The 72,089-nt window shown below is 36.0% G+C and overlaps 1 protein-coding gene and 1 pseudogene across 1 annotated transcript; both read left to right on the forward strand.

The window, feature by feature from the left end:
- The first annotated feature begins 13,890 nt into the window (after nt 1-13,890).
- On the forward strand, nt 13,891-15,735 carry LOC119877255 (basic proline-rich protein-like). The gene has a single exon (XM_038564460.1). The coding sequence runs from the start codon at nt 13,891-13,893 to the stop codon at nt 15,733-15,735; it is 1,845 nt and encodes a 614-aa protein (XP_038420388.1).
- A 51,133-nt stretch (nt 15,736-66,868) lies between these two features.
- LOC100688320 lies at nt 66,869-70,604 on the forward strand (annotated as a pseudogene).
- Nucleotides 70,605-72,089: the final 1,485 nt, after the last annotated feature.

The following is a 72,089-nucleotide window of genomic DNA, read 5'->3' on the forward strand; positions in this document are numbered from 1 at the left end:
ATAGCATTAGCCAAGAAAAGAGATCTGGAATTTCTGAGGTTTCTAACGATGTCTTAGTGGAGTTATAAATTGTGTTAAAAGTCTGAGTTATACTTCCATGGTGACAATACCTTGGTGTATTCCTTGAGGCAGAGTGTCAGGTCCAGCAGTTGGATTTTTGAAGAGTATGAACTGATAGTTCAGTGAAGTCTATGTAAAAATTAGGTGTCACCAAGGGAAAGTGACCGTTGCGGTTTCATGGTCAGAGATGCAGTGCCAGGAACTGAGGTGAAAAGCTGAGGTGGGAGAGAGAAGTTTTGGGAAGTGAGAGGTCCTCTCCTCCAGGGCCAAGGCCTGGACCCATATGAGGCAGTTTGCTCCTGAGGAAAGCAGTAATCTCCACTAATTTTTAGAATGGGACAGATGGCAGTTACCTCTGTAAGATTTCTTTCAGACATGGGAAGGTAGGGTAATATGTCTGGACAGAGAACAAGTATCATGAATAAGGAAACAGCAAGCGAAAGATATACAATGGATATACAATGGTGTTATTCCTAACACCAAAAGAGGAAAAACAATAAATGTCTGATGTCCAAAATTTTAGAGTCTTAGGAGAGCCTGAGTACTACTAAGGCAATGAGTGGTCTCAGTATCCAGGGTAAATTTCTTCTCCTGTAGTGAGAATTTCTTTTCCTTAGCTGCCAGGGGGTGGGGGTGGGGGTAGGTAGATATCATCTAGACTGTATGATTAAGGCATCCCTCTCAAGTGGAGGCCCACCTGAGTGATGTGGGTCATGCTTTTGTGGTTCTGTTGTATAACTGGGCTGAGCCACAGATAGATAATAGATAGCTGATAGATACATAATAGATAATAGATAGCTGATAGATAGATAATAGATAGATGATAGATAATAGATGATAGATAGATAGATGATAGATTAGATAGATTAGATAGATAGATAGATAGATAGATAGATAGATAGATAGATAGATAGATAAAGGTTTTATTTTTTCTATTGTCAGAGTTAGGGAACTGCTCCCTGGCAACTGTAGTATTTTTAAGGCCTCCAAAGGTGGCATAAGTTGAGTTTGAATTAGCCCCTTCATTGTGCCATGAAGGTACCATGGATGTTTTCCACTATAACCTTGAGAATCAGATGTTTGTTGCAACAGAGCCATAAGTAATAGTGTGGAGCAGTGGAAGAGCACCAGGCCTACAACCCAGAGATGCTCAGACTAAAACCACCCTCCAAACAGCTCTGAATTTCCATATGACATGAATCTGCCTTTCCCTCCAAGCTGGTCAGTCTCTTCCCAACAATCTCCCTTTTTCCTTTCCTGTTTTGGGATTCTAGTCTCTATTCTCACTTTTCACTTTTCTTCTTCTTCCAATAACTCTTAGTATGAGTCTTTGAGTGGCTACAGGAAAAGGGGGCAGGGAGTCTCTGGGTCTTGACTCATGGTCAACCATCTCCTTCCAAGGCTTCCCAGTCCATCTTGGAAGGATCCAGGTTTGCTTTTAAGGAAGCTTTAGTAGCCTATCCTTGTGACTATCAGCCCCCTTGTAGAAGTTTCAGTCCTTTCACATGTTGGTACAGCATGGCACAAAACAAGGCTCAAGCATATTGACTGGGAGGTTGGAAATTAAGTAACTGAGTCACTTTGGCTGGTGTTTTGGGAGGTGCAGGATAAGGTATTCATTCCCTTATCCTCTTAAAATTACACATTAGATCACTGGTCTTTATGGATATAATCCATGATATTCTTGGGGATCTAGAGAGTATAGTTTTCTGGTGACAGCAGCACAGCATGCAGCAGCAAAGAAGACTAATGAGTCAAGCGACATCTACCTGAGTAATACTAATATAAACAGAGAGATGTCATCTTAATTACAAGGAGAAGAAGAAGAAGAAAAAGAAAGAAGAAGAAGAAGAAGAGACTTATTCTATTATTATAATCAGTATAGCATCTATTCTGTATTAATATTTATATTAATATAATAATTGTTACATATAATGACATTGTTAATAATTGATTATGGTGATAGTTATATACTCTATAAGAAAAACTATCACTTTTGTACAATTTTTTTCTTCTTTTTAAAACATATTTTATTTAAATTCAATTTAGTTAACATATAGTGTATTATTAGTTTCAGGGGTGGAATTTAGTGATTCATCAGTAAATTTTATATATATATATATATATATATATATATATATATATAGTCTATCTATATATCATGAGCATATAACACCCAGAGCTCATCAAAAGCCCTCCTTAATGCCCATCACCGTTACCCCATCACACCCACCACCTGCCCTCCAGCTTCCTCATTTTGTTTCCTAGAGTTAACAGTTTCTTATGGTTTGCCTCCCTCTTGGTTTTCATCTTACTTTATTTTGCCTTTTTTTTTCCCCTATGTTCATCTGATTTGTTTCTTAAATTCCACATATGAGTGAGATCATATGGTATTTGTCTTTCTCTGACATTGTACAGTTTTAAGAACAGTAAAAGCAACATAGTAATATCTGATGAATGAGACTTAAGAGTAAAGAAAATTACCAGAGATAATGAGAGACATCACATAACGATAAAAGGGTCAATCCATAGAGAAGTTACAGTAACCCTAAACATGTATTGATTAAACAACAAAGATGCAAAATCTGTGAGGCAAAACTGATAGAACTGAGAGGAGAAATAGATAAATCCACAAATATAGTTTGAGAATTCAACACCATTCCCTCAATAATCAATAGAACAATTAAACAGAAGATCAGCGGGGATATAGAAGAACCGAGCAATACCATTAATCAACAGCATTTAACTGACTTCTGTACAACAATTCATCCAACAGCAGAATACCCATTCTTTTCAAGCACCCACAGAACGTATATTAATGCAAACTATATCCTGGACCATAAAACACATCTCAATAATTTAAAAAGACGAAAATCATAGTGTGTTTTCTAACCACAATGGTATCAAGTGAAAAATCAATAAAGTTCATGTCTGCTAACATGAAAGTATTCACAAAGTAGCTAACCATTATGTAAATAAATGCAAATCTTGATATCTTAACTACTCCAATCCAATAATTAATTTTACATATCTATAGTATAAGAAAGTAGAAACAACAACGAAAACCAACAAAAGCCTTTGCATTCTGTTACTAGGTGTCCACCTTCAAAATGTGTAGCATCCTTGCCTAGATAACACAACAGTATGGTGAAAATCACAGACTTGGAAATGTCACTTGGGATTCTTGGAATCTGTATAATATTCAATGAATTATTTAATCTCTCTCCCACTGAGGTTCTTCTAGTATAAAACTGAAGATAACTACATCCCAACTGTGCAAAATCAATGAATTAGTACACATAAGCTCAGTGTTTTGATCTTATCAAGCAACAAAATAAGTATTGTTCCTTTCTCATTCTGCAGCTATGGATTCTTGGACACTGAAAGCACAATAGCAAGAAATGATGTTTTTAGCTAAAATATTACCTGGGAAAATATTTTGTAGATTTTGTGTACTGTTTCCTATTAAATTTATTATGTATGATACAAAAACTCCATATGGAAAAATTGGCCAATGTCATAAACTAAATATGTAGTTTCATAATATTAGAATACATAAGTTAAGGTGTTTTAGGTACTATATTTATGTAAAATAAACTGTTAACATTACATGAAATAGACTTTTGAAATTTGGGGAAATTGAAATATGCTTACTAGATACTTTTCATCAGTTCAATCCTCATATCACACTCTCCCACTCAACTCTTCAGAGATAATAATAAAAAATATACTGACCCAAGTAAGATTTTACATTTGTAATGGCATTATTTATTTTAATAACTACATAGGCAGTCATGGAATAAAATTTAAATGCATTGCATAAAATAAAAAAATAAATTGGAAAAAATGTTTTTGTGGTAAAGTTCTCTAAATAGGTGGAGCTAAAAAAAAAAAAAGAAGAAGCTCCATGGTGTAATTGCCAATTCAAATCATTTTAAACCAATGGATAGGATTTTCAAAGACCAAGATAAAGACAGCATTCTAGATGATATCAATATTATAAGCAAAGACAAATTTAAGAGTGTATGTCTTGACACATAAATAAGTCAGGTTGACAGAATAGAGATTATTGGTATAGGAATAGTGGATGATATTCTGAAGATTTCGGTATTATTCAAATTTAATTGGCTATTAGAAGCAAATTCTCACTGTTTTCAGTGGGCTACTACTGTGTGCTTAGTAATATGTGTCTGAGACACTGCAAGTCTTACTTAAGAGTTGAGACTGAAAGATGACAGAGGGGTTAGGAAGGAACCGTAAACGGGTAGATGGCAGTCATTGAATCTTTAATAAATTGGTACACATACCAATGGAAGAGATGGAGCAAATGTAAGCTTTAGTAAGCTATAGCTACAGAAATTAGCAAATAGTTATTAGGAAGTAAAGCTAGAGAAGAATTCAAAGTACAGGTGTTTGGAAAATAATAATTTAACTAATACAGCCTAGTGACTTTATGGATAGACACCGGAGCCAACCAAAGTAAGCACTTAAAATACAGAGTGTAGAATTTAGTATCAAACTCCAGCCTAGAGAGAAAGATTATATCGTCATCTAAATAGAATTGCAAACCACTGGAGATTTTGATAGAGGCAAAAAAGAGATTGAGAATAGTCTTTTAGGAAGAAGTATCCATGATAGAGAAAGAAAAGCCAAAAAGGGAAGAAAGGAGAATCATCAATCAAATATTAAGAGTGCAGGAAGTGATAACAGTATATATGGGGAGGAGTGGCAAAAGAAGAAAGCCTCACCTACTGGAGGTAGAAAAAGAAAAAGTCAAGGTAGAAAAATAAGATATTAATAAGTCATTGCTATAAATGATGCTGGATTAGCTGCGATGTCTTTCAAGTGTCCTAAACAAAGTATGGAATTGCTTTGTATTTCTTTTGGGTGACCAAATGATGATTCTGGAATGCACATCATTCTATGGCTAAGCTACTTTTGATCTCTTTTTGTCTAGAAATGTAAAAGCAGAATATTTTAACAAGAAAATAATCTTAGAGTACAGAGAAAGAAACTGGCATCAAGAAACTGGTAAGGTGTAATTTGATGAGAAGAGTATGTTAGAGATGAAGAGTCAACTGTGGGGATTTATCAGAAAGTCCTCCATGTGGACTCTAAGAAATTTTGGGTTCTGACATCAGAAGGAAGAAATAACAAACAACAAGTATTTTGATTACTGGAAGACAAATGAAACTTGTTTTGCAAACTTGCTTATCACAATACTTGTCTATGGAAATTTTAGTGCTATGCTAAATAACTTAGGTATAACATAAAATTTAACCCAAATTTATTGGATAAAATTCTTTGGTTTTCACATGGTTTTCAACATAACAACATACAAATTCCCCTGGGCAATTTCTGAGAGTCCCTTTGGAAAAGAAAAATGTGGAAGAGCAAAAGTGTTTGCTTATATTGTACTCTTTCTATCTAGGAGTAGGTTTCTAAGTTATGAGAAAAAAACAGAGAGGGGTTTCAACAATCTAAAATGTTTAGGAAAATATTTTTGTTATATATATATATATATATGATATGTAGTGATTAAAAAGTAGTAACAGATTTTAACAAGAAAGCTAATATACATAACAAATGTGTATGTAGAAGTGTATATATGCACACAAACTTCATTTGCTTAAAAACTAATATTTAATTAAGCCACTTGCTTGAAAATCTGTAAATATTTCTGAAGGCAGATGAATTTCAGTATTATTAACCATGTTTTGATCATTAAATCTTTAGAAACGAGAAATACGTAAGGGAGATCAGGTTTTCCAACACACTAGGAATCTTTTCAATTAAGCTGTTTGTTTGTAAAATCGAAATGGAATGGCATTCATTTCCTGTAGTGAAGGTTTTGTTCCCCTAGAAGCCGCCAATCACTTTTTTCCTATTCCACTGCAGTTTTTTAGGTTATTTTTTCCCCCTTACCAATACAACTCTAATAATTAAGACCTGGCTTGACTTCTGATTGGTAACAAGCGTGACTGAGAATTGGGACTAAAAAATCTTAAAAATTATTTATGTCTATATTTAACGATCCTCTTCTGCCTATTCCTTCTGGTTATTATTCTACTCACTGTCCAGATGACTGTAAATTAAGTACCTTGAATTGAAATAAAATGTGTTCAGTTGTAAGACCTTGTAGATGAATGTTTCTAAGTTAATACTGGTCATGTTGCATGGATGGCTTCAAAATGAAATTTATAAAATCTTAGAAAAATAAAAATTCTCAAATATTTAGAAAAACAAGTAAAATGAAACACTCTCCTAGAAATTTGGATATGGGGAAGAGAAAGAAATGTGTATGTTTTGAGTACTACCTAAAAATTACTTCTAAGATTAATTACATACAAAAAAAGACAAGTTTATTATTCTCATCCTCATAATTCTTTGGAAAACTGAGAACAATTGATGGGACTACTGTTATTTGAGAGAGAGAGAGAGAGAGAGAGAACATGCACAGGGGCAGGGGTAGAGGAAGATGGAGAGAGAATCTTATGCAGGCTTCATGTCCAGTGCTCAGCCCTACATGGGACTCAATCTCAGGACCCTGAGATCAGACCTGAGCTGAAACCAAGAGTTGGATGGTCAACCAACTGAGCCAGACAGGTACCCCTTTTGTTGGAATATTCTATCTTCCTCTATTTCCCTCTTACTCTCAATTTACCTTCTTCATCTTGATTGCTTTTTCAATATTCCCCATAAACCACACCTATTTTTTATTAAAGTCATTTAAATATGTAAGAATAGTTCAGTTTATTAATAACATAAACCCCTGAATGTTACTTTAACAAAATTTTTTTGCTAGTAAGTGAAATTCAACACAAAGCGAATACTTGATTCTCCCAATAAACATTTATTGAGTATCATCTACAGGCCAAGACTGTGCATTATGTTAGGAATAAAAGATAAACAAGACACATTTCCAAAAGGTCAGGTGCACAAGTATATACAAGGAGTGTTTAAAAGAAGCCAATGGTTCTATTTTTGTTTAGAGAACTTATATCAAACACAGATCATTGGAGTAGGGATGGACCACTTACAGAAAATGGGCCAATTAGATTTTCTCTCCCAGAAACCTGAAGTGAGTAGATAGGGATATACAGATTTGGGATTCTAGACCACCATTTTGAAGTGGTATTATGTTCCTGTTATACGCTGTGTGCAAAAATATTAACAAAGCATACGAGAGAGAGAGAGAGAGAGAGAGAAGCAGAGGTCAAAGTCATTACAAGAGAAAAAAAGGAAAAAAAAAAAGTACATCACTTGCTGCGTTCTTGTTCTCATATGATCCTGCTTTTCTAGCTGTAATTTTCTGTGAGATTCCATACTAGTTGTATTTAACAGCAAAAAAAGGTGAGGGGAAGGGAAGCGGGGTGGGAGGCGGTGAATATAGGATACAATAATAGCAAGAAAAAAGTCTATATAGCCATAGAGGTTTCCAAGGAGGGTAAACAACCACAGAGATTAAAATGATTAACCCCGAATAAGTACATAACTGCTAGCATTGTTTAAGTTTATATGTATTAAGTAATTTAATCAGGAAGATAAACACATGAAATAATTATTACTATTATCCCTATTAAACAGACAAGGAAACCAAAATACAAAGAGCTTAAGTAACTTGTCCAAGTTTATTCTCTATATCATGGAGGAGTTAGGAACTGATCTTTGACAAAATACATAAAACAGCTTCTTAGTTTTGAGAGTGCAAGTTTAAAAATGTGAGCTGGATTGAACTCCTTTATTCTGGTTAATGTAAGAAAAAAAATTGCACTGTTGAACCCTACTAGCTAGTATTTTGGTGAGAATTTTTGCATCTGTGTTCATCAGGGATATTGGTTTGTAATTCTTCTTTTGGGTGGGATCTTTGTCTGGTTATGGAAATCTTAAAATTGGTATGGAACCAGAAAAGTCCCCAAAGAGCCAAAGGGATACTGAAAAAGAAAACTAAAGCTGGTGGCATCACATTTCCAGACTGCAAGCTCTACTACAAAACTGTGATCATCAAGACAGCACAGTAAAGGCACAAAAACAAATACAGCAATCAATGGAACAGAACAGAGAACCCAGAAATGGACCCCAACTCTATGGTCAAGTAATCTTTGACAAAGTAGGAAAGAATATCCAATGGAAAAAGACAGTCTCTTCAACAAATGGTGTTGGGAACATTGGACAGCCACATGCAGAAGAATGAAACTGGACCATTTTCTTACACCATATACAAAAACAGACTCAAAATGGATGCAAGGCCTAAATGTGAAACAGGAATCCATCAAAATCCTAGAGGAGAACATAAGCAGCAGCCTCTGTGACCTCAGCCACATCAACTTCTTAATAGACACATCTCCAAAGGCAAGGGAAACAAAGGCAAAAGTAAACTCTTGGGACCTCATCAAGATAAAACCTTTTGCACAGCAAAGGAAATAGTTGACAAAAACAAAAGCAACTGACAGAATGGGAGAAGATATTTGCAAGCCTCTTATCAGATAAAGGGCTAGTATCCAAAATCTATAAAGAACTTATCAAAGTCAACAGCCAGAGAATAAATAATCCAGTCAAGAAATGGGCAGAAGGCATGAACAGACATTTCTCCAAAGAAGACATACATAGGCCAAGAGACACATGAAAAAATGTTCAACATCACTGGTCATCAGGGAAATTCAAATCAAAACCTCAACGAGATACTCCCTCACACCAGTCAGAATGGGTATCATTATCAAGTCAGGAAATGACAGATATTGGTGAGGATGCAGAGAAAGAGGAATTCTTTTTTTTTTTAATTTTTATTTATTTATTCATGAGAGAGAGAGAGGCAGAGACACAGGCAGAGGGAGAAGCAAGCTTCCCACAGGAGCCCGATGTGGGACTCGATTCCAGACCCCAGGATCATGCCCTGAGCTCCCAGGCGTCCTGAAAGGGGAACTCTTATACACTGTTGGTGGGAATGTGAACTGGTGCAGCCACTCTGGAAAACAGTATGGAGATTCCTCAAGAAGTCAAAAATAGAGCTATCCTCTGACCCAGCAATTGCACTACTAAATATTTACCCCTAAATAATTAGATAAATATTAAGTATTTATCTAAAGATACAGATATAGTGATCTGAAGGGGCACCTGCACCCCGGTGTTTATAGCCACAATGTCCACACAGTCAAACTATGAAAAGAGCCCAAATGTCTCTCGACAGATGAATAGATAAAGAAGGTGTGCTGTGGGCAGCCTGGGTGGCTCAGCAGGTTCGTGCCGCCTTCTGCCCAGGGTGTGATCCTGGAGACCTGGGATGGAGTCCCACGTCGGGCTCCCTTCATGGGGCTTGCTTCACCCTCTGCCTGTGTCTCTGCCTCTCTCTCTCTCTCTATGTCTCTCTCTGTCTCTCTCTCTCTCTGTATCTCTCAGGAATAAATAAATAAAATCTTAAAAAAAAGAAGGTTGCTGTGTGTGTGTGTGTGTGTGTGTATAATGGAATACTAAGTGAAATAAGTCAATCAGAGAAAGACAATTATCACATGATCTCACTCATATGTGGAATTTAAGAAACAAAATCAAGGATCATAGTGGTAGAGAGGAAAAAATAAAAACAAGATGAAATCAAAGAGGGAGACAAACCATAACAGATTCTTAATCATAGGAAACAAACTGAGGGTTGCTGAAGGAGAGAGGGATGGGGGATGAGGGATGGGGTAACTAGGTGATGAACATTAATGGGGACATGTGATGTAATGAGCACTGGGTATTATAGAAAACTGATGAATCACTGACCTCTACCTCTGAAAGCAATAATACATTATATATTAATTTTAAAAAAAAGAAGAAGAAAAAATTGGAGCTCCTGAGAAAACCCAATGAGAAAGACATAGTCAGGAAAGTAGTAAGAAGAGTTTAAAAACTGCAGGAAAGCAAAAAGGACAAAGAGAGATATTACTGGTGGAGGAGAGGTTTATAGAGATTTTCAACACAGTAGCCCTTCCCTATCCAAGAGAAATGTGTTACAAGACCCCCAGTGAATGCCTGAAACTGCAGAGACTATAGAACCCCATAAATCCTATAGTTTTCCCCTATACATACATACCTATGATAAAGTCTAATTTATAAATTAAGCACAAGAGATTAATAATATCTAATAATAAAATAAAATAATTGTAACTATATATTTTAATAACAGTTACTTGACTATGGTCTCTCAGGATAGCTTACTGTACTCACCTTTATTCTTGTGATGGTGTGAAATGATAAAATGCCTACGTGATGAGATGAAGTGAAGTGGATGCTGTAGGCATTGGGATGCAGTGCTGACTCTCTGATAACATGTAGAAGGAGGATCATCTGCTTCTCGAACATGGTTGACTGCAGGTAAGTGAAACTACAGAAAGTGAAATCAAGGATAAAGGTGGACTGCTGTAATAGGAATTTTAAACAGAGATTATAAATTTCTTTTGCATGAAATATAGCCTCTCCCCTGGTACTTCTGTACTATCCAAGAGACTCGTGAAGTTTTGTCTGAGATTCTGTATCTATTTGTGTATGTGTTCAGTGAAGGGGCAAATGGAGAAGTGGTGGATTATCAAGCTCCAATAAGGTAATTTGCTACAAGGAATCTCATGGATGAGGCCATGAGAATGTTATCTGGTCTTTTCTCTATCTTTCCACTCCAAAGAATGCTCTGAGTCCTTGGGGAAGAGCTAGGACTTCCTCTGCTCTTGTTAGCGAGGAGTTTGATGTAACATTTCCAGGATTTGAAGAGGTAAGATTCCTGAGATGATATAATATTAAGCCTCCCTTTTCATCTTAATTTCTATGAATGAGTTCTGTTCCTTTACACCATTCAAGCCCAGTTCAATGGAGAACATGAGTAGTCACTTAGAGTTGCAACAAAGTTCTGATTTTAACCAAATGCTCAGTGTAGAGGATTCATGAATTAAAATTAATAATTTAGATAGAGGTGGTAAATGCCTTACTAGATAGACACAGAATCCCATGACAGTAAAGAGGAGACACAAAGTCAACTTGGGATATAATAGACAGGAAATGGTTTTATGGGAAAGGTGACCCATAACTGAGTCTGGATTGGTAATTTTTAGATTGGCCAACCGTCTGCAAAATAATGTGTAAAAGGTACAGAGATGTGAAAGAACTTAAAATATTTAAGAGATTACGTATGATTTGGTGTATATTTAACACTAGATTTGTTGGTGACTATCCGGAAATTAGAAAGTATTTTGCATAGTTTAAAGGAAAAATATTCTGAAGACAAGAGCTAACACCTGAAATATTTAAATCCTGCAAGAGGCAAATTTATGATGAGAAAGTCCACTTTGGTGGCAGTATGCAGAATTGCTCATCATGGACAATAATATCGTGAGGTAAGGAGACAAGTTAGGGACCGTTACAGAAGAGAGGACACTTCTTAGATTATATAGAAGGCAAAATTAATACAACCTACTGAATCCTGGTGACAGCTTATGTGAACGCAGGCATAACTAGCAAACACAGGGATGGAGTGAGACCTACTGGATCAAACTTCCTGGTTTCTGGCTTGGGTAACTCTCCTCATGCTTCTGGAAAATAGGGTGAGGCTGTTGAAGAGGGTAGAGAATGCTGAATCCCATTTACTAATACTCAAAACAGTCCATCAGCAAAACAGAGAATGATTCTGATGATCGGAGAACTAAAAACAAATCTTGGGGATCCCTAAGCATGTAAGCAGCAGTTAAAGCCATAAAAAAGAATCAGATTTGTCAAAGTACATAGTTTGAGAAAAAAAAATACGTATTGCCAGAACACTAATGTTTTGTGAAGAAGACGGAAAAATGAGAGGAATTAGAACCGAAATAACAATAGAAGTCAGGACGAATTATTGATACAGAAGCCAAAGAAGAAAAAGGGTTGATGAATAAGTGCTGCAGCAGAGTAAGGTAAAAGCTGGGAAGTGTCAAATTTAACAATTAACTATTGAGTTGATAGATGGCTTTTAGAACTTGCCTTAGGCCTGGCTTGAGGCCACACTCGGGGATAGAAAGGCAGGGCAGAAGCGCAGCCTTGTATTTGCAGATTTTACTGTCCACTGGAAGACCTGAACATGAACGAATCAACCGGTAAACAAAGGTTACAGTTAAGGTGGTAGGGGCTGGTCTCTCCAGGGCAATACTTCAGCTTAGAAATGAAAGCCGGAAAAAAAAAAAAAAAAAAGAAAAAGAAATGAAAGCCGAGAAAGTACTAATAACCGGTGGGGGAAACAGGCCAGGCAGAGTAAAGGGTGTGGCCAAAAGGTTTCAGACAAGAAGGAGGTCAGTATGTTTTCAGAAACAAGAAAAGGATCCCTAAGAGCTGTTGAGATGCGTCTGAGGAGGAAGCAGGGCCAAGACATGTTTATTTTAATAGCGAAGGCAGTCAATCTTGTGACATTTCACTAAAAAATAAGAAAAAGTCCTCAGGCTAAGGTATAAGACTTAAAAATCAATGATTCTGGGAGAGCCCGGGGGTCTCAGCGGTTTAGCACCGCCTTCAGCCCAGGGTGTGATCCTGGAGACCCGGGATCCCAGGATCGGGTCCCACGTCGGGCTCCCTGCGAGGAGCCTGCTTCTCCCTCCGCCTGTGTCCCTGCCTCTCTCTCTCTGTGTCTCTCATGAATAAGTAAATAAAATCTTTTTTAAAAAATATCAATGAATTTGAAAGAAACTAAGGAGAATGGATACAATCTATTAAAATATTGACAATGAAATGATTATTTAATTAACATATAATTCTGACGTCTATTTCAATATTTTCTCCTACTTCTTCCTCCGTGAAATGCTTCTTTTTTTTTAATAATCAAACTTTATTTCCTTGAACATAACATTGATTGACAGCAAGATTTGTAAGTAATCATCCCTTTATTTAGTTTAGATAAACACTTCCAGTGCAGAACTCTGTTAGAAATTAACCATTAAGAACCATGTAAAAAAGATGTAAGGCATGTTCTATGTAACGACCAAACAGACTCAGTTTTAATTTTTCTACAGAATGTACTGCAGGTTACCATGTAATGAAAACAAAAGCAAATTACTCTAAATGTGTCGAATTTGTTTAGTAATTTAAATAAAAACATATGAGCCCCATTACACAGATAATTCTAAATCTACTCTGAAAAACAAATCAGGAACTACCTATCGGGAGAGGATACCTACCAGAGCATGCCCCAATAAGGCTGCTCTCTTCACAGAATACATGGAGAAGGAGTAATAACCATCAACGCGAGTGAATGTTCTAATATTTGGGGGAATATTAGAAAATTATTTGTTAAAAATAATTAAAAGTAAAAAATTATTTGTTATTTGTTATCTTGCCCTTGCGGATCCAGATGAGCCAGTTTAGAAGAGCAGGCTGCTTGAGCCAGAGAACCTTCCGGGCTCATCAGCTACTGAAGGGTCTTCAGCCTGCCTGGCATTAGCTCGCTGGGCGAGGCGCGGGGGTCAGGCTCGCGCAGCAGGAGGCTCTGCGCGGCGCCGCGTCCCTTCCCCCGGAGACTGCGGGATGCCAGGGAGGAGGGAGGCGTGAAGAATACGGGGAGCTCTAAAACAACCTGTGCTCCAATGCCCGGATCGCTAAGATAAATCTTGGGGTTTTTTTTGTTTTGTTTTGTTTTTTATTTATTTATGATAGGCACACAGTGAGAGAGAGAGAGGCAGAGACACAGGCAGAGGGAGAAGCAGGCTCCATGCACCGGGAGCCCGATGTGGGATTCGATCCCGGGTCTCCAGGATCGCGCCCTGGGCCAAAGGCAGGCGCCAAACCGCTGCGCCACCCAGGGATCCCAAATCTTGGTTTTTTAATATAAGAGACTCACTGAATCAAATGGCTGCTCATTGGAGCAAAGGCTGCGTGAGCGCTCCTGGGGCGGGAGGCCGCGGAAGAGCGAGCCCCGCGGGAATCCTCCAGCGGCCGCGGGGCTGGGGCCGGAGCCCGCCAAGCACACGCGTTCCCGGGCGGCGTCCGTGGGGCCGGGAGCCCTCGGCGCCCGCAGCTCCGACCCCCGGGCGCAGCGCAGCCCTCGCGGGGACTCGCGGCGTGGGCGCCTCCGCCGTCCGGCCGAGGCCTCGCTGCCCACCGGCTCCTCCACCCCCCTGCCCCCGGGCGCGTCCGCCCGCGGTCGGGGCGGCGGCCTTCGCGGGACAGCGCCGCGTGGGCGGCCCCGAGCGTGGGCGGTGGGCCCGGCCTGCACCGGGAGGTCCCCGTGGGCCCGGCCTGCACCGGGAGGTCGCCGTGGGCCCGGCCTGCACCGGGAGGTCGCCGTGGGCCCGGCCTGCACCGGGAGGTCACGGTGGGCCCGGCCTGCACCGAGAGGTCGCCGTGGGCTGCCCTGCACTGGGAGGTTCCCGTGGACCCGGCCTGCCCCGGAGCTCGCCGTGGGCCGGGCCTGCACCGGGAACTCACCATGGGTGGCCCTGCACTGGGAGGTCGCCGTGGGCTGGGCCTGCACTGGGAGGTCGCCGTGGGCCCGGCCTGCACCGGGAGGTCTCCATGGGCTCGGCCTGCACCGGGAGGTCGCTGTGGGCTGCCCTGCACCGGGAGGTTCCCGTGGACCCGGCCTGCCCCGGAGCTCGCCGTGGGCCTGGCCTGCACCGGGAGGTCACCGTGGGCCCGGCCTGCACCGGGAACTCACCATGGGTGGCCCTGCACCGGGAGGTCATTGTGGGCCGGGCCTGCACTGGGAGGTCCCTGTGGGCCGGGCCTGCACCGGGAGGCTTGCCGTGGCTGCCGCGTGGGGCGACTCTGGTTTCTCGGGCAGTGTGGATGCAGCGCGGCCCCGAGGTGGGGCGCCCGCGGGAACTGTCCCTTCGGGGACCTGGGCACCCACGGGGCCTGGCGCACGGCTCCCACGGGCCCCCGACGACGATGCCGGACCTGCCCCCTCCCGCACCCCCCCCCCCCCCAGCCGGCTCAGCCCCTGTGCCGCTGCAGGTGCAGGACTCGGGGGCTCCGACCTGCTGCGCCCACGCTGGAAGTGGCCACCGGGCGCAAGGGGGCATGACTGGCTCGGGGCGGGGCGGGGCGGCCGCGGGGCCTCGGTCACCGTGTGCGGGGTCCGGACGCAGCACGCTAGGAGGGCCCACGGCCACGCGCACCCACGGCCACGCGCACCCACGGCCAAGGCCACGCGCACCCACGGCCACGGCCACACGCACCCGGGGGCGCGGCGGACCGATCGGGAGACGGTGGCGGGGGGAGGCAGCCCTGAGCCGCACGGGGCCCAAGGCTCTCGTGGCCCCAACGCAGCGGGGACCTGTGCGCGAGCAGCGCGGCCCTCGTGACCCCAACGTGTGTCTTTTTGTTTGTTTAAAAGGCTTGGGGTTTGCTGTCCTGAAGCGAGGTCGCGCCGTCGAGGAGGGCCAGTTTCCTCGCGTGGTGTGGAAATACGAGTGCACACCTCGGCGGGCAGCGGCTGCGCGCCGCTCGGACCCAGGGCGAGCGCGAGACTCCTCGGCCACGGGGTGCGCCGCGCGGGGGGAGGGCACCGGCCCATGGGTGCGTGGGGCTCGGAGCCCGGGACGACCTGCCTCCGCCGGGGACCCGCCGAGCTCCCTGCCCGCCGCGCCGCCTCGTGGAAGGGGAGGGCGACCCCGCAAGGCCCGGGCCCTGCGCTCCCTGCCCGCTCCGGGGGCGGGGGGGGGGAGCGAGGATGAGCCGACCGACCCCTGACGGTTCTCCCACGACTAAAAAGTCAGTGGTTTGTGAGAAAGATTACGACAATTAGAGAAAAAAATTTAAAATCGACATCTGTTTTGTCCGTGTGAGGACAGATGCCGGACCCTTCCGCACTAGCAATGAAAGAAAAAAAAAAAAAGATAGCTTTATTAAAGAATCACCAGTGAGATCCTCAAGTTCATACAGATTTAATAACATCCAGCTGTTCGCCACATGCCCCAAAACTATTGCCCACCTGCTGGCAGAAAGTTTTTATTATTTTTAATTAAAAATATTATCTTTTCATCCATACTTCTGAAATAAACATGCCATCACATGACAATTTGTTTTATCAAAAGTTTATAACATTCATAAATGGATATGCTTTGATCCGACGAGTCCCCTCTCTCTAGTAAAATCTCGCATTCATTTTTATTAAGTACCCTTGTGACATAGTTTTTTATTCATGCAATGAGATAAAAAATTGAGCATCATTTGGCTTCAGTGTCAATGCTGTAAGAGGAGCAAAGTGCAGGACCTGACAAGTTTATAAAAATTGTAGGAGGAATTAATAGTATCAGGGGATCATCAAGGTCTCCATGATTGTGCAAAGACTATAAAGATTCCATGTCTAATAGTTTGGGATTATCACAGTTTCTTTTTTTCTTTCTTTCTTTCTTTCTTTCTTTCTTTCTTTCTTTCTTTCTTTCTTTCTTTCTTCCTCCTTCCTTCCTTCCTTCCTTCCTTCCTTCCTTCCTTCCTTCCTTTCTTTCTTTCTTTCTTTCTTTCTTTCTTTTCTTCTTTCTTCTTTCTTTCCTCTTTCTCTTCTTTCTTTCTTTCTTTCTTTCTTTCTTTCTTTCTTTTTTCTTTTCTCCTAGAAATATGCTTAAAAAGATGACCATTTAAGAATATTAGTTGTATATATCCCCCCTCAAGAAGCATTCTTTTTTTTTTTTTCCTTTGATGTGAATTTTCTGTATTTGGAGATAAAGTTTAATTATCAATTATTCTTTAGGAAAAATAACATCTGTCATCCAATGGTAGCATTTCACGGACATTGGCTTTGTGAGCTAATTTTCATGTTCCAATAATGTTAGGTTATTGAGACTCATGTTTGTGTGCATTTTAAATTTGTGCCATTAAGCATTTCTTGGTACTTCTAGCAGATTCTTATGGTTTATATGCTCTGGAGAACAGAAGTGGAATAAAATATATAAATAAAAATATGTAAAAGCAGAAAATGGCTCACTAAGGGGGAAATGTTTGTAATCTACCTTTCCTGTCTAAGTAAACATTAAATAACACTGCAAAGGAGAGCTCTGGACATCTCAAAAGCATTAACAACTCACTGGCATGTTTTGTTGTGGGGCTGCCTGAAAATTCTCTTCTACATAATATTCAAAATATAAAAACGCTGCAGCAGTGCATGTTCAATTTGAGTTCACAGTTTAAAATGTGCCTTAAGATAACCCAAGATAAAAAACAACTTGCAAATTGTGTGCTAAGAACTACAGCTTTCTTGTTATATTTGCTATGTTAATGAAGTATGTCACCGGAGAAGCAACTTAGCACAGCTAAATATTCAATGTATTTACAAAAGAAAATTTCAAAGACAGGTAACACTCATCTTAATTTATTCCCCTTTACTAAGCAAAGGATAAGCAGTATACACCTAAATACCATTTTCAGGTTAAATTGCCCAAAGATGAAAAAGAATAATGTCATTTTAAATACCAAAATTGATTAGGACTGCGATCTTGTCTAAAGTCTATGTTGTGGTACTGAAATGGAATCTCAGTACCATTGGAATGGTTTAATTTTGATTTTTTTTATTGAAGTATACTATTTTACTAATTCCTGAAGGCATCATAAGATTTTTTCCAGAACATCAAGAATCACTGAGAGACTTCCAAATTCTTAACTCTTTTTTTAGTATTCGACAACAACAGCAGCAGCAACAACAACACAAAAGTCTCCCCTTTCTCAGGAAATGAATTTCTGCAGCCCCAAATTAAGTTGATATTGTAAGTAAAAAGAAGCTGAAAATATATTCTCTGTAAATCTATCTGCCTTTATGATTATTGTTCATATGTGGATAAGAATGTTCCCAAAGATCAGAGAGTAATGGCCCGGGTGTAATTCACAGTTGCAATGCCATGATTTGCCAAGACTTTAATTAGCCAATGCACAGTTCTAATATTTAGGGCTCTTTGCTGAGTACGTTCTACATATGAAATACATTACAAATTGAGCTGCTGTCAGTTCTCCTTCTGGATTGGCTGGAACCACTAATGCAGTCCATCAACTCACCAGCAGACCATTACTTTCTCAGCAGCGTTCCCTGTGGACTAGCATTGCTCACTTTGAACATATTGCTTTAATAAGAGAATTATTTCTGAAAGCTTGAGTTATCTCAGGCCTCGGAAGAAGTGCTTTGGAACCTGACAAAGTGCTTTCTATAGTAAATGGTTTTGGAGATCACAGAGTAAAATGTATATTTGGTCTCATTTGCATAAAAACATCCAACACAGCTTTTCACAAATTAACACAAATTTGATAGAATATTGAATGATCTATGACTAAATTCTTCCATTTCTAGGATTCCAGATGTTTTTTATGTTGGTTGATTTACTTTTTGATTAGTTGTTAGAACTTAAGACATCTGTTGCCATTGTGTAGTGCGGAGTATGTTAATGGTATTACTAAATGCCATGTGTCTATCAGTGTCTAATCATGTGTCTGATGCTAAAGCAACTCCCTGGGTAGGCTTTTCTACACAGATGTGGAACGCAAGACTGCTGATGATGAAATTCTGCAAAAACAGCATTTATGAAAACCAAGTGAATGTTTGAATTTAGGTAGAAAACAAAGTGCTAAAACTGTACAGAAAATAATTCAGAAAGTTTCATGATTCTATTTGATCCTTTATTACAGCAGCTGTAATTATACATGTTTTCTGTAACTGTACTATATGTTTAAGAAATTTAATTTCACTATTATTGATTATACCCAATCCTTCAGTTTTCCCTGAGGTTCAGGAAAGTCAGTCATAGTATGTGTAGTGTCTCATAACATAACAAGGTGGAACTAATGTAAATCAGACTCTGATTAAAAAGATAATCATATAGTTATCTCCAAATAAACTGTATATGCTCTTCCTTATTATTACATTATTATCCAATTTTTATAGAATGCATATCTGTTGAGGGAATTTAGAGAATTTACTGCCAATCCAGGCTCAAGATTCTTTAACTATTGTTTAGAAAGGCTATAAAGAAATTAGGTGCTGACATTATGAACAACCAGCGACCTAGTAAATTTCAGAAATCAAAAGATCACGGTTCAACTGATATACTGCAATGCAAATTTATTTTATATGTGTAGAATTCACATAGCCCATAGTTCCTTGTGCGTCTTTAGGCCCTAAATACTATCATTGGACACAAGTATACAAAGAGGAAGACCCAAGTGTTCCCGCTAGACTATGGTCCTCAATTAGGCCTAGAGCAAGGATGATCCCTTAATGGTCAAAATGCTATGACAGTGGGTGAAATGAAGATTCCTTTTGTTTTAAATCACGTGCTCATAATTTGACACATTTAAAAAAATATTTTTAAAGACTTTATTTATATGAGAGAAAGAGATAGCAAGAGAAAGTAGGGGCAGGGATGGGGAGGGACAAAGAGGGGAGAAGCAGGTTTCCCACTGAGCAGGAAGCCCCAGTGACCCAAGGCTCAATCCCAGGATCTGAGGTCAATCATCATGACCTGAGCCAAAGGCAGATGCTTAGCCAACTGAGCCACCCAGGTGCCCCAACTGGACACCATTTTAGATGAACTGGAAGAATGTACTTTGATCAAAGAAAATGGAAACATGGTAGGAGAATAGCAGAGGGATTCAGGCCTCAGCAAATCTGGGAGGTTCAGACGTAACTGTGCCCAAACTCTGGCTTCACCATTTCCTAGTTGTGTGACTTTTGGCAAGTTGCTCAGTATATAAATGCCTCTGTTTCCTAAAGAAATGTGCAAATAAATTATCACCACTTAATAGTAGTTGGGGTAAGAAATAATATGACAGACTCAATGTGTACAACTTAGAGTACTCAACTTTCAATAAACCATAGTTATTATTATTGTTATCATCCTTTCTTATAATTATGCAGTTATCATTATGAATCAAAATATCCTTAAGAAAAAAACTAAAGCAAACACCTAATTCTTACTCAAAAGAAACCCTCAAAATCAACTGTGCCCAAGTAAAATCCCTGCTGTTGTCCCTCCTAACAGAAGTAGAACTCTTAGAACAGAAGTGATTCTCTTAGATAATGAGAATATATCATGAAAATAGAGTAAATTCTAACAGTAATTTTCAAAGTAAAGAATTATTATTTTTTAGAATTATTACATCACCCGCGATCATGTCTGAATTTCATATTGAAGTAAAAAGAAAATAAAAGGCTTATAATTTAGGACATGTGTCTGCTGAGTCTGAACCCTCTTTTAGTAGCTTATGACAAGTTCCTACCAACTGCTCCCACACAGCACATATGGACCAGATAGTACACACGTTTATCTTCAAGGGAGGTATGGATGCATAGGGAGTTGTTGTTGTTGTTTTGTTTCATTTTTTGTTTGGTTTTTAACTGGGTGCCATGCCACTCCCAACAAAATCAAAGTTCTATTTTTAAGAAGAAGTACAGAATGGATATTGGGTAGGTAACAAGCAGTCCTAGCCAGAGTGGTGAAAATGATAGTTAGCAAAATACAATTAATACAAAAATTAGTTCTATAGATTGAGATAACACAAGAAGGGAAGTGGCAAGAGGTATAAGGCTAAGAGATGACAATTCTACCTAGGAGCAGAGTAACTAGAAGTAGCACAGAACTTCACCAACAATTGAATGATATAGTTCATCAACAGTTTATCAGTTATTTTAGATAGAATGAAGTCCTAATACATGTCAGATTATTAGAAAATCTAAGAAAGCCCAAAATGGAAAGAAAAATATATTTACAACCTCACTATAAGGAGATAACTGAAGTTAAAATTTTGTGTATACCTTTTTACTTATTTTTTTAGATTTACACATATGCGCACACATGTACACAATTTATAAATATGTTTATTTAATCTTCTTTTCATAAAAAATGTAAAACATTTTCCACATTATCACTTTTTTAACATGATTTTAAATGATACATACAGCATATACAACTTGAAGGGATAGAAGGCATTGCCCATTTATAAAAGGATGCAATTTCTTATTTAAAAACTCTACTTTGAAACACCTGGGTGTTTCAGTGGTTGAGCATCTGCCTTTGGTTCAAATTTGGTTCAAATAGTAATCTGGGGGTCCTGGGATCAAGTCCCACATTAAGCTCCCCATGGGAGCCTGCTTCTTCCTCTACTTCTGTCTCTGCCTCTCTGTGTGTGTCTCTCATGAATAAATAGAATCTTTGAAAAAAAATTAAAAAGCTCCACTGTGAGGGTGCATGGGTGGCTCAGTTGGTTAAGCATCGGCTTTGGCTCAGATCATGATCTCTGGGTCCTGGATCAAGCCCAGCATCAGGCTTGTCTACTCAGCAGGGAGCCTTTCCCTCTGTGTTCTCTCTCTCACCCCTTCTCTCTCTCAAATAAATACATTTTTAAAAATCTTTAAGAAAGAAATTAAAAAATAAAAATCTCTACTATGAAGATGGTAATGAACCATGTGACTTAGTTGCACTGTAGTCTGAGAATTTCAATGTGGATTTTTATTTAAATATTCTTAGCTTCTGTATGAAATTCATATTTTTCCAACAGGCTTTATGAGCACTGAGCTTACGAAATAGAAACAGACACACACACACACACACACACACGTCATTAAGGGAAAACAAAACAAGCTATCCAAACTCAATTTTTCTTATTCCATCTCAAATGGACTTTGATCATACTATGTACCCAATTTATGTCCACAGAACCACAATATTTTCAGTAACTAAGGTTCAAGACACAGTTTGTGGCGAGGACTTAAGAGTGGGATACAGATGTTAGATTCCAACAAACCCGCCATGCTCTGTTATAGACACGACCCTTGGATTATCTTCTGTACTGTTTTCTAATTTATAAAATGAGGATAATAGTTCTTACTTCATTCAATGCTATGGAGAATTGAATGAAGTAACAGTTAAAGAGTTTAGACCACTTTCTATTATTATTTGGCATCTTCTGGTCTTATATAAGGAATAACAAATTCTATTAAGTCTATCTTGGCAACATCAGTGACATCTTTGTTACACTCTTTGTTTTCATGACAACTAATCAACTTCACATCTTTATTGTCTTGCATTTCAACCAGGCTGACAACTTCCAATTTCTCCCTTTCAGGACAATTAGATTAATTTTCTTAATGTAAACCTCTGATAAATTTACTCTGCTACTCAAAAGTTAGTGGATCAAACAAAATATGCACAAGATCAAAATGAGGAAAACTATAAAATTCTGATGAACAAAATAAAAAACTAAACGAATGGAGATATATTCCATGTTCATGAATAGGAAAAATAAATATTGATCAAATGTTGGTTATTTCCAAATTGATCTGTAGGTTCATTGCAAGCCCAATCAAAACCCCATCAAGTGATCTTATAGACATCAACAAACTGAATCTAACTTACTTACATGAAAAGGTAAAGAGAATAGTCAACACAATATTGAAGGAGAAGAACGAGGCTGAGACTGACACTACTCAACTTCAAACTATGCTAATCAAAACAGTGTGGTATGGGAGAGAACAGACAAACAGATCAATGTGACAGAAGAGAACAGAAATATACTTCCATATATTCAGTCCACTGATCTTTTGACAGAGGTGTAAAGGAAAGAAAATGAAGCAATGATCTCAACAAATGATGGATATTCACACGAAAAAAAGGAACTAAATATAGATCTTACAACTGCACAAAAATTAACTCAAATGGATCATAGATCCACATATAAAAAAAAACTATAAAACTCTCAGAAGACAACAAATAAAATTTAGAAGACCTTGGGTATGGCAATGAGTGGTTAGATACAACACCAAACTTCTAATCAACGAGAAAAGTAAATGCTAAACTGGACTTCAATAAAATTCAAATCTCCTGTTCTGCGAAAGTCAATGTCAAGAAAATTAGAAGACAGGCCAAGACTGGGAGAAAATATTTGCAAGAGACACATATGATAAAGGACTATTACCTAAATGCACAAAGAACTCTCAAAACTCAACAGCCAGAAAACAACTCAATTAAAAAATGGTCCAAGAACCATTAAGATAGACATTTCATCAGAGAAGAAAGACAGATGGCAAACAAGCATATGAAAATATGCTCTACATAATAGGTCATCAGGGAAATGCAAATTAAAACAACAATTAGATATCATTATACACCTATTAAAATGGCTGAAATGTGGAACACTACAACATCAACTGCTGGTGAGGATATGGAGCAATAAGAACACTGATGGCTGGTGACAATGCAAAATGGTACAGTCACTTTGGAAGACAGTTTGGTGGTTTCTTACAAAATTAAACATAATCCAACAGTTGCATTCTTTACTATTTAACCAAAAGAACTAAAACCTTAAAGCTACACAAAAATCTGTACCTGGATATTTATAGCAGCTTTATTCATAGTTGCCAAAACTTGGAAGCAACTAAGATGTCCTTCAGTAGGTAAATAAATATATTGTGGTACGTCCAGACAGTAGAATATTATTCAACATTAAAGAGATATGAACTATCAAGTCTTGAAAAGACATTGAGGAAACTTAGATGCATATTACTAAGTGAAAGAAGCCAATCTGAAAGGCTAATTACTGTATATACAGTTTCAACTACATGACATTTGGAAAAGGGTAAACTATGGATACAATAAAAGATCATTGGTTTCTAGAGATGGGCAGAGATGAATAAGTGAAGCATAGAGGATTTTTAGGGCAGTGAAACTATCCTGTATGTTACCATAATGATGGATACACGTCATTATACATCTGCTCAAATCCCTGTAATGTACAAAGCCAAGAGTAATGTAATCCATGGACTTTGGTTGTAATGTAAACCATGGACTTTGGCTGATTATGACATATTAATGTAGGTTTGTCCTCGGTTAAAAAACAACAACACACATATTACTGAGTAATGTTGACAATAGGGGAATCTATGCATGTGCATGCATCTCTCAAATTTGCTATGAACCTTAAATTGTCTTAAGAATATAGTCTTAATTTAAAAAACTTGGTGAGAATTATCCATCAAGAATCAATGAAAAGGCCTCCTAACATTCAAAATCTTCTACAATCCAGGTCAAACGTACCATCCCACATTATATTTTTATTTTTTATTTCACTTTTTCATTCCTATACAGCCAAATTGTAATATTTTCTCTGAATTTTCCTATATTACTTGTGTAATTTTTCCAAATGGATATAATTCTTCACATTTTCACATGTATGAATCTTTTTTTTAGACTTTGTTTATTTATTCATGAGAGAGAGAGAGACATAGAGACATAGGCAGAGGGAGAAGCATCTGACCCTGACCCTGACCCTGACCCTGATGGAGATTCGATCCCAGGACCCTGGGATCACACCGTGGCCAAAGGCAGAGGCTCAACCATTGAGTCACCCAGGTATTTCCCTGAATCTTATCTATTCTTCAAGGTTCAAATCAAATTATATTTCCCCCACAAAGGCTTTTCTTATGCTCCAGTTTTAAAGAATCTTTTCTGGCCCTGAAATATTCTAGTGTTTTATTATACCTCATATATGAGCCATCGCTTCTAACTTTCTTCTGCAAGTTCTGTATCATCCATTATGGTATCTATTTTGAGAATGAAAGATTCCTTTGAGGTGATATTATACATTTTATTTTTTTCCATAGCATTCATACTTTATACATATAGTGGGTACTCAATAAAATGTGGTTGGTCCAATGAGTTAGAAAATACACACGCAAGTACATTTTAAAAACACATAATTGCTAAAGAAAGAAAATTGGTGCAGAGGAGGGGCAAGGTGACAGAGGAGTAGGGTCCTCAGCTCACCCCACCCCCAACTCATCTGGATGACTGTCCACACCACCTGAGCACCTGCCAATCCGACCTGAGACGTAGAGAAGGGCCGGAAGCTACAGAGACAAGGGTTTTCGCTTCTAACAAGGTTGGAAGGTGGGGAAATAAATAAATACATGAAAAGGGATCCAGTGGAGGGTGGGGAGGGCGTCGGGCTAAGCCGGTGGGGGAGGGGGACGGTCCCCGGGAAAGTCCAGCGTGGGAGCCCCAGGAACTTGAAGCACCCGGTGGATTCTTCCCAGAGGGAGCCACACTCAGCAGGGAGCCCGGCAGGACGGGGAGGGGCAGGGGCGCCCCCAGATCCTGGGGTCATGGCGGGGGGGGTGGGGAGGGCAGGGGAGTGCAGCAGAGCCGTAGGCCTGGCTCGGTCAAGGGCCGGAGTGCAGCCCCCGGGACCTCAGGGAGAAGCCGGGGGTCAGGTGGGGGCTCCGGGTCAGGGGGGGGTCCCCGGGGAGCTGAGCCCCCATCCCTATGGGAGAGGCGGACTGGGAGCTGTGTGGGGAGGTGTTCCCCCGGAGCTGACCCCAGGGTAGGGAGCTGGCCACTGCCAGCGCTGCTGTTCCTCCTGGTGTTGTCTCCTGCCTGGTGGGAGGGCACAGGGGACGGGGCCTCACAGGGTACACAGCTCCCGATGAGCCCGGCTCCTGTGGGGTACACAGCTCCCCCTGAGCCTGGCACCTGGCGGGGGGGGGGGGGGTGCAGCTCCCCCAGGTACAATCACCTGAGAATCAGAACAGCAGGCTGGAAGGACAGGGGAAGAGCCCCCAGAAGACCAGAAGGACAGGGGAAGAGCAAGTTCTGGACCAAGCAGCACTGGAAAGCTCCAGGACTGAGGGAAAATAGTATAATAGAACTAGGGGGTCCCCCTAGTTTTTCCTCTTTTTCCATTACAATCCGTTTTTATATCATACTAAAAACTTCCAATATTTTTTCTCTTTTCCCACCTTAACTACAATATTTTACTAACTCTTCATTTTTAAGGTTTTTCTTTTTTCACTTTCATATTTATACAATAACATGTATTAGATATATTTTTCACTTCTGGATTCCCTTCAACATACTCAATTTAATTTTTATAGATATACAAGATATGGGTATTTGTTTTCTGTTTTTTTGTTTTTTTCCTGCCTCATTTTGTTCTACAATGGTGGAAGTTAGAACCTTCTAAAACATGACCAGTATGCACCCAGAACCAAGTGGAACACTGTGCTGGCTCATTCTGTGAGATTATATTCTCCCTTCCTTCCCATTCTGCCCCCCTCTTCTATCTATCTCATTTATGTTGTGGTGGCCAATGGTGGGGCTCTCCACAGTATTGCTCCTTTATATAAATTTGGGATTGAGCATCTTCTAACCTAAAGAGCTTAATACACTCAAAACCAAGAGAATCACCCTCTTGAACCCCTTAGGTAGACTACATTCTCCCTCCACTACAACTTCCTCACCACCACCATCCCTCTCCTTTTTTCCCTCTTTTCTTTATTTTTTTTTTCTTTTTATTTTTTCTTCTTCTTTATTTTTGTTTTTTGGCTTTTTATTTTTACTACTTTGTTTTAAAATTATTTTTCACTTTAGTAGTACTTTTATTTTCTGTTTTTCTTTTTCTTTTATTTTCTGGTCTCTGACCTCTTCAGAATCATCTAGGGTGCATTTTACTTAGGTCATGGTTGACCTTTTTGACTCAACCCACTCATATAGCCACTCTGCACTGCACAAAATGAGTAGAAGGAAGAATAGTGCGCGCACACACAAAAAGCCCACAGACCAGAAACAGTATTATTTGCCCACACTTAAAGATTTTGGATTTCAATACAATGTCAGCAATTCAGTTCAGAAGTACAATTTTAAAGCTACTGTTGGCTCTGGAAAAGAAGCAAAAGGACTCTAGAGACTTTGTTACTGCAGAATTGAGATCTAATTAGGATGAAATTAAAAATAGATTAAATGAGATGCAATCCACACTGGAGGTCCTAACTGCTAGGGTTAATGAGGTGGAAGAGAGAGCAACAAAATGACTAGAAAGAAGAATTTGCCACAAAAGAAAGAAACCAGAAGTGATACTCTCTGCCAAAGAATTGCTGGACATGGATTTAAATATTATGTCAGAGATATATAATTTAGAAGTACAATTAGAAAAATTCTGGTGGCTCTAGAAAAGAGCAGAAAGGACCTACATATTCTCTTACTACAGAACCGAAATTAAAAATACTTTGTCAGAGATACAGTCCAAACTGGGTGCTCTAACTGATAGGGCTAATGGGGTAGAAGAGAGAGTGAGTGACATAGGAGACAAGTTGATGGTAACAAAAGAAGCTGAGGAAAAAAGAGAAAAACAAGAGTCCATGAGGAAAGGCTTAGGAAAATAAGTGATATCTTGAGAAGGAAGAATATACGTATAATTGGGGTTCCAGAAGAGGCTGAGAGAGAGAGGACCACGAAGTATATTTGAACAAATCATAGCTGAGAATTTCTCTATCTGGGAAAGGAAACAGGCATTCAGATCTAGGAGACAGAGAGGACTCTCCCCCAAAAATAAACAAAAATCCATCAACACCCCGACATATAATGGTGAAGATTGCAAATTCCAAAGACAAAGAGAAAATCCTTGAAGCACCAAGAGACAAGAAATCCCTAACTTATATGTGGAGAAATATTAGGTTAACAGCAGCCCTCCCCACAGAGACCTGGCAGCCAGAAAGGGCTGGCAGGATATAGTCAGGGTCCTAAATGAGAAGAACATGCAGCCAAGAATACTCTATTTAGCAAGGCTCTCATTCAGAATAGAAGGAGAGGTAAAGAGCTTCCAAGATAGGCAGAAACTGAAAGAATATGTGACCACCAAACCAGCTCTGCAAGAAATACTAAGGGGGGACTCTGTAAAAGAAAGAGGAAGTCCAAATAAATAATCCACAAAAACAGGGACTGAATAGGTATTACGATGAAAAAATTCATATCTTTCAATAGTTACTCTTAACATGAATGGGCTAAATGATCCCATCAAAAGATACAGGGTTTCAGACTGGATAAAAAAAAAATAAGACCCATCTATTTGCTGTCTACAAGAGACTCTTTTTAGATCTAAGGACACCTCCAGCCTGAAAATGAAGGGGTGGAGAACCGATTACCATTCAAATGGTCTTCAAAAGAAAGCTGAGGTAGCAATCCTCATATCAGATAAATTAGAGTTTAACCCAAAGACTGTAGTAAGAGATAAAGAGGGACACTGTATCATACTTAAAGGGTTTATCCAACGAAAGGACCTAACAATCCCTAATGTGGGAGCTGCCAAGTATATCAATCGATTAATAACCAAAGTAAAGACATACTTAGATAATAATACACTAATAGTAGGAGACTTCAACTCGGCACTTTCTGCAAATGGCAGATATTATAAGCACACCATCAGCAAAGAAACAAGGGCCTTAAATGATACACTGGACCAGGTGGATTTCACACATATTTACAGAACTTTGCATCTGAACACAACTGAATACACATTCTTCTCAAGTGCACATGGAACTTTCTCCAGAATAGACCACATACTGGGTCACAAATCAGGTCTCAACCGATACCAGAAGATTGGGATTTTCCCCTGCATATTTTCAGACCACAATGCTTTGAAACTAGAACTCAGTCACAAGGAGACATTTGTAAACTCAAACACATGGAAATTAGAGAACATCCTACTAAAAGATGAAAGGGTCAACCAGGAATATGAAAAGAATTAAAAAGATTCATGGAAACTAATGAGAATGAAGATACAACCATTCAAAATCTTTGGGATACAGCAAAAGCAGTCCTCAGAGGGATGTATTTCCTTCTAATACATCACAATACAAGCCTCCCTCAAAAAAATTGGAAACAACAAATACACAAGCTAACCTTGCACCTAAAGGAACTTGAGAAAGAACAGCAAATAAAGCCTACATTCAGTAGAAGGAGGGAGATAATAAGGATTCGAGCAGAACTCAATGAAATAGAGACCAGAAACACTGTTTAAAGAAGAAACAATACGTATTCTACTAAAGCTGTTCTAAAAGATAGAAAGGGACAGAATATTTCCAAACTCGTTTTATGAGGCCAGCATAACCTTGATTCCAAAACTGGACAAAGACCCCACCAAAAAGGAGAGTTATAGACCATAACTCTGATGAACACAGATGCAAAAATTCTCAACAAGATACTAGCCAATAGGATCCAACAATACATTAAGATGATTATTCACCATGACCAAGTGGAATTTATCCCCGGGATGCAAGGCTAGTTTAACACTCGTAAAACAGTCAACGTGATGGATCATATCAACAAGAGAAAAAACAAGAACCATATGATCCTCTCAATAGATGCAGAGAAAGCATTTGACAAAATATAGCACCCATTCCTGATCAAAACTCTTCCGAGTGTAGGGATAGAGGGAACATTCCTCAGCATCTTAAAAGCCATCTATGAAAAGCCCACAGCAAATATCATTCTCAATGGGGAAACACTAAGAGCATTTTCCCTAAGATCAGGAACACGACAGGGATGTCCACTCTCACCACTGCTATTCAACATAGTACTAGAAGTCCTAGCCTCAACAGTCAGGCAACAAAAAGAAATAAAAGGCACTCAAAATTGGCAAAGAAGAAATCAAACTCTTCCTCTTTGCAGATGACATGGCACTATATGTAGAAAACTCAAAAGGCTCCACCCCAAGATTGCTAGAACTCATACAGCCATGCGGCAGTGTGGCAGGACACAAAATCAGTGCCCAGAAATCAGTGGCATTTCTATACACTAACAATGAGACTGAAGAAAGAGAAAATAAGGAGTCAATCCCATTTACAATTGCGCCCAAAAGCATAAGATACCTAGGAGTAAACCTAACCAAAGAGGTAAAGGATCTATACCCTAAAAACTACAGGACACTTCTGAAAGAAATTGAGGAAGACACAAAGAGATGGAAAAATATTCCATGCTCATGGATTGGATGAATTAATATTCTTAAAATGTCAATGCTCCCCAGGGCAATTTACACATTCAATGCAATCCCTATCAAAATACCATGGACTTTCTTCAGAGAGTTGGAACAAATAATCTTAAGATTTATGTGGAATCAGAAAAGACCCTGAATAGCCAGGGGAATATTGAAAAAGAAAACCAATGCTGGGGGCATCACAATGCTGGATTTCAGGTTGTACTACAAAGCTGTGGTCATCAAGACAGTGTGGTACTGGCACAAACACAGACACATAGATCAATGGAACAGAATAAGGAACCCAGACATGGGCCCTCAACCCTATCGTCAACTAATATTAGATGAAGCAGGAAAGACTATCCATTGGAAAAGGACAGTCTCTTCAATAAATGGTGCAGGGAACACTGGACAGCCACATGCAGAAGAATGAAACTGGACCATTCTCTTACACCAGACACAAAAATAAACTCACAATGGAGGAAAGATCTCAATGTGGGACAAGAATCCATCAAAATCCTAGAGGAGAACATGGGCAAGACCCTGTTTGAACTTGGCCACAGCCACTTCTTGCAAGATACATCCATGAAGGCAAAAGAAACAAAAGCAAAAATGAACTATTGGGACTTAATCAGGATAAAAAGCCTCTGCACAGCAAAGAAACAGTCAACAAAACTGAAAGACAACCTACAGAATGGGAGAAGATATTTGCAAATGACACATCAGATAAACGGCTAGGATCCAAGATCTATAAAGAAACTATTAAACTCAACAGCAAAAAAACAAACAATCCAGTCATGAAATGGGCAGAAGATATGAACAGACATTTCACCAAAGAAGACATAGACATGGCCAATAGGCACATGAGAAAATGTTCCGCATCACTGGCCATCAGGGAAATACATATCAAAACCACCATGAGATCCCACCTCACCCCAGTGAGAATGGGGGAAATTAACAAGACAGGAAACCACAAATGTTGGAGAGGATGCGAGAAAGGGGAACCATCTGCACTGTTGGTGGGAATGTGAACTGGTGCAGCCACTCTGGAAAACTGTGTGGAGGTTCCTCAAAGAGTTAAAGATAGATCTGCCCTACGACCCAGCAATTGTACTCCTGGGGATTTACCCCAAAGATACAGATACAGTGAAACGCCGGGACACCTGCGCCCCGATGTTTCTAGCAGCAATGTCCACAACAGCCAAACTGTGGGAGGAGCCTCAGTGTCCATCAACAGATGAATGGATGGAGAAGCTGTGGTCTCTGTATACAATTGGATATTCCTCAGCCATTAGAAATGATGAATCTCCACCATTTGCTTCAACGTGGATGGAACCGGAGGGGATTATGTTGAGTGAAGTAAGTCAATCGAAGAAGGACAATCATCATATGGTTTCACTCATAGGGTGAATATAAGAAATAGTGAAAGGGATTATAGGAGAAAGGAGGGGAACTGAGTGGGAAAAATTAGAGAGTGAGGCAAAACATGAGAGACTCCTAACTCAGGGAAAGGGGAGGTGGGCAGAGGGATGGGGTGATTGGGTGATGGGCACTGAGGGGGGCATTTGATGGGATGAGCACTGGGTATTTGTTGGCAAATTGCACTTCAATAAAAATAAATAAAAGAAAAGGAAGAAAATTGGTGAAGTTTTGGTGAATGTTATTTCAGAGTTTAACACTTCATCCTATGATTTTATGGATGCTTCCTATAATTGTTTTTGCTTCCAATAATTTTAAATAAATGAATCGACTCATGGGTTTTTATAAGTAACTAAAGTTTTTAGGAATCACCTATCCCAATCTACTTGTATAACAGACAGAGACACTGAGGTTCAGAAATGTTAAGGTACTTGCAAACACAACATTTTTATTGGCAAGGAGTAGCTGGCACAAAGAATCTCATGTTTTGACATTCGGTCTAGAGAACTTTCCACTAGTTGTCATTCTTATTTTTCTGTAGTGGCCCAACTCAGAGTTGGGTGTTCAATAAAATAGCTTTGCTTTATTTGTATTGTTTTTTTTTTAACTTTGAGGCATGTTTTACTTATATTTTCAAGAATTCAATTAAATTTTTGTTCAATAAATTGTTATTATGCAAACATCACCATAATTGAGTTTTCATTCATATAAATGGAATCATATAGTCTGATCTCTTATGACTGATATTTCACTGAGCATATTGTGTTTGAGTTTCATCCATGCTGTAGCATTTATCAGCAATTCATTCCTTTTTATTGCAACTCATGCTCCATTGCATGGATATACAACTTTTTGTCTATGTCTCTATTAGTTGATGGATTTAGGCCATTTCTAATTGTGACTATTATGAGTAATGCTTCTATGAACATTTATTTAATGAGCAAATCTTTTCTGTGTGGGCATATGTTTTTATTTCTTTTGGATACATACCCAGGAGTGGAATATGCTGGGTGAATTTATGTTTCACTTTTTTAAAAAACTGGCAAACTGCTTTCAAAGTTGGCTGTACAATTTTACCTTCCCACCAGCGAAGTATGAGAATCCTGGTTTCTCTGATCTTCAACCACATTTGCTATTATCCATTTTCTTTTCCTTCCTTCCTTCCTCTTTGTTTTACTACATAATAATAGTTAGGAAATAGCATATTATTGTGATTTTATTTTTAATTTCTCTAATAACTAATGATGCTGAGTATGTGTTTATATGTGTATTAGACATTTATGTATTTTCTTTTGTGACTCTGAATCTGTTGCCTATGTTTTCATTGGCGTTTTTATCTTATTATTGGGTGGTTTATTCTTTATTTATTCTAAATATAAGGAGTTTATCAGGTCTGTGCTTTTGAAATATTTTCTTCCACCTTATTGTTAGCTTATTTTCATAATGCTTTCCTTTAAAGTAAAAATATTTTGAATTTTGATGAGATTCTATTTATTTCTTTATCTTTACATATAAAGGTTTTGTTATTTTGCCTTAAGAAATCTTTGTCTAACACAAGGTGTTAGATTTCTCTCCTGTGTTCTCTTCTAAAAAATTTATTACCGTGATAACTCATTTTTAAATTTAATTTTTATTTTTTTAATTTTTACTTAAAAAATTTTTTGCGGGGGTGGATGGGTAGAGGGAGAGAATCTTAAGCAGGCTACAAACCCAGTGCAGAGCCTGATACTGGGCTCATTCTCACAGCCTTGAGATCATGACCTGAGCTGAAATCAAGAGTCGGAGGCTTAAACAACTGAGCACCCAGGTGCCCCTACCATCCATTTTGAGTTGTATTGTTTGTAGTAGGAGACAAGAGCCAATCTTTTTTCCTGTGGAGGTCAATTGTTGAAAATATTGTCCTTTTCTTACTAAATCCCTCCACCTTTTTGAAAAGTTACAGTTTTCTTGACCATAAATGTTAGAGTTTATTTCTGGACTTCAATTCCATTCTATTAATCATTACATGTATCCTTATGCCAAAGGTATCTATATGTATAACTATATGTGTATCTATCTATCTATCTATCTATCTATCTATCATCTATCGATTGATCATACACCAAATACTATTTGTATATATATTATAGTAAATAGTATGCATAAGATATATAATAGTAGTAAAATATAAAATGATCTATATGTATATGTAACTTCATATAATCTTTAAAGTCAGAAAATGAAAGCACTCTGATTTTGTTCTTTTTTTCAAAATTGTCTTGATGACTTTAGGTCTTTCGGGTTTTTAAAGTTTTTGAGATCAGCTTACCAATTTCTGCAAGAAAAAAACCTGTTATAACTTTAGTAAGGATTAAATTAAATATATTGATTAATGGAGAGAATTACTATCCTAATAATATTAAATCTTCCAATTCATGAACAAAGGATTTACTGTTTATGTCTTTTACTTATTTATGTCTTCTGTAAGTTATTTTAATGTTCTTATATGACTTTCAGTGAATTGCTTTTGCAATTCTTTTGTTAAATTTATTCCTATGTTTTTCATTTTTGAAAGCATTGTGAATGGAACTGCATTCTTACTTTTATTATTGGTTTGTTCATCACTTGCATGTTGAAATGCAGTTGATTTTCGTATCAATATGATCTTGTAACCTGTGAACTTTCTGAACTAATGTTCAAGATAGATTGGGGGAAGGACTCCATATTATCATGAATAAAAAAATCTTACTCCTTTGTTTCCAGAATAATGCTTAGATTTCTTTTTCTTGCCCGATTTCACTCTCTAAAACCTCCAGAACAATGTTGAATAGAAGTGGTACAACTGTGGGTGTGCCTCAGTAGCTCAGTCACTAAGTGTCTGACTAAGTGTCAGCTCAGGTCTTGATCTCAGGGTCCTTGCATTGGGCTCCACACTGAACATGGAGTCTACTAAAAACAAAAACAAAAAAGTGGTGCAAGTGGGCATCTTTGCCTTTTCTCTAGGGAAAGTATCCAGTCATTCATAATTAATGATGTTAACTATAGGTCTTTTATATGTGACCTTTATCAGATTGTGTTTGTTGAGTTTTTTTTAATATAAATGAGCATTGTTTTTTGTCAAATACTTTCTCTCCATCTATTGCTATGTATGAATACATGATTTTCGTTCTTTAGTCTATCAATACAATGTATTACATTAATTGATTCTTGCATGTTAAATCAACCTTACACTCCTGGGATATATCCTATGTGGTCATAATGTATAAATTTTATATGCTGGAGGATTTGGTTTGGTAAAATTTTATTGTACTAAATACTTTCTTAAAAATCACTCAAATATTGCTCTTTGAATATTGGTGTGTATGTTACTAATCTAAATCCTAGACTATATTTGCTACTTAAACAATTTGTTGATAATGAAGTGATACCCTATACTCCAATCATAATGTGGTATAGTGAATAAAAGGGAGACAAACTTCTGCATCAATTTAAATCTCACACTATACTCATTATTAGTCCAAAATTGCTGCCATCAGAAAACTAGTAAGACAAAGAATGTGAATTTTCTATCTTATTCAACTCAATCTCAAACATCAAACAATTACTTGAGCAATCACCAATTCTCACAGGTATAGTATACCTCATCCTTGACAGACTATATCTTCCATTTTTATTGTCTACTATTCTATTCATTCCATTAGCTGCCTTCTCACTATATTATGACTCCTCTGTTGCCAGTGTCCCCAGGCCTATAACAAAAAACTTGGTCTTTGCTTGCTTTCAATTCTATACCCACTGGTTTATCCTTCCTAACTTAAAATTCTGACGTACTGTAGAGTTTCTATATAGTTGATCTAACTCATTGTAAAACATTTCTCATTTGTCTACTTTTCTTCTCTCCTGAATTAAAGCTTTGTGATTTGCTTTGTCTATAGGATGTAGCAGAATTAACACTGTTGAAATTTCAGATATTATACTTAATAGGTGTTACAGGGGTGCCTGGATCACTCAGTCAGTAGAGCAGTGTGTCTCCTGATCTTGGGATTCTAAGTTTGAGCCCCACATTGGGTGTAGAAATTACTTAAAAAAATTTTTTTTAAAAGAAGTGTTACAAATTCCATTCTTGATCCTTTGGAACCCTAAAATTATCATGCTATTAAAAAGTTCTAACAACTAAAGGATAAATATCCATGTGGATGAGAACTGAGGCAACCCACCTGACAGCCAACACCACCTGCTAGCACTGAGGTCATGTTAAGTCCTCCAACTTATTCAAGCTTTCAGATAGTCACAACAGTATGATCCTCCTAGCTGAAATCAGCAGAAAAAAATGCCTGGATTTCCAACCCATAGCCTTATGAACAATAGTTAAGTCTACAGTTATTTTAAGTCACAAAGCATTGGCATAGTTTGTTATATACCAGTACAGAATTGATACACGAACAATAAAGCTTCTTTATCTACCATCTTTCTCTGACTCATTGCAGCATTTTCACTGATATCTTCATATATTTTTAAAAACCAGCACAATCTTCTTTTTCTGTGAATCTCCTCTTTAACTTCATTGATACAATCTTAAGAGTTCTTTCTCCTATTAATCAATATATTTTTAAATTTTAAACTCTACAAATTCCTCAACATATAGGTTTGTTCTAGCAATAAAGAACCATAAATATCCTTTTCTAACCCATCCAATAGAGTTGGGTCCCTTGTTTTCTTCTATTTCTATATTTCTGTATACAATTTCATGGTTGTATTGTTCATTCTCTACTGCAACTTTAAGGTTTGCTTGTTTATCTCTCTTTTTTGACTATGTTCTTATGGGCAGAGATTGTGTCTTGTCAGTGAGGTATCCTATGTAACCAAACTCTGCCTGGCATGAATCCAAGATTTAGCAAATGTTTAATGAACTAATGAATGTATAAAATGATGTGTTGATGAAGACAGTGATGAATGAAGTGAAGGGATGACTGAGGAGTCCCTCATTTAAAATAACTTTAATTTGTTAATTTTTTGCATTTCTACTCATATCTCTAGAGATGTATACAAAGAGATGTGCCATCTTAGTGAGTGTTTTCATGTGTGTTTTGCTTACTTCGCTGAATAGATTTTAATTTTTTGTGTTGTAGAAACATAACTAATACTATGACATATTGCCTGGAGACAAGTTTTCTCCCATGACTCCCTGATTCCATGTATCTGATTGTTTCATTCTTAATTTCTCTGATACTCATACAGCTAAAAGTGAAATTTTTAATCCACATAGTTAAATACTATTGGTCTTGAAAACTTCCTGATATCTGATATTACTGGAAACATCACAGCTTGTTATAGAAGAAGGCTGAAAATTTTGGGAATACTGATAACATTATTGTTGGCTATGACACCTAAATTTAAATTTTGGTTGCAACAAGTTCCTCATTCCCATCCATCAATTCTAGTGAAGCTTTAAGTTTTCACTAAGAAATTTGGTACCTGCCAAAATTTTACATGTTTTGCTTCTGTTATTGTTAACTCAGTTGAAAACATGGCAGTTATTTCTGGTTCAAGGATACCTTATTCTGGCCAGGAAAATATGCTTCTTTTGAAAGGAGATTCATTACTTGTATTAAAATAAAACAAAACAATTTAGAGCGTGTCCTCATGGTCATGGGTCAACAGCATCAATGCCACAAGGGAATAATAGCAAACTTTATTCTTGTTTAGGTGTTTCTAAGTATCTATATCTAGGATAAGACATACTTACATATTTTTTTTCTAAATAAGCTCTCTGTACTACTATGTTTCCACTGTGTGGCATGGAGAACTATATATATCATACATTTACGTATATTTATATATATTTTTCTGGGAAGTTGGTTGTCTACAAATGTTTGGTGTGTAAAACTAATGTGGTCCTTTAACACATTCCATATTTTAATCACTTAATATTATGCATTTTCCTAGATTATGGAACTGTAGTTGTGAAATTAGTTCCATAATTAACAATCCCATTTATTGTAATTGTGGCTGTTGTTTTATTATTCCAGTAGACACAAATTGCAGTTAGAACAATTATTGCATATATTACATTCAGTCTCTTGAGATTTACAATATATTCTTCAAAAATTTAATAAGAAACCACAAAAGCTTTATTCTTTGCATAATTGTTGGAAAATTTCCTATTAGGTATTTTTTAATATTTTTAGAAATCCTTTGTGCAACTGTTTGATAAACAAGTAGATTTGCCAAAGTTTATAATTCAATGAAAATTGCCTGGAATGTTGCTGATTTTAAGATCTTTTAAAAGTTGTAATCTAACAAAATGCTTTGATGTAAACATTAATGTTACATGATCATCTGACTCCAAATACAAGTGTGTGTGTGTATGTGTTGAAAAATATGTGTGGTTATTAAGAAAAGTGGATAATAACCGAAGAAACTTTTACTGAAAGAATAAGAAATTACTTTATAGATCTCTCAGGGCAACATAGTTGAACAGTTGCCTTTTGTCATCTTTCTATAATCATTGTCCTCTGGGTAAGAAACATTTGGGTAGATTTATAAAAGCTTTAATGAGTCAGAAAGAAGTTAGAAAACATTTGCAACTTGTAAAAGTCTGCTGATTCAAAGCAACTGCATCTTTGCACTCAACATGCAAACTGGATCATATTCAACTCACTGCAATACTATTTATTTAGACAGATTATCTGTAATGGAATTCAGTTTCAAGCAAAAATAAAGAGTACTCACAAAGGAATCTGTCTGAATAATGACATTTAAATAAATAAATAAATAGCCACAGTGTTTAGCCAGCAAAGCATATATTAAACAAATGACATGTCCTTCTTCAACAAAGAAAATGCTGATTCATAAGGCTATAAAACTTTGCATTCAAATAATTATCTGAAATTGCCCAACATAAAAAATTATAAAATTACAGAATTTCTTACATTCCACAAAAGCTAATTCCAGGGCAATTAGCTTTGTGGGAAACTCTGCACTATACTAACATGTCTTCTAAGAATTAATAAAAAATTTACATACCCTTTCTTGCAGTGAATTCTGCTATAAATCAAATCGCTATAAAATTGGTAGTCACAACTTCTGATTCTTAGTTTACTAAGCCAGGCTGTTCTCCCTAAACAGATATTCAATCCCCTGAAATCCTTTTCTGCATAGGTCAGACCCATTAAATCCAAATAACAAACAGAAATGCCAGGAGAAGAATTTTACAGATTTCAAGGAATGCAAATTTATGCTGAAGTATATGGTCAGAATTCATTGTAAAATGCAATTCTATATTTAGAGCTCCTGCTATGGATATGTCTGTGTATCTGTAGCTTAGGATGTTTCAGAAATTATGGTGGTTAAGATGTCTTAAGTTGGTCCCAGGGAGAAAAAGAGTTAGCAGATTCACTTGAATTTATAACTTCTGTTCTAATGCTCCATTCTCTCCCTAGATATTAAGCACACATTTTTCTTATTAAAGATGTTTTGAGAGGGTAGGTCATCGTTTTCCTGTCAAGATCACCCCTTGTCATGAGTCAGACTCATCCAGCTAATCTCTAGTGATTTCCTTCAAGCACACTATTTCACTAGAAAAGATCTTTACATTAAATGTTAACCCCACTGTTTCTTCTCCCAGCAAAAAAATATTTGAGAAATATTAAAAATGAATATGTTCTGGTGATGTGGAATGAATTAGAAGTTAAAAACAAGAGGTTTCTTATGATGTGTGTTTTCTTCAATACAGAAGTGGCATTCAAAATATTCATATTTCACTGCCAACTTTAATATTAAATGCTAAAGCCATGAAATTTTCAGTGAACTTAACCTGATTCTGTGGCTGTATAGACATAAAGCAGGTTAGAGGGCTATTAGTCATTAACAATTTACCATGATGATTAGATTCCTGTAACATAAATTCAGAGGAAAATCATCCTACTTACTTCGTACCTTATTTCCCAGAAAAGGAAGTTAAAGAGCGCATATACACACACTGTAACCTAATATGTGAAACATTAGGGAGTTTTGAGAAATTCCTTTTTTCCCCAAGTGTGTTCTCTTATTTTATATGTCTGAAAAGAGTTGCAAGACCAAAATTTGTGATGAAAGCATCCCAGATTTCTCAGGAAAAAAAAATTAATGTTAAGAGAGTGGAAAATAATATACAGTCTTTTATATAAAGGGCCAACTTTCCTGCAAATAAATAATTAAAAACCCAATGCCTCATGTATTTTAAGTTGTCATTGTATATTGTTATAAGGAAATTTTTTTTAAAAACAGCTACAATAATGAATTAATGTGGAATAAAAATTAAAGTTTTTATGCAATATTTTATACTGAATAATAATAATAATTTGGAATAATGCTAATTAGATTTTTCTAAGATTCTTTTTATTTATGATCATAACATCTTAACATTTCCATCAACTGTTTGACTCAAATCAAAGTTTTATAAAATTATGATTCATAGGTTGTTAATATGTAAATTTTTGCAGAAAAAAGTTCCCTTTAACACACATGTATTAAAATTTTTGATAGTTTTCAAGATAATTTGTATCACCCAAGTGATTATTTTGGTTCCTCAACATGACATTCTCAGTGCCTAACATAGTACCTGCTGCATGCATACCTGTGACTTCCTAGGTATTTGATGAATGAATAAATGATTACCAACTTTAAACTTAGGTATATAAATCTTTTAATGTTCAAACCCTTATGTAAACAAATATTTAGTTTCATTTTGAACACTTTATTATTTTTGAATCTAAGAAAAGCAGTATTACAGAAATTCTAGGTCTGAAGAAAAAGAGCAGTGAGCTTCTTTGCAGGACAGAGGAGCACAAAATTACACATTCAATGGAAAAGACACAGATATATTTAGTTTACAGAAAGACCTAAGAATTGGATAATGAATTATACAAGTGATGTCAAAGTCTCAAGAAACAAAACAAGTGAACCAAACATCCCATGTTAAACCTAAAGGAGGTTATAAAATAGAGTCTAATTATTCTCAAGTATCAGACAGATTCATTCTAGCATGGCTTTTCCAGGTCTTTATGATCTTCAATACTCATTTTTGTTACGACGGTTCTCCTTTATTTTGTAACAACTTTTAACGTATTAGTTATGTATTTTCATGCATATAACTATGATTTTTAAAGAGACATTCTATTTTGTAAATAATATATTAAATATCATTAACACTTTAGAATTATAAAATAAATGAAAATATTTTTTCCTGTCTTATGTTTAGGTACCCTTTATTAAGTGATGACATGATTGTTTTTACTTTTTTATGAGCAGGAGATTATTATTTATTGATTGATCTCCCATGAATTGAGTTAAAAAAATATCACAATATATACACATTTCTCCACAAACCTGTATTTTATGAAAATGTTGGTAGATACATTGGCTATAGCATGGAGAGCTCTATATCTTTTCATTTCATTGAATAGAGTTCAATCATTTCATATAAGGGAAAATCCAGAAATATCTATCCTAGCTTTCAGAAGTTGGCTAACTTAATATGTCAAAAGTTCCTCAGAATTATAAGCATTTTCCTTCCATTAAAGAAAAATTATTGTTTTTTATTTGAAAACTTAAGTACTTTTAATATATAATCACAACAAAATATAATTTATTTACATATCTAGATGTACAATCTCTAATTTTTATATAATCATAACTTTAATGATAAAATTAAATTCAATATTTATTCAATAATTAATAACTTCAAAATAGCACAAAAGTATAGAAAAGAAAGCTCACTTCTCAACTGTAAAATCCAATGAATGTTGGAAGCAAATATACATATATAAAGCGCCATACAAACTTAAACATCAATTCAAATAGTGTCATCAAAGAATACTTACATAGCTCTTTCCTTCACATGGGTAGTAAAATTAATAAAATGCCTGAGGACAAATAATATGAGAAAAAAAGCAAAATGGATCACAGTCCATTATACAAATTGCTTTGTATGTGTATTAGGCACATTAGAGGCTGCATCATATCTAGTGTATTCTGAGTCAATAAGAATTTATCAAATCATGTATTGATTTTGAATTCACAATAGTCTATCCAGTTATATATAATTCCATATATATTCTTATATAGCCTTGATTTTTCTGGATAGGCTCTTTGATAACACAATATAGTTTTCTTGCATCCTATAACTATAGCTTCCTAGCAGATAGCGTTATTAACCTCTGTGGCTAACTCCGCTGTGACTGGGCAAGCTTTACCCTCTCTCATCACAGTCATGTTCTTGTTTGTGCACAAAAGTAATTTGCAGCTCTATGAATCTGCTGAGAAGGTCTCCCTAGGATGTCTCAGATATTCTCTTGAATAGTATTAAGTGTCTCAAAATGCACACAAGTAAACTCTAGGGTTTAGTCAGTCAAATTTTATCCAACCATGAATTTGAAATGCTGAACTTGCTATAAATTTGTTGGAAGATAGTTTAGGGATAAGTCTAATTCCCTCCAAAGTTCAAGCTACAATATATCGAATTGTATACCATTTATACTGGCATTAGCTTATGTAATTTACATGCAAGTCTTCATTTTTTCCTCTCCTTATCCTAAGAGTTAGGGTCCATGATCATATCTGCCTTACATATGAAGAAAAAGGAAGTCCAGAGAGAATAGCTAACTTGAGTGAAATTGATGGCAGAGCTGAGATTCAAACACTGATCTGTAGGATTCCAGACCTCTAGCTGAAATCTTTATTAAAAATGTCTTTGCTTCTGATTTAGAAAAGCTTTCTTGGAGGTATAATCTATATACAAATAAAGACATCCATCCAAAAGTACCTTTTGATATGTTCTGACAAATGAAAATGCATATGTAAGCACCATAATAAATTAAATTGATACAAAACAATTCTATCATTCCAAGGAATCATCTTGTCCATTTTTCTTTTTTAAAGATTTATATGTTTATTTGAGAGAGACAGAGCAAGCAGGGGAAGGGGAAGTGGGAGAGGGAGACAAGTAGACTCCCTGCTGAGCAGGGAGCCTGATGCAGGGCTCCATCCCAGGACCCTGAGATCAAGACCTATGCCAAAAATCAAGAGCCCGACACTTAAACAACTAAGACATCCAGGCCTTGTACACCTTGTACAACTGAGACACCTTATACTCCTTTTCAATCAATTGTCCCCTTTGTTCCCAGTCCCCCAAAGCCATTGACCTCCTTATTATCATTACAGTTTGTATTTTATAGTTTAATATAAACAGAATCTCCACTATAGAAATTTTTCTAACTACTATCTATACCTCACCATATTTTTAATATTCATCGATGGAGTTGTGTTTATCAGTGTATGCTATTTATATTGTTTATATCAAGTGTTGTATAAATCAGTATAACTCATTTTAATTGGTCAGTACTTCTCTGTTGTATTTATATACCAAACCTTGTTTAGTCATTCATCTGTTGATGAACATTTGGGTTGTTACCAGGTTTTGGTTATTCTGAATAAAGCTGCTATGAATATATGTGTAAAGTCTTTATGTGGATAAATATAAATCTACATATATTTTTTTTCTTAGATAAGTGGTCAAAGTATAACTGCTTGGCCATATGGTAATTGTAATTTTGACTTTATAGATGCAAAAATATTTATATAAAATAAGTTTTAATTCTTATTTTCCTAATGACCAATTATGCTGAGCATCTTTTCATATACCTATTGGTCATTTGTATGGTATTTCTTCATTAGTGAAGTATGTGTGTTCAAAGAATTTTTTTGCCAAAATTTTATTAAATTGCAGAGGTTCTGTGTGGTTCAGGATGTAATCCCATATTATATATGTGAGATATATATGTAGTACATATAATATATATGTAGTATATATAAATATATATATAAAATCAATATTTTCTACTAATTTGTGAATTCATAGTAACTCTCAAAAACCAAAATCTAAAAATTTTGATGAAGTGTACCTGTTTTTATCTCCTATCGTTTGTACTTTTGTGTCCAAATTAGGATGCATCTGCCTACTTTTTGTTTGTAAATATTTATCTCATATTTTCTTTCAAAAGTTTTATAACTTTAGACATACATTTAGGCCTACAAACCATTTCAATTTCATTTTTATATAATGTAAGGTAAGTATCAAGTGTATATATATATATATGTGTGTGTGTGTATGTATATATAATTGCACATATAGTCATATGACTGTTCAGTTCTTTCAGCACTATTGATTGAAGCTCTTTAGCTTCCCCATTGGATCACCTAGGAATCTCTGTTGAAAATCAACTTGCCAGATATCTCTGACTTTATTTCTGGCCTTTCTAGTCTATTTCTTTCTAACTTTATAATAAATATCAAAATTAGGTAGTAAAAGTCTCCAACTTACTCTAAAAAGCTTTAGTTATTCCAGGTCTTTTGCATTTTCAAATAGATTTTGGAATCAGTTGGCCAATTAAAAAATGCCTACTGAAATTTTATTTGGCACTTCAATTAAATTTATTGAATATTTAATATTTGAATATTAAATTTATATACAGAAAAATTTTGGAAAGAATTAAAACCTCTTAACAATATTAAGTCTTTTCACTTAAAAACCTTTAATTTTCCTGAACAATACTTTCTGGTTCTCACTAAATGGATCTTGCCCATGTTTTGTCAAATGTATGCCTAAGTGTTTCCTGGTTTATGATACTATAATAAATGATATTGTTTTCTTAATTTCAACTGCCAACTGTTTACATAGTATATAGAAATGTAATTATACGTTTTTGTATATCCATAGTACATATTGTGATGTTGCTAAACTTGTTTTAGCTATCACAGTTAGTTTTCTCTGTTTTGTTTTTTTTTACCAATCCTTAGAATTTTCTATAAGCCTGATTATTTCTTCTGTAAATATAGTTTTCCTTCTTTGTTTGTATTTTATATTACACTCTTTTTATTTTTATTGCCTAGTTAGATTTGGCTACAGGCTCTAGAACAATGGTAAATAAAAATGTTGACAGTGGCCAAACTTGCCTTGCTCCCTATATTAATTGTTAAGCATTTAGTCTTTTACAACTAAACATGATGTTTAGCTATATATTTTTTTTTTTGAAGATGGCCTTTGAGGTTGGAGATATTCTCTGTGATACCATTTTTGTTGGTTTTTTATGAGTGATACTGAATTTGTCAAATTCTTTTACTGCAGCTATTAAGATAATTGTATTTTTTTCTAATTCTGTCAATATGGCAAATTATACTGATTGTTTTTTAAATATTAAATCAAGCTTGTCATTGTTTAGATAACATGTGGATGCAATTATTCTTTTTATATATAGTTGGATACTATTTATTTATATTTTGGTAAGGATTTATATCTAATGTTTAAAAAATATTTAATTGTAGTTTCTAGTATATTTTACTAGAATAATTCTGGATTTGTAATAGGAATTGAGATTTACTTATTCCTTATTTTTGAAAAACATGTGTATTATTTCTTTCTTAAATGCATTATATAATTTAACAGTAACAATATTTAGCCCTGGAATTTTCTTTGTGTGAAGGTTTTTAATCAGGCTATCAATTTCTGCAATAATTATAGAGCTATTCAGATTTTTATTTCTTTTTTAGTCAGCTTTATTTTTTTTCTTTCAACGAACTTCTCCATTTCACCTAAGTTGAATATATTGGCATAACTATATTCATATTATTTTTCTTTTTATCCTTTTAATGACTACAAGATCTCCAATAATGTTCCCTTTTTGGTTCCTGATATCAGTAATTTGAATTTTTTCTGGATTTGTTTTTATGAGTCTTGTTAGAATTTTTTAAATTTTAGACATTTTTTGACACTCCAGTTTTGTGACTTTTTTCCTCTTTTTTTTTATCACTTCTCTGCTTCATTTATGTCTACTCTTAACATTTATTATTTCCTTTCTTCTGCTTATTTATGGCTTGGTTTTCTTGTTTCATCTTTTTGAAGTAGAAGCTTTTCTTTTTCAGTTTACACTGTTCTTTCTAAGAATTTAATACTACAAATTTCCTTCTAGCACAAACTTAGCTGTATCTCATGAATTTTAATATGCTAGGTATATTAGGACTCTTTAGGGAAACAAAACCAGTAAGACGTATACACACACATGCACACACATACACGTATGCACAAATGCACAGGTACAGATGTGAGAGGGAGAGATTTAAGAGATTGATTGGGTCATGCAATTGTGGAGGCTGGGCAGGTCCAAAACTTCAAATGTAGGCCTGTGGAATGGAGACTCAGTAAAGAACTGATGCTGCAGTGAGAGTCCTGAGGCAGTCTCCTGGCAGACTTTACTCTTCAAAAGGGCAGTCCGTCTTCTTCTGATAAAGCATTAAATTAATTGAATGAGTCCCACTCACATAATAGAGGGTAATCTGACTTACTCAAAATCTACCCATCTAAATGTTAATCCAATCAAAACACCATCTTCACATAATAATGCTTGAACAAATATCTGACACTCTAGCATAGATAAATTGACATATAAAACAAACCATCACAGTGTAATGATAATCTGTCTATTTAAAAAGAATTTCCAGTGAACTTTAGGTCAGCTAGAAGTGTGTGTGTGTGTGTGTGTGTGTGTGTGTGTGTGTGTGTGTACTTGGTCAATTTTTCATTAAGAAATTTTTGAGATACTTTTCATTATTGAATTATACTTAAATTCTTTGTTGTCAGAGAATATATCTCTATGATTCCAATCTTGTCAAATTTGTTGAGGTTTTTTTAATGTCCTATAAGATAGTCTCTCTGAGTTAAGTTACATGTGTACTTTCAAATTATGTCTATTTTTCTGTTCTTGGGATCAGATTTGTAAATATCAAGTACATCATCTTAGCTGACAATGTAATTCATGTCTTCTGTATCCTTCCTGGTTTCTGTCTTATTGTTCTATTCATTATTCCGAGAAGAGGGTAGGAGTCCCCAAATACTAGTGAATTATGTTTTTCTCCTTTCAATTCTATTAGTTTTTACTTCACGCATTCATTTTGTTATTGAATTGCAATGTTTGGGGTTACTATTTTCCTGATGACTTGATCTTTTACCATTATTAAATATCCTTCACTATCATTGACAATATCTCTTGTTCTTAAATCTTCTTTTTCTGATATTAGTTTAACCAGTCCAAAATTTTGTGTTGGTTTTTATTTATTTGTTTGTGGATTTTTTTTTTTTTTGCATACTGTCCTTTCCATCTTTTTCTTTTAACCTATTTGTGGGTGTGTTTTTATTTTTTTTTATTTTTTTTATTTTTTATTTTTTGTGGGTGTGTTTTTAAACTGAATTTCTTATAGACAGCATATTTGTATATGTTGAGTTTTCTCAGAACATTTATATAGAGAAGGTAACTAAGAGTACATTGAGATTTAACTCTACCATCTTGCTATTTGTTTTCTATTTATAGACTCTGTTCTTTGTCATTTGTTTCTAGTTCCCTGAATTTGCTTAGATTGAGCATTTTTAAAGTATTACATTATATCTCCTAATTATTTTATACAGTGGTTACTTGAATTTTTAAATATTTATCTTTAATCTATCACTATTTACCTTTCAGTAATATTATATCACTTCATTTGAAAAATAAGACTTTCTAAGCATTATGTACCCATTTCCCTTCTCCCATTCCTTGTGTATTATTGTTATATATTTTACTTCTACTATCATTATGACACTTATAACAGTTTTATAGTCTTTGCTTTCATGATACTAACTTTTCAATACATAAAAATTTTTTTTTTAAGATTTAATTTGTTTATTCATGAGAAGCACAGAGAGAGAGAGAGAGAGAGGCAGAGACACAGGCAGAGGGAGAAGCAGGCTCCACGCGGGGAGCCCAATGTGGGAATCGATCCTGGGACTTGATCCCCGGACTCCAGGGTCACGCCCTGGGCCGAAGGCAGGCTTTAAACCACTGAACCACCCAGGGATTCCCCTCAATAAATAAAAAAAAAATTTTTAAAGTCATTCATTTATCCATATATTTGCCATTTCTGATGTTCTTCATTCCTTCGTATAGCTCGTTTTCATCTGTTATCATTTGCTTTCTGCCTAAAACATTTTTAATATCTCATGTGCTATAGTTCTTCCAGAAAAATAATTCACTCATCATTTTTTTTGTCTAAAAATTGGTTTTATGTGCTTTCATTTTTAAATAACTCCTCTGGATAAAGAATTCCACAAAGATTGTTTTAATTTATCTTTTAGCACTTTAATGATATTGTTTTATTGTCTTTTTGGCTTGCATAATTTCTTACAGAAGTCAGTTAAAATTCTTTTCATTATTCTGTTTTAATAAAGTGTACTTTTTCCTGCACTGCTTTTTTTCTTTACACTAGTTTCCAACAATTTGATTATGATGCAGCTTGCTGTTTCTGTGTGCTTTTATTTTGTTGGTTCTTTTTAAGATTTATCTTCTTACTTGAGGGAGAGAGAGCAAGAGAGTGAGCATGGGGGAGGGGCAGAGGGAAAGGGACAGAGAATCCCAAGCAGAGTCCATACTGAGTGCAGAGCCCAAGGCAGGGCTTGACTCAACAACTTCAGGATCATGACCTGAGCCAAAACCAAAAGTTGGCCACTCAACTGACTCTGTCATCCAGGTATCCCCTGTATGCTTTTATATTCTTTGGTATTTACTGAGATTCTTGGATTTTAAATTTATAATTGTCATCATTTAAAAAAAAAATTTAACCCTATTTCTACAAATACTTTTAATTCTGTACTGATTTCTTAACTTTGTGTACTGCAACTATATATTTTAGGCAGCTTAATATTATCCCATTTGCCATTAGAGTGCCTTTTTTCTCCCCTCTGTGTTTCATTTCAGAGAATTCCCAATCCTATGTCTGCAGGACCATTGATATTTTTTTTCTAAAGCATCTAACATGATATTAATCGTAAACACATTTTTTTTAATTTTAGAATTACTTTCGGGATCCCTGGGTGGTGCAGCGGTTTAGCGCCTGCCTTTGGCTCAGGGCCGATCCTGGAGATCGAGGATCGAATCCCACGTCGGGCTCCCGGTGCATGGAGCCTGCTTCTCCCTCTGCCTATGTCTCTGCCTCTCTCTCTCTCTGTGACTATCATAAATAAATAAAAAAATTTAAAAAAAAATTTTAAAAAAAAGAATTATTTTCCATAAATAAGCATATTGTTTAGTGTCTGTATACATATACATATATGTTTTACTCTTCTCATTACTCTAGCATTGTTTTTGTATTTTGTATTGTGAATCAACTGTTCATACTTTTGGGAAAGTCTAGTAATTTGGGGTTGAATGGTAGAAATTGCTTTATGATGTCCATTATTTGGATTTTGTTGCTTTTCATTTTAGAAAAATAACCTTTGTTTTCACAGAGACATAAGCTGTTTTGGAGTCAGTCGGATCATCTAAAGATACATTTTAAAGCTTTTTTAGAGAAGGCTTAGCATAATCTTCATTCCATTTTAATTAATAATATGTAATTCACCTCAACTATTAAGGCGGCATGACTTCTGAGGGTCTCCCCTGAACACTCTGTGTAATCTGAATGATTTCCAACACTGGCTTGTGAGAGCATAAATTTCTCCCCAAACTTTGTGAGCACTGAAAACTTTTCTGATACAAATCCTGTCATTTTTTTACTTGACTTACAGAATTTCAGACTCTAAATAAAACAGATAAATAGTCAGCCAAAGCTCAAGTGGTCCAACAGCAGATTCCGAAACGCTTTTTCTCTGCATATGCTCCTTCTTTCTAAAAATCTACCTTGCAATTTACAGCCATATCAGACTCAACTCCACTCTTTACCTCCTCAATTCAGTATACTGCCGGGCTCTGTTTAAACTCCCCCATTGTACACCTATAGTTCAAAAACTGGTCCTAGGAAGAAAGCTACAGAGATTGCAGGGCTCACCTACCTTCTTTTCTTTCTAATAGAGATCAGATTTGTGCTGCCTCTTATTCAAAGTCTTGAAAGTTATCTTATACATTTGTCACATGTTCTAGCTGTTCATAACAGAAGGTTATATGTGGTCCTCGGTCCTCCATCATGGCTGAAAGGAGAAGTCTAACTAAGGCTTAATTCAGTTTATTCTGAGGCGCAGACTTCTAACCACACTTTTTGCTGATTTTTTGCCACTTGATTTCCCTGTAGGTGTACCACAAATCTATGGCAAATTAAAATCAACAAGTCTTTTATATGTAAAGTGATCTCAAATCAAAATATTTAATCTATATATGTATAAATCAGAATATATTTGTAACTCAACTCAAATATGGATCTTTTCATTTCCTGTTACTGGATGTACATTTGGTGCATCTTGATTTTGTTACCCATTATATAAACTATGATTATAACTGTTTTTCATCTGCAAATACAATTAAATTGCCTTCTATTTTTTTTCTTTCCCTTATGTTAAAAATTTTGAGCCACAGAAAACTAAACTCTAATTAATTCCATTTAAAAAATCATCCTGGGGCACCTGGGTGGCTCGGTTGGTTGAGCGCCTGATTCGTGATTTTGGCTCAGGTCATGATATCAGGGTTCTGAGATTTAGTCCCATGTTAAGCTCTTCACTCAGCAGGGAATCTGCCTCTCTACCTCTCTCTCTCCCTCTCTCCTCCTCCCTACTGACACTCTCTCTCTAAAATAAATAAATAAATAAATAAATAAATAAATAAATAAATAAATATCTTTAAAACAGCAACAACAACAAAACTTTATCCAATTTGGAATCCACCCATACACATTCTCCAGACTGCATCTATAGAAGGCTCCACTTGAGTCTTCTATAATCCAGACACATTTGTAGCCCTTATCCATTAGCATACCATGGAGATTTTTGAAAACTATGGCCTCTGTCTTTAGCAATCCTTTGATGTGAGACTCTAATAAGTCAGTAAAAAAAAAAAGAAATGAGGCTTGTTTGATATAACTTTTTCTTAGTGAATTCATGCTAGTTTCTAGCATTCCTACATTGCTCAGAGCACATAAACCATATGCTCAGAAACCCAATAAAGACTTAAATGGTAGCTTAGATATTTTTTAACTTGAACCATTTCCTTAGTTTTAAAATTTAGATGCTTACTACTTGTGCTTATTTTCCATTTATTTAAATTCGGAGGGGATGCCATTTTTGCTTACATTTTACTACTTATATTTACTGGTTACATTTTACTAATGTAACTATAATTAATTTTGGCCTAAAATATAATTTGCTTTGATTTAAAAGACTGAATATTTTCGATTAAGAGAGACCATAATAGCTCTTCTTTTAGTTATTTAATATCTGAGCTTCTAAAATTGTATACAAGTTAACTGAAAGATCTCTTGCATTAGGAATCAGGAATAAAAGATTGTCATTACTCTCATGAAACTCATGGGAAGGGAAATATATTAAAAATTCACTTAAAAATATGTAAGATAGCAAATATTGAGTCTAAAGATAGTCTCACAATATTGTGAGAGCAGGAGAATCTCACTAAATTTGAGAAGTTAGAGAAGGCTTCCCTAAAGGGGATTTTAAAAATGAGTAGCAAAGTAGGCAGTGATAATAAAAAGGCCACCATTTTAAGCAGAGGGAACAGCATGAGCAAAAGAGCTAGAAAAAGCCAGGTTGGGACGCCTGGATGGCTCAGTGGTTATCTGCCTTTGGCTCAAGGAGTGATCCAGGGATGGAGTCCCACATCAGGGAGCCTGCTTCTCCCTCTGCCTATGTCTCTGCCTCTCTCTGTGTCTCTGGTGAATAAATAAATAAAATCTTAAAAAAGAAAAGAAAAAGCCAGGCTTATTTGCTTGGCTTTAAATCCCTAATGTTGTATATGCAGCAACATTTCTCACTAACAGCCATTTTCTTTCTAATCCTTATTTACACTAAAATGGGAGTTTGTTTTTCTTGATGAGTAACTAGCACTTATAGCAGTGCCTTGTGTGGTAGTCCTCAGGAAATATTTATTGACTGAATGGAAAAAAAAAACAAATAAAATAAAGTTATCAAACGCTGTTCATGAATTGACCATATTTATTCTATCATGAATTTTCTTTTTCAAGTTGCTTCCCTCTCTGGAATACCAAATACTTTATCTTTTCTACATGCCAACATTTTATTTTCACTCTCCAAGTCAAATATTTATCCAAAAATCTCTTCATCTTGCTGTACTTTGGGTTAGTCCTTCCTCCACGAATTCCTATGGCATCATGTTATTCATATACTATGTCATTATAGGTGACTTTTATATTATATAATTGTTTGATTTCTGTTCAACTTTCCAGATATCTTTGTCTTCTAAAGTTCCTGTCCTGCAGCCTCACCTAAAATGTGTTCATAGTTTCATATTACAACACTCCAATTCTTCAAACAATGTGTGCTACAGATATGTCTCAATATTCTCTCATGTACTATTTAGCCGTATACTCAGTACATTGATACATTTTTAAAAATATACTCCTGGTTCATCTCACATGTAAGAGGGATGTATTAAGAAACTGGATTTGAGATGAAATCAGAGCAGTAAGGATTAAGGAAATCCACAGCTACCAGAAATAAAAACCATGTGCATTATCGAATGCAAAGGAGCCAGCCATATGGCAAGGTAAGCCAAAGGGGAAGAGACTAGACAAGAACTCATAACAGCAAGAGGTAGGACAGGAAAAGATATTTGACTTCTGAAGCCACCTCTGATGAGGCTGCTCGATGCAATCTAGTTCAGTTATTAGCAAGGGTTTAGGAAAATCCCTTAATTCAGTACATACCAATTGTTAGTTACTTTACATAATGAATCTCATTTAATCCTTAACAAACCCAATGTATTAAATATCATCATTCCTGTTTTGTAAGTAAATGTTTTTATAGATATTGGTCTATTTGAGCAATACATATGTATACTGTCCAAAAAGAAATATTTAAGTACAATTATCCATTCATGGTATAAGTTTTCGACATAGTTTATATCAAACAATCCAATGTAGCAGGTAAATTTTGCTATTCTGATTTTGCTGTGTTTTTTTTTTTTAAGATTTTATTTATTTATTCATGAGAGACAGAGAGAGAGGCAGAGACATAGGCAGAGGGAGAAGCAGACTCCCTGTGAGGAGGCTAATGCAAGACTCGATCCCAGAACCCTGGGATCATGACCAGAGTAAAAGGGAGATGCTCAAACACCGATCCACCCACGTGCCCATGACTTTGCTGTTTTTATTTTTATTATTCCATGGTACATACTGAAATTAGTTTTCCTCAGAAGTTAAATTGCTAACATTAGACATTTTATGTATGTGACACGTGTTTTATGTTTGCTGATATATTGATAATAAATGCCCTGAAAATGTTCCAGGCTAAATTCCCAAAAACATAGAACCCCACCAACACTAAGTCATGAAGAAATAGAAAATATGAACAGCCTACTAAGTAAGAGCTTTAGTCAGTAATCCAAAACCTCCCAACAAAGAAAAAAATCAGGATAGAATGGTTTCATTGAAATGTTTTCTCAAATATGTAAAGAAAAATTAGTGCCAATCCTTTTCAAACTCTTTCAAAAAATAGAAGAGAAGGGAAAGCTTCTAAACACATTTTATGAAGCCAGTATCATCCCTATAACAATTCCAAATAAGGACACTATAAGAAAAGAAAACTACAAGTCAATACCCTCATGCATGGTTTGGATACAAACATTCTCAACAAAATATCAGAAACTTAATTTCACAGAATATTAAAAAAAAAATCACCATTATGACCAAGTAGAAATTATTCCAGCAATATAAGGATGGTTCAATATCTACAAATCAATCACTGTGATACAGCACATTAACAAAAAGAAGTATAAAAATCTATATAATCATTTCAGTATGTGCGGAAAAAGCATTTGACAAAATTTAACTTCCTTTCATGACAAAAACTCTCAGCAAATTAGGTTTTAAAGGAATATACTTTGACATAAGTATATTAAAAGTTACATAAGCCCACAGCTAACATGACACTCAATGGTTAAAAGTTGAAAGTTTTTCTTCTAAGATGAGAAACAAGACAAGGGTGCTCACTACATCATTTTCAGCATAGTATTATAAGTTATAGCTGGAGAAATCAGGCAAGAGAAATATAAAAAGCAGCAAAATCAGAAAATAAGTAGTAAAACTTTCACTACTTGCAGATAACATGACACTATATGTAGAAAATTCTAAAAACTCCAGCAAAAAAAAAAAACTATTAGAACTAATAAATTCAATAAAATCATAGGACACAAAATAGGTGTACAAAAACCAGTTTTGTTTCTATACACTAACAACAAACTATCTGAAAAAGAAATTAAAAAAACAATTCCACTTCAAATAGGATAAAAACAATAAAGTGCTTAGTACTAAATGAAAGCAAGAAAGTCAAAGATTCATATACCAAAAACTATATTATAATGATGAGAGAAATTGAAGATACACAAAAAAATGGAAAGATATCCATGTTCTTGGGTTGGATAAATAAACACTGTTGGATGAATAAATATTATTAAAGTCTCTATCCAAAACAATCTAGGAATTCAGTGCAATCTCTACCAATATTCCAAAGGCATTTGATCAGAGAAATGGAAAAAAATCCTAAGGTTTGTATGCAATAAGAAGAGCCCTGAATAGCCAAAGCAATTCTGAGAAAGAAGAACAAAGCAGAGGCACCACAATACCTTATTTCAAACTACAGTACAAACATATAGTAATGAAACAGTATGGTACTGACATAAAATCAAACACATAGACCCATGGAAGAGAATGGTAGAGAGAGCCAGGACATAACCTCATGTATCTATATAGGCATAAGTGTATATGTATGCTTATATAGATTAGCCAACTATACTAGTCAACAAGAGTGCCAAGAATACACAATAAGGGAAAGCACCATCTCTTAAATAAGTGGTGTTGGAAAAATCAGACATTAACATGCAAAAGAATAAAATTAGACCCTTATCTTGTGTCATATACAAAAACAAAACAAAACCAAAAAAAATCCCTCAAAATGCATTAAAAACTTAAACATAAGACCTGAAACAAAAACAAAACAAATCAAGAAAAAAAAACTGATATTGGTCTTATCAGTGATTTTTTTGGGGATATGACACTAAGAGTACAAGGAACAAAATCAAAAATAAACAAGTGGGGGAATACAACAAACTTAAAAGCGTCCACACAGCAAAGGACACAATCAAAGAAAATGAATAAGCAACCTACTAAATGGGAGAAAATATTTGTAAACCATTTATTAGATAGAGGTTGACATCTACAATATATAAGGAACTCATACAGCTCAGTAACAAAAAACTTCTAGGGATTTGGTGCATAGAGTGGTGACTATAGTTAATACAGTATGATATACCTGAAATTTGCTAAGAGTGTAAATCTTATGTGTACTCATCACTACCACAACAAAAAGGCTAACTATATGAGATGATGGATATATTAATTAGCCTGATTGAGGTAATCATTTCACACTGTATACATATATCAAGCCATCATGTTGTGCCCCTTAAATATATACAATTATTAGCCAGTTATGGCTCAACAGAGCTACTAAAAATAAAAATAAAGATATGAATAATAATAGTATCTACATTATAAGACAGTTTTAAAAAGTGAATTAATACATGTAAATAAATGAACAAAATGCTGAACATCCAGGACTCAATAAATATTAGTTATTTCCTATAATAACATTATAAAAACATTAACAGAGTTTAAGTAAGGCCAAAACAGAGCCATGTGTCTTTTCAATGCTACATAGTGTTGAAACCACCAAGAATTTTCTGAGAGAATATATTTACTTAAAGTATTTGTTTAAAATGTATTTAAGATTGCTTATTTAGTAAAATTACAAATTTTTGTCCAGTAGAGATATAAATCATTGCTGTCTGATGGCAATGACAAGTCCAAAGCTTAATGCCTTGCCCTATAAAACATCAACCAGTTTTGCTTCTAACTCACAAGTCTTATAATATTTTTTTTACATAATTATCTGAATTTTTGTAACTTATAACACATACACAGTATATACACACACACTTCTCAAATTCCCTTGGCCCTTTGAACTAATTTTAATATCTTACTAGTTTCCTCTTGTAGTGAGTTCAATAAAATTTTTAACACATGTTCATTTTATATTTGCATTATATCACTACTTTACTGGTTTTCAAATTTTCTTTAATGCCAATCATACTCTCTTCCTGGTTTTGTCTCCTTGGAAGATTGATGACAAATTTATGATTCACCATATATACCTCTCTATTCCTGGCTTCAGTGTATTATTCTGTCCCTTATTTCCCCATAATTAAACCCCTTTATTTATATCATCAAGTAGCACTATATATTCGCATTAAACACCTTAAATATATTTTAGTGAGCCCAATTATACATTGTACTACAATCAGTCCGATAAAAATATTTTGCACTTTCTTCTTTCTTATTACACTTATTATCTCCTCTGATTGTTAAGAATTATAGAATCATGTCTCATTTTCATTTGTTTATATTATTACCTTCTTCTTAGTAAACAGAATTAGTAAATATTTTAAATTTAACCATAATATTTACAAAATGTTCACTTCAAGTAATGAAAACAAGAATACACATATTTGAAAGGGGTGTTTAAGGTAGCACTAAGAAAATGTCTCACAATCATGGAAGCCAACATTTCCTAGAGGAAGTACTTTTTTTATGTAGTGGTATACCTTTTCATGTAACAAATCAATTGAGTAATATTTTACACAGATGTATCACATTTCCCAGAGAACAAATCAATACCAATGACTATTTTATAGCACTAGATCCTGAAACATAGAGAAGTTTTGTGACACGCCCTAACTCACTCAGCAGGCATACTGCAAATCTGGCAACGTAATTCACTTTGAAATTAAAATGTTAAAAAATTGTCTATATCTAAACAATCAGATTGGATGCTTCTCAAGGATTAGAGTACTACCCATCTGTGGGGAATAGTGAAGAAGATAATGGTGATGAAAACTTGACAACAACATGACACATGAAAGGAAATTCCTGCTATGATGGGAGAGGTGAAAGCCACATCTGTTATTAACATTAAACAGAAATAAGGCCACACAAAAAAAGTGGCCCAAGGAAATGCAAACTGAATTGTTCTTTGATTTTTTCCTTTTTAAATTTATTAACACTTTATAGTAATAAATGAATAATTACTGAACACAGATATATTCTTAAGAATATTAGCAAGCTCTGAGTAAGACAATTGGTAATAGTTAATGTATTTTGGTTCTTTTCTTCATAATTTTGAAAGACAATTTTATAAGTGATGGTATATTCCCTATTAATTTTAGCATTGTAAAGGGATAGATGCTTAAGAAATGCAATTTTTATGATTATTCTATCAAAATTTCCCATTTTTGTGGGTATCATAGGTTCACAAAACAGTGGTAAATGTACAGAATATAAGGGTTTTGTCAGTTTTTTATAATTATAGTTTGGATAGTCAATGATGGAGAACTCCATCATTGACTTTTTCTCTCCAAAGAAAGAGACAAAGAATCTTTCTTTGGAGATTTATTGTTAAATTCTAATTTAGTCTTGGGCAGTTTGATGACTACTAAAAGTTTGTGATGTCTTGATAATATTTGTTATTGAGGACACATAGACCATTATATTTAAAACTATCAAGTTGCATCTTCTCTAGCAATTTTTACACTATTTACTCTGTTTTATCATTTTAAAAAATATACAAATGTTGATGTTGAGTATGTTTGATGTATCTTGTAAATAGAATCATTTCCTTTACCTGTCCTGGGGAGGCATGCAATTTTACACTAAGAATATAATTATTTCAGTTTGCATGAAGACTCCCATTCATTTAAATGACTAATCATATGTTGAATCAGATTGATTACGAGGATGCTACCTTAAATAGTTAGCTTATAAGTTGCTTAACAACATAGAGGTTATCAACAAATATTAATCAAATAATCACCTGGAAAAGCCAATAGTTCTGTTTAGAAAATGAGAACTCTAGAATTTTTGATGAAACAGATTTTTTGTTTCCTAAGTGGCCATCATTCATGCCCTACAACATACTAATGATTTGACTGCATATGCATTTTCTTTATTCCTTGATTGAATTGTGGCTTTTCGGAAATAGGATGGATGTGAAACTTGGGGTCAATGACTTTCTTACTTCTTCAGATTTTTGGTAGATAGGATCTCCTTCATAGTGACTAAGGATAGCCAAGATTAAAGGGGACTTGGTTTTCTCTTTTAGAATTCAGAAGTGAGTACCACAGTTAAACTTCAAACAATGAAGAAGCCTTGATCTATGTGTACCTGATTGTTCAGTAAAGATCAGAATTCCTCGGGGCACCAGGGTGGCTCAGATGGTTGAGCATCCGGCTTTTGATTTCTGTTCAGGTCATGATATCAGAGTCCTGGGATCTAGTCCCACCACAGGTTCCCCACTCAGCAGGGAGACTGCTTGTTTCCCTCTCCTGCTCCCCCTTCCCCTGCTAGCATTCTCTCTCTCTCTCTTTCTCTCTCTCTCTCTCCTTCTCTATCAAATAAATAAATAAAACCTAAAAAAAAATCTGCTGGAGAATACAGGAAACATCAAAAAACAAAAAATTCTCAAAGGAAGAAAACTTATTGTATGAGACAAAATCAAAGCAATGAAGGATGAAATGTAGAAATCTTAAAATTCTAATTTTACGTTTTACCTTAAATTGGACTATCGCATGTCATTTTAGCCACCTATTTGTCTTTTTGATCATTCATTGTGGAAGGTAAGAGAGGTATGTGGATTGCGACAAAAGTAAAGTTTATGTCATCCTTAATGAAATTCATAATAATTAAAATGGAATTGCGCCAGTGTAATATACTGGAATGAGTATGGTTTGGTACCACATAGACCTTTATTTAAATTTCTGCTACACTGCCGAATTCTCATTGGGTGAATAAGTGGTAAAATGAATTAGTCTTTCTAATTCCTAAATTTTTTCATCTCTAAAACAAAAAGAACGATCACTATATCACTGCATGGGAGGAGAAATTAATGATATATGTAAATCTCCTAGCACATAGCAGACACTTAGTAAATGGTAGGTGTTAACAGTAGTACTAACAGGAATATCTTTAGATGACAGACAACTTGTGGCACATGTGAGAGAAATTATGTAAACATTAATTTCAGGTGACTGGACAAGACCTCAGAAATTTATGACTGGGATTAAAGCTAATTTATGATTCAAGATAAAATCAATAAATAATAATAAATAATAATAGACTAATTATATTTTAGTTCTAAAAATAAAAGCTCTAAAAATTAGAAATATTAATTAATTAAAAATTTCTCTTTTTTCAAGATTTTTTATTTATTCATGAGAGACGCAGAGAGAGACAGAAAGAGAGAGAGAGGCAGAGACACAGGCAGGGCGAGAAGCAAGCTCCATGCCGGGAGCCCGACGTGGGACTCGATCCTGGAACCCCAGGATCACGCCCTGGGCCAAAGGCAGGTGCTAAACCACTGAGCCACCAGGGATCTCCTAATTAGAAATTTCTAATGGAGAGGACACCTTGACCCATGAACCTAATTATTCTGTCTATATTATAGAAATATTTGTATAGTGTTGACAAATACACCTGTCATAACATGTAACACAGACACATATATTATTTTTTTAGCTACAGATAGTCTGATCTACATGTCTTGATTCCATATTCAGTAAGTAATCCTTTAAATTATAATTTGCTATTCTATGTATTTTGCCTAACAATACAGAACATAATTTTCAGAAAGATTACATCTGTCCTGATGAATAGCTGTTAATTAAAAAACTAGCTTCATGTATGAGACAACTACAATAAAGTTGGTTATTCTGAGCCAGATTTCTTGAGTCTGATCATTCTGAATCACTGAAAAATACAAGACTCTGGAGTCACAAAGCTAAGTACTATATTTGGACCACAATTTTTAAGCCAATGTCATGATTTTCTGTTGGACACATTGGAGCACTTACCGCTTATGCTTGTAAAGAACACTTGTGTCTTACTGACACTTATCTTTCTGAAAAGAAGAGAATATTTTGAAGACTATTTTGCAAATGCTCACCTAATAATAGTGCTATGTTTTAGTTCCCATTGATTAAAAAAAAAAAAAAACAATGAAAAAAGTGATTAGGAATTCACAGCCTAAATAGTCACTGTGGTGATTATTAGGGCTCTTAAGAAATACTTTGTTTTTCTTTTTTAACCTCAGGTAGGGCATTTCTCCACCCTTTCTACCAACATGACTTACTTTATCCAATACAGCATGAACATAAGCATGTTTTATTCTGGGGCAGAAACTTTAAGAACATGTGAATGAATTGCTACCTTCCCCTCTGTTAAAGATTATGCAAGGAAGTGTCAAGATGGAGACTCTCCAGCTGTGGCTTCCAATGAGCCTCTAGACTCCCCTCCTTCTGCTATCACTCATTGGTCTTATAACTTCAGCAATTAAATCACTGGTATTTGGGGTTACTTGCTGCGTATCCTAATCAATCCATTCTGGGTTATGTAACGACTAAGTGCACACTTTGAGAAATAATATTTTATAAGATATCATACTGTTCTAGCTATGAAATGATTAGCACCATATCAATTCTTAGGTCCTTTGCTATTATTCTTCTGAAGGTACTGGGAGCCCATACGTGATATGATAAAAGTATTGCTTTGTCTCACTGAACACCTCAAACCATAAACGTTAATATGGTGAATTCTCAAATAATGAAAATATATATATTCCTATACCTAATACTCAAGTATTTTGAGAGATGTGTTGTTTCTAATGTAGAAGATGAAATCTTATTCTTTAGAAAGATTCTCAACAAATACATATTCTGAGGCACATCACTTGTTCACCTAAAGGTTAAGCCAATTATCCAGTTTTGCTCACATTCAGCACTTAAACCCTTTGCATTACAGTTAATAATTTTATACATTATTCCAGTGAATCATCACCACAATCCTATAGGCTATTGATATTCAATTGTACAGGAAAGAAATTAAGGCATATAAAAGTTCACAATGTGCCCCTGTATACAAATCAAAGATGCCTGAGCAGCTCTCTTAGCCATTCTGTATTGTTAAAAATATTTGTGCAGTTCATTTTACTTGATATCTCTTCCTAATCATTAACTGATCACTTGTCCACTACATTTGAACATATGATTTGGTCTAAATGATGTGTTATAAATCAACCACTAAAACACCTCAGAGTGGTAAATTTTATTACAAGTTTTTTATGTTTAAATGTGATTAACCGCATTTGAATGAATACGCCATGTTTACACACACACACACACACACACACACACACACACACATTCACCAAGGAGATAACAATGCAAAGGAGAGCTGGAGCAATGTGCTTATCACTTCTGCATGTGTGTCTTAATAGGGTTCCAAACTGAGGTTGACAGCACGACCTCGTTAGCAAGGCTAGTAGCTGGTAGGAGAGAAACATCGGCTCTTAAGCTGTCCCCCAGTGTGGTACGATGCAGTGAAGCTGCTGATATGATGATTTATTAAGCAGCATGTTGCCTTTCACTAAATACAATACCTATAGATTCAAAGGGGGTAAAGAGCAATATCCATTTCCAAGTTAGTAGTCAGCACAAAACACATTTGTTTATTGTTTGTTTGTTTTTTAAACTGGAGAACTGAAGAGTAGAAAAGACTTTTCGTAGTAGAAAAGAGCAGAAAGTAGGAAAAATATGAACTATTTTCTTCATGAATGACATGCAAATAGATTAGTACATTCATAAATAATAATCACACAATCAAATTTTAATAGTGGCCTCAGAAAATAACTGAAGGCTTTTCAGAGGCAATACAGCACAAATTTCTCCTTTAGGTTGTCAAACAAATAACAATACATGCTTTAATATAAAGCTTGATTTTACTGGTAATTTGAAATAAGTTGTAGTGATTTTTTAAAACTCTTTCCTACTTTTTCTCTGTTTTTGTATTTTCAGGAAATTATATTTAATTGGTTATTGGCTAAATGATACTGTGTGATAGATTATTCACTGTTGTCTGTGATAGGAATATATATGGAAAATCGTTTATACACTTGTGCATGTAATTTGAAGCAATTTCAATTTAACTTGCAGTAAGAAAATAAGAATAAAAAAAATTGAACCTTGTTAGGTTTGGTAGTCATGAATTAAAAAAAAAAAACCTTAAATACATTTAAGACATTTCCCTCTTAATCAAAGAAACATTTTAATGTATTAATGGAACTTTCCTTTTATAATGAAGGGTTTTTTTAAAATCAGTGAAAATATAGCAAGCCATTGGAGCCACAATATGAAACCTCTTAATTTAAATTATCCAGGATACAAGAACTAAAAATTAGAGAACCACATGAGTGAAATATAAGATCTGAACTTCCTGAATGATTCACTTAGGGCAATAACAGGCTATCAATAAAAAGCTATGAACTCTCTCAACCATATGTAAAAAATAAATAAATAAAATGCTGCACACACAGCTAAATCTCATGTTGCAAATTCTTTTTATATCCATGTTTAAATATTAAGTTCTAAAAAGAATACCCAAGAGAACTGTGGACAAAAGGTTGGTGAACTAGGGACAAAGAAATGCATGGAATGCCTGGAAAAAGCTTATTTTATTAAGCTCTGAAATAACTAAAAATGGCAAGAGTATGGTTAGACTACTCTAATTTCTTGATCTGAAGGCTACTCTGCAGGAGCAATCTGTGTGCATTTGTTTATTTCAAAATGCTAAAATTCCTGACTCAGAGCTTATAAAATGAATCTCATTCTGGAAATCGTTCAGACAACTACAAGAATCAAGTGTTGTGAAGAGAAAACTGAGATGAATGGGAAATTATATCCAAAGCATCTGCTCTCAGTGTTGCTCTGATTGGTCACAAAGGCATGACCAAGCCTTGCAAGCATTCTCAACTGTCATGGAAAATCATGCAAGTAGGGTGCATTTTTGCCAAAAAAAAAAAAAAAAAAAAAGTAATGTGCTAAATTTTTGATTGGCTAATAAATTAAAGAGAATTTTACAGATGACATGATGCTAAAACATCTGTTGACTCTGGGTTTTATATCTTGTGCACAATTTTAAACCGGATGGTCATAGAGGGTATATCAGTTAGATATTGACACAGGGTGCTAAGTAAAAACAACCACAAAAGTCTCACTGACATAAAACCATAAATAATTTTTAGCTCCCAAATCTGGAGGCCAGCTACGGTATAGTGCTCTAGTCTGGGCTAGGTAGGGTTGGCTCTGCTCCATGTGTTTCTTATTCTCTTCTCCTGGGGTCAGTGGACCAGCCTGATGATTTTTAAGCAGGAAAAAAATCTGTGTAATATTCCATCAGCAATTGCATGACAAAGGCCAAAAGTCAAGGAGGATGGAAAGGAAGGTACACGTCCTTTGTGGGAGTGGGATGAAGAGAGGGAGTAAATATTTCTAAACTGTAATCTGCCATAGAAACCTCCTCTAAATACCCTATTTAAACAAAGATCTGATGGAGCTTAAGTAGCAAGCAATATATGAAGGAGAGAATTTTGTGGCAGTGGGAACACTGAATAGCAAAGGTAAAGAACTAAGATCGTAACATCCAAGTAGCCAAGAGCTAGAACATGGTGATTGCAAAGTAGAGTACACAAGAGATCAGATGGTTAAAATGAAACTAGAATGCATGCCACACTTTGTGATTGTATGGAGTTTGGCATTTACTCCGAAATGAGAAGTAACTGGAGCCTTTTAGACAGAAGAGTGAAAGGACCCAGTCACACTTCCAGAGAAATACTATGGCCACTGTTTCGAGAATAGAAGTTAGGGGGAGTATCAGGAAGCTGTGAGACAAGGTAGGAGGCCAATGCAGTAGTTTGGCCAGAAGAAAATGGTGGAGGAGATGACTAGGTTTGCATTCGATATATTCAGTCACTCATCCTGTCTACAAATATTTATTGATCATCTACTATGTGGCAGGCATTTCATGTAGTTTATATCTAGTAGACATGTTTTAAAGGTTGGGCCTATAGAATTTGCTAATGGATCTCTAATAAAAGTCAGTTTCATTAAAGCAAAATACAGAACCCTCAAGATTTTGGAGAAAGAAAGGAACCTCCAGATTTGGTAAAGTAACAAAGTATGTAGCTGCTGGATCAGCTACCTCACCAAATCTGAAGGTCCCTCTCTCTTTTAAGGAAGGTTCTGTGTCTTGTCTTAACAAGAAAAGATGTTCTCTCCCTAATAAAGGAAAAATAATACTAGTAATAAAATAGCGAATGTTATGTTGAATCTGTAATGTCTTAAGCTAAAAATAAAATGTAAGTATTGAGCAAAAGAAGAGAAATATGAGAATGATATAAAGCGGCAGTTAGCATTCTATGCATTTAATTCGAGTTTAATAAGCACTTAGTCGGTAATGAATAATTACATTCTACTTCTTTCATAAGTACTTGGTGGTTGCCTGCACGTGGGGGTAAGGAAGAGGGAGGTGTAACATGAAATGCAAAGCTTCTGATAAAAGTTTAGAAAAGGAGTCAGGATGGTTAAATCATGTTAATTTTGAATACATTAATTGTGAGATACCATTCAACTAGAAAAGTTTCCCAGGCAGTTGTATATACGGACTGAAGGTCTGAAACTCAGAAGACGAGTTTAAAGCTCTGCTTGCTTCCTATTGTGTGTAAGACAGCAGGAAGAGGATGGAAGTGCTGACAGCTAGCCAACTAAGAACGCAAAGCACATTCCACAATAGAACACACCCTCCCAGTGACCGATGAGAAATAGAAATGGACCTTATACTATGTTAAGGCAAGAGCGTCAGAGAAGGTTCAATGTAGGGATGAGGCAGGAAAGGTTGAGTAGAAATCAAAACCAGCTCTTTGAGGTGGTAGCTTTTGCCTCTCCAATACACTCGTCTCTTATGTGACACGGTCTACATGAGCGGGTCATCTCACACGGTTGACAAGCCTAGTGATAATAAATGGAGATGATCTGGAACCGAAATGGGTACATGCATGTCTTCCAGTACAGAGTGCCAAAACACACGTGGGGAATCCAGCCTCAGCAGCTGAAAAGAACAGATAGATCTTGGATGTAAAACTATACTTGCTCTTCAAGCTCTGCAAATCCCATTAACAACACTTAAGTCATGGACGATTACTTATTTACTAATAATACTTCTGCCTTCACCTGATAATCTCCATTGAACACACTAAAAATACATACATTAAATATTTTGTCATCCAAAAGTATTAGCAGTACTGACTTTGATGAAATTGCTAAACTGAGCACCAGTGACATGATTTTCTTCCTATGTCCTCCACGAGGCATTCATTCTATTCTTGGTTGATATCATCTAGAAATACAGGAAAATACGTGTAAGTTTGTATTATGGAAATAGGTTAGGTTTCAAGATAGAAAATTTAAACAAGGCACATTTGGATACAGTTATCTTGACGTATAGTAATTCTATGTCTTACTTCTCTTAAAAACTCTAAAATTGACCTTCCATACGGATGTATGGTCCAGAAGTATTTTTATTCTTCATCAACTACTCAAATTATTAGTAGCTCAGAAATGTGAAAACTGTGTATTACAGAAGATACTGAAAAGCAGCTTTTTTGGAAGAATCAAATTTACACTTGGTAAATTGTAGCTAAAGTTTTTCATATTGCTATCAATGCTTATAATTTTAAAGAAATTTTGTACGTCTAATTAATTAATGTCTTAAATTTATTATCCTACCCCATTGGTAGAGAAAGGGATTATACTTTTCTTATATTAAACAACATAAGGAAATAAAGTTCAGGAACTTGTCTAAAATCATCCAGAGGCATAGCAGAAGAGTTGGCAACTTCTATGATATTGTGTGCAAAAATTAGATCAGAGATTTAATTTTGCTTGATATGACTGAGAACACATTCAATAATCCTTTAACTACCTTTTGATACTGTAACTTTAATTTTACAAACTGGTCTGAGCCCTGGAGCTCTCCAGTGTTAACATACAAATGAAGAGGATCAGAACCTGTTCAGTGTGAGATCTTTTAAATTGTAAAGTAGTTTGTTTGCTGCAACATGAATGATTATATGTCAAGTGAAATCAGCCCATGTACGGCATAGTTAACACACAGATTTTAGCTCAGTTTCTAAAACAAAAGTTGTCATCCATAAACAAAAGCATGTGATGTGTCCCCAAACAGCTCATTCAATGTTCTAATTACAATTCTAGTCACTTAGCTTATATTCAGTTCAATAAACATTTGAGTGACTATTTTATGCTAGGCATCAGAAACACTTTCAATGAACTTAGGGTCTAGTGAGGGAGACTGACAACAGAATAGAAAATTTCAATAATGTAAAGTGCTAAATTAGAGGTTTGCATAGGTAGCTGGCTCTAGGTTAGAGCTCAGACGATGGGCAATTAGTCTCTGATTTATTCTGAGGGTGCCTGAAATGCCTTTCTAAACCAGTAGACTCTGGAATTTGGACTACTAGTGAGAAGAAAAACGAACTACTTTATATTCTATTATCCATTTGCAGGATCGATAGAATTTCAGAAAAAAATCTGAAGTTTTGTTCACAGAAAAGTGACAATTTTTTAAACACTTGAACTGAGTTACCTAGTTTTGTAACTGTCTGATTTTTGTGGATAAATATATTGAAGATGAACACATTTTGTAATAACTGTTCACAAAAAGGTTGCTTTGAAAATAAAGATAAGTAATATTTACATAGGATTGATGAGAGAAATACAGAAATAGGATTTGTTTTTAAAGTTTGAATCAGTCATATTGTTTTCAACTAGAAATTCTGATTGTTTTTTTTTCAAGCAGTGAAAAAACATAAGCTAATGTAAACCCTTGTTATCTTTATTGATATCCAAATTAGCACTTGTTTTTTAATACATAAAGATGGCATATAAATGACAGTGCCTAGATTCTTTCAAGCATTTCTACATAAAGTAGAATAGATTACATCAAATGCAATTCAATTTAAAAAAATGTATTTAAGGAAGAACATGGGAGAAAAAGTTCTAAACATGAGAAAAAATGTTTTTCTTTTGTCATTGTTTTAAGAATTAAAACTCGGGAGGGTTCCTTTAGCAAAATGAACCATAATGTTTGAAATTAGAATCAAAATTATCAAGAAATGAGCTAGAGTATTACCTCTCTATTATATACACCCCTTTCCTCATCTTTTTTTCTCTCTCTCTCTCTTTTTTTTTAAAGATTTTATTTATTTATCCGTGAGAGACACAGAGAGAGAGGTGGATACATAGGCAGAGGGCGAAGCAGGCTCCATGCAGGGAGCTCCACGTGGGACTCGATCCCAGGACCCCGGGATCACATCCTGAGCCAAAGGCAGACGCTCAACTGGAGCCACCTGGGTGCTCCTATCCCTTTCCTCATCTTAATAGAATATTTCATGTCAACATACATTTCTATTCTCATTAGGTTTTTAGAATTATTTTTCAAAAATGTCCCCCCCTCCCCTCCCTCTCTCCTTCTCCCTCCCCAGCATCCTTTAGAAGAATCCAGAGATTGCTTGGCATTTTGTACCGAACCCATTTTTGCCAGTTTAGCCAATGTTTTAGGTAACTGGGAAAATCTACCTTCTTCTGTATCTCTAGACATTAAGGATTATAACCTTTATGATGTCGAAACTAAATATGGTTTGCTTCAGGTTTCTGAAGGACTGTCATTTTTGCATAGCAGTGTGAAAATGGTCCATGGAAATATTACACCTGAAAATATAATTTTGAATAAAAGTGAGCCTGGAAATAAGGCGCTTTGATATTTGTGTATCATCAACCAATCCTTGTGAACAAGAGCCTAAGTTACCTTGTAAAGAATGGGACCCAAATTTACCATCATGTGTCTTCCAAATCGTGAATATTTGGGTCCTGAATACATGCTTCCGGTGAGCTGTGAAATAGCTAGTGATATGTACTCACTAGGAACTGTCAAGTATGCTGTATTTAATAAAGGAAAACCCATATTTGAAGTTAACAAGCACGACATTTACAAGAGTTTTAGTAGACAGTTGGATCAGTTGAGTCGTTTAGGATCTAGCTCACCTTCAAATATACCCGAGGAAGTCCAAGAACACATAAAACTGCTCTTAAATTAACTCCAACTGTAAGATGAGAAGCAGATCAAATGACAAAGAATTTCTTCTTCAGTGATGTTGGTGCAATAACACTGCAGTATTCTGAGACCTCATTCCAAAGAGATAATCTTCAGAAATCACAGTTTTTCAAAGGACTGCCAAAAGTTCTACCAAAACTGCCCAAGCGTGTGCAGGGAATTTGTGCCTTGTTTGACTTCAGAACTTGTAACCCCTGACATGGTATCTTTTGTTTTGCCCACTGTTCTACTGATTGCCAAAGAAGGCTCCAAGGAAGCACATGTCAAATTAAGTCTACCTGAACGTGGCTCTGTCTTTAAATAGCAGGAGCCCATCCAGGTTGTTAATTTACTTACAAAAAAAAATGGATTTGCTGCTAACCAAAACTCCTCCTGAGGAGATAAAGAGCAATGTCCTACCAATGGTTCACACAGCACTAGAGGCTCCTTCCATTCAAATTCAGGAACTCTGTTTAAACATCATTCCAAGCTTTGCAAGTCTTATAGACTATGCATTCATGAAAAATTCTTTGATACCAAGAATTAAAAATGCATGTCTGCAAACGTCTTCTCTTGCTGTTCACGTCAATTCATTAGCGTGCTTAGGAAAGATTTTGGAATACTTGGATAAGTGGTTTGTACTTGATGACATCCTGCCCTTCTTACCATAAATTCCATCCCATCCAAGGAACCCACAGTCCTCATGGGAATTTTAGGTACTTACAAATGTACTTTTACTCATAAGAAGTTGGGAATCACCAAAGAACAGTGGCTGGAAAAGTATTGGCTCATCTGATTCCCCTGAGTATTGAAAATAATCTTAATCTCAATCAGTTCAATTCTTTCATTTCTGTCATAAAAGAGACGCTTAACAGATTGGAAACTGAACATAAGACTAAACTGGAGCAACTTCATATAATGCAAGAGCAGCAGAAAAGGTTACAAATGTTGGGTCTCAGCATATTGACAAAGTCTCTAACAACATTGGAGCAGACTTTCTTACTGGTGGTGAGTCAGAAAATAAGGAAGATGGGTTACAAAATAAGCATAAAAGTGCATCACTTACACTTGAAGAAAAACAAAAATTAACAAAAGAACAGGGGCAGGCACAGAAGCTGAGAAGCCGGCAGCCTCTTAAACCCCAAGTACACATACCTGTTGCTCCAGTCAAACAGACTAAGGACTTGACAGACACAGTGATGACAACATGCCATCCCTGACCGGCCTTTCTGTAGTACCCCTAACATTTCTGCTTCAAGTACCTTTACTTCTATTCCTTCCATGGGCCTTGGCATGATGTTTTTACACCAACTGATAACACCAAGAAAACTTGACCAATGGCCTAAATGCCAATAACATGGGCTTTCAGACCTCAGGATTCAACATGCCAGTTAATACAAACCAGAACTTATTCAGTAGTCCAAGCACACCTGGGGTGATCAAGACGACCCTGGGGGCACCTTCCACTTTGCCAAACTTCAGTGCTGTTGTGAGTGTTCCTCGTGCTGGTGCAAAGCCGACTCAACAAAGACCCACAGAATATGCCCACTCTTTTTTTTTTTTTCTTTTACAGTTTTCTATTTCTTTTTTTTTTACATATTTTTTTAATTGGAGTTCAATTTGACAACATATAGCATAACACCCAGTGCTCATTCCGTCAAGTGCCCCCGCCAGTGCCCATCACCCAGTCACCCCCACCCCCTGCCCACCTCCCTTTCTACCACCCCTTGTTCGTTTCCCCAAGTGAGTCTCTCATGTTCTGTCTCTCTTTCTGATATTTCGCACTCATTTTTTTCTCCTTTCCCCTTTATTCCTTTCCACTATTTTTTATATTCCCCAAATGAATGAGACCATATAATGTTTGTCCTTCTTCGATTGACTTATTTCATTCAACATCATACCCTCCAGTTCCATCCACATCGAAGCAAACGGTGGGTATTTGTCATTTCTAATGGCTGAGTAATATTCCATTGTATATATAAACCACATCTTCTTTATCCATTCATCTTTCGATGGACACCGAGGCTCCTTCCACAGTTTGGCCATTGTGGACATTGCTGCTATAAACATCGGGGTGCAGGTGTCCCGGCGTTTCATTGCATCTGCATCTTTGGGGTAAATCCCTAGGAGTACAATTGCTGGGTCATAGGGCAGCTCTATTTTTAACTCTTTGAGGAACCTCCACACAGTTTTCCAGAGTGGCTGCACCAGTTCACATTCCCACCAACAGTGCAGATGGTTCCCCTTTCTCCGCATCCTCTCCAACATTTGTGGTTTCCTGTCTTGTTAATTTTCCCCATTCTCACCGTGTGAGGTGGGATCTCATTGTGGTTTTGATTTGTATTTCCCTGATGGCCAGTGATGCAGAGCATGTTCTCATGTGCGTGTTGGCCATGTCTAGGTCTTCCTCTGTGAGATTTCACTTCATGTCTTTTGCCCATTTCATGATTGGATTGTTTGTTTCTTTGGTGTTGAGTTTAATAAGTTCTTTATAGATCTTGGATACTAGCCCTTTATCTGATGTGTCATTTGCAAATATCTTCTCCCATTCTCTAGGTTGTCTTTTAGTTTTGCTGACTGTTTCTTTGTTGTGCAGAGGCTTTTTATCCTGATTAAGTCCCAATAGTTCATTTTTACTTTTGTTTCTTTTGCCTTCGTGGATGTATCTTGCAAGAAGTTACTGTGGCGAGTTCAAAAAGGGTGTTGCCTGTGTTCTCCTCTAGGATTTTGATGGAATCTTGTCTCACATTTAGATCTTTCATCCATTTTGAGTTTATCTTTGTGTCTGGTGCAAGAGAGTGGTCTAGTTTCATTCTTCTGCATGTGGATGTCCAATTTTCCCAGCACCATTTATTGAAGAGACTGTCTTTCTTCCAGTGGATAGTCTTTCCTCCTTTATCGAATATTAGTTGACCATAAAGTTGAGGTTCCACTTCTGGGTTCTCTATTCTGTTCCATTGATCTATGTGTCTGTGTTTGTGCCAGTACCACACTGTCTTGATGACCACAGCTTTGTAGTACAACCTGAAATCTGATATGCCTGCTCTTAATAATCTCTTTGGCCCTCAGAAACCCAAAGTTAGCATGAACCAGTTGTCACAGCAGAAACCAAATCAGTGGCTTAATCAGTTTGTACCTCTACAAGGGCCTCCGGGTATAGGCAGTTCAGTTATGGGAACACAGATGAACGTGAGAGGACGGTCTGCCTCTGTTGTGCAGGCTAATCCTTTCTTTAACCCACAGAACTTTGCACAGCCACCAATCAATATGACCAGCAGCAGTTCAGTAGCAATGATTTCAAAGATCTCTCTGGGTGAGGTGTCTTGCTGGATTTTTGAAGAGTTACCTCAATTTTAATCATGAGTGAGCTGATGTAAATCTTTATATACTTGGTTTGGAGGAAGTACTTCCAGGGGGAAGCGAATAGTTCTGTGACAGAGAACACCTTGTTTCCATTCCAACATAGTGGTTGTATGGACTCCTAACAGTTGAGTTTTTAAGAGCATTGAGGATATTTTTCCTCTTACCACCTCCTCTTCAAGTTTTTAAAAGACCCAACCCTTGCCAGTCTCAAAGAGAAAAAGACACCCGAGTATCTTGAATAGCAGATTTTTAAAATTTTACTTCTCTGATGAAGTAATGTTCAATGCAAAAGACTGAGCAAATATTGCAAAATTTTACTTAATGTTGATTCAGTTGGTTCAAACTAAAGGCATTATTAACCATCTTACATGCAAACCAATCATTGTAAATTATATTTTAACATGGTCTGCCTCAAATAGTAATTTATTTTTCTGCATTTACTTGGATATATTTAGAATCACTTTCTTTCCTACTGGATCACAGACAGAAGAGTATGTACTGATTTGTATGACATTTGACAAAGCCCTCTGACGTAATTTCCCTGACTCTTGCCTTCATATTTCATTTTAAATTCAAACTTCTGAGGTTGTAGCATATATGAATTGCATTTTCAAGAGGATATTTATAAGAAACTATATGTAATGAATAAACTTTTGAGATTTCTGCTGTATGGTTTCAAATGTAATCAACTTTAAAAACGAAAAAAAAAGTGTAGCACTTTTATGGATATATTTGACTACATCATTCTTTAGAATCACAAGTGTTTTATTTTCCTAATTCAACTTTTCAATGGAAAACTTACTCCTTTTTAGTATTTATTGTTAATGGTCAAGTCCTCTGAGAAATAATAGAACAAGTATAAATAATACCTATGGTATCACTTAGTGTAATTAAACTTTTTAAATTACTACATCTAATAGCAGCTTGGTATTTATCAAGTATTTGCTACCACTGCTTAAAAATTTAATTTTTCTTGGGAAAGAAGTTGCTGAGATATTATGAAATTTTATTGAAAAATATTATATTATTAACTATAAAATGCATTATACTTTAATGTACTACAAGAAAGAAAAAGATGCTACCAAACAAGCCACAATGAAAGCCTGTAAGATCATTGTTAGGGTGCATTCATGTTCCAAAGTTTGCAAAAAAAGGAAAAAAAAAAAAGATGTAAATTCTGGATTTAATGAAATATAGTAATAATCAAAGTAATAGTAACTCCTTAAATATCATGGCAAAGATTGGATGACTTCTTCCTGGGTTACATTTCTTGGTCTTCATTCTTGGTCTTCATTGCAAATATCATGGCAAAGATTGGATGACTTCTTCCTGGGTTACATTTCTTGGTCTTCATTGCAGTCTTCATTCTTCTTTACATGAATTCACATGCAAAATATGAATATATTCTGAGTATTCTTGGTCTTCATTACCCATGGTCA

Source organism: Canis lupus, chromosome 18 (assembly GCF_011100685.1).
Source record: "Canis lupus familiaris isolate Mischka breed German Shepherd chromosome 18, alternate assembly UU_Cfam_GSD_1.0, whole genome shotgun sequence".
Classification (NCBI taxonomy): domain Eukaryota; kingdom Metazoa; phylum Chordata; class Mammalia; order Carnivora; family Canidae; genus Canis; species Canis lupus.

Coding starts and splice junctions, on each gene's coding strand:
- LOC119877255 (XM_038564460.1), top strand. CDS start 13,891: ATGGCTGCTCATTGGAGCAAAGGCTGCGTGAGCGCTCCTGGGGCGGGA.